Source organism: Aegilops tauschii, chromosome 7 (genome assembly GCF_002575655.3).
Source record: "Aegilops tauschii subsp. strangulata cultivar AL8/78 chromosome 7, Aet v6.0, whole genome shotgun sequence".
Classification (NCBI taxonomy): Eukaryota; Viridiplantae; Streptophyta; class Magnoliopsida; order Poales; family Poaceae; genus Aegilops; species Aegilops tauschii.
In genome coordinates, this window is record NC_053041.3 from 468,248,819 (window position 1) to 468,320,907 (window position 72,089).

The 72,089-nt window shown below is 44.6% G+C and overlaps 4 protein-coding genes across 4 annotated transcripts; 3 read left to right on the forward strand and 1 right to left on the reverse strand.

Moving 5' to 3' along the window:
* The first annotated feature begins 34,800 nt into the window (after nucleotides 1–34,800).
* Nucleotides 34,801–36,362, forward strand: LOC109741972 (uncharacterized). The gene has a single exon (XM_020301060.4). It carries the CDS (start codon nucleotides 34,931–34,933, stop codon nucleotides 36,131–36,133), a length of 1,203 nt encoding a protein of 400 aa, XP_020156649.1. The 5' UTR covers nucleotides 34,801–34,930; the 3' UTR covers nucleotides 36,134–36,362.
* A 2,256-nt stretch (nucleotides 36,363–38,618) lies between these two features.
* LOC109741965 (uncharacterized) lies at nucleotides 38,619–39,485 on the forward strand. Its single transcript, XM_020301055.2, has 3 exons — nucleotides 38,619–38,792; nucleotides 38,882–39,056; nucleotides 39,155–39,485. Exons 1-3 carry the CDS (start codon nucleotides 38,777–38,779, stop codon nucleotides 39,198–39,200), a joined length of 237 nt encoding a protein of 78 aa, XP_020156644.1. The 5' UTR covers nucleotides 38,619–38,776; the 3' UTR covers nucleotides 39,201–39,485.
* A 3,947-nt stretch (nucleotides 39,486–43,432) lies between these two features.
* On the forward strand, nucleotides 43,433–44,502 carry LOC109741966 (uncharacterized). Its single transcript, XM_020301056.4, has 3 exons — nucleotides 43,433–43,706; nucleotides 43,838–44,018; nucleotides 44,125–44,502. The coding sequence occupies exons 1-3, from the start codon at nucleotides 43,691–43,693 to the stop codon at nucleotides 44,168–44,170; spliced, it is 243 nt and encodes an 80-aa protein (XP_020156645.1). The 5' UTR covers nucleotides 43,433–43,690; the 3' UTR covers nucleotides 44,171–44,502.
* A 396-nt stretch (nucleotides 44,503–44,898) lies between these two features.
* Nucleotides 44,899–47,330, reverse strand: LOC109741969 (histone-lysine N-methyltransferase ASHR2). The gene is made up of 2 exons (XM_020301058.4): nucleotides 46,022–47,330; nucleotides 44,899–45,179 (listed from the first exon to the last, which is right to left on the reverse strand). Exon 1 carries the CDS (start codon nucleotides 47,230–47,232, stop codon nucleotides 46,045–46,047), a length of 1,188 nt encoding a protein of 395 aa, XP_020156647.1. The 5' UTR covers nucleotides 47,233–47,330; the 3' UTR covers nucleotides 44,899–45,179; nucleotides 46,022–46,044.
* Nucleotides 47,331–72,089: the final 24,759 nt, after the last annotated feature.

Sequence of the window (72,089 nt, forward strand, 5' to 3'; positions counted from 1 at the left end):
CGACGGCGTGGTGGTGGTGGAGGAGCGTGGCAATCCTGCAGGGCTTCGCCAAGCACCGCGGGAGAGGAGGAGGAAGAGGGGTAGGGCTGTGCCATGAGGACATGTGTTCTCTTCTGTATGGCAGCCCCAAAACCCCAATATATATAGGGGAGGGGAAGGGCTGCGCCCCCATCTAGCGTTCCCCCCCCCCAAGGGGTGCGGCCAGCCCTAGATGGGGCTTGGGGGCGGCCAAAGGGGGGGAGAGAGGGGGCGCCCCACTAGATGGGCCTTAGGCCCATCTGAGCCTAGGGTTTCCCCCTTCCCCCCCTCCTGCGCCTTGGGCCTCTTGTGGGGGGGCGCACCAGCCCACCTGGGGCTGGTCCCCTCCCACACTTGGCCCACGCAGCCCTCTGGGGCCGGTGGCCCCACCTGGTGGACCCCCGGGACCCTCCCGGTGGTCCCGGTACATTACCGATAGCACCCGAAACTTTTCCGGTGACCAAAACAGGACTTCCCATATATAAATCTTTACCTCCGGACCATTCCGGAACTCCTCGTGACGTCCGGGATCTCATCCGGGACTCCGAACAACATTCGGTAACCACGTACATACTTTCCCTATAACCCTAGCGTCATCGAACCTTAAGTGTGTAGACCCTACGGGTTCGGGAACCATGCAGACATGACCGAGACGTTCTCCGGCCAATAACTAACAGCGGGATCTGGATACCCATGTTGGCTCCCACATGTTCCACGATGATCTCATCGGATGAACCACGATGTCGGGGATTCAATCAATCCCGTATACAATTCCCTTTGTCTATCGGTATGTTACTTGCCCGAGATTCGATCGTCGGTATCCCGATACCTTGTTCAATCTCGTTACCAGCAAGTCTCTTTACTCGTTCCGTAACTCACATCATCCCGTGGTCAACTCCTTGGTCACATTGTGCACATTATGATGTTGTCCTACCGAGTGGGCCTAGAGATACCTCTCCATTTACACGGAGTGACAAATCCCAGTCTCGATTCGTGCCAACCCAACAGACACTTTCGGAGATACCTGTAGTGCACCTTTATAGCCACCCAGTTACGTTGTGACGTTTGGTACACCCAAAGCATTCCTACAGTATCCGGGAGTTGCACAATCTCATGGTCTAAGGAAACGATACTTGACATTAGAAAAGCTCTGAGCAAACGAACTACACGATCCTATGCTAGGCTTAGGATTGGGTCTTGTCCATCACATCATTCTCCTAATGATGTGATCTCGTTATCAACGACATCCAATGTCCATGGTCAGGAAACCGTAACCATCTATTGATCAACGAGCTAGTCAACTAGAGGCTTACTAGGGACATGGTGTTGTCTATGTATCCACACATGTATCTGAGTTTCCTATCAATACAATTCTAGCATGGATAATAAACGATTATCATGAATAAGGAAATATAATAATAACCTATTTATTATTGCCTCTAGGGCATATTTCCAACAGTCTCCCACTTGCACTAGAGTCAATAATCTAGTCCACATCACCATGTGATTAACACTCATAGGTCACATCACCATGTGACCAACATCCAAAGAGTTTACTAGAGTCAACAATCTAGTTCACATCACTATGTGATTAACACTCAATGAGTTCTGGTTTGATCATGTTATGCTTGTGAGAGAGGTTATTAGTCAACGGGTCTGAACCTTTCAGATCCGTGTGTGCTTTGCGAATATCTATGTCATCTTGTGGATGCTACCACGCGCTACTTGGAGCCATTTCAAATAACTGCTCTACTATACGAATCCGGTTTACTACTCAGAGTCATCCGGATTAGTGTCAAAGTTCGCATCGACGTAACCCTTTACGACGAAATCATTTTCACCTCCATAATCGAGAAATTCCTTAGTCCACTAGATACTAAGGACTAGTTCGACCGCTGTCATGTGATCCATTCCCGGATCACTATTGTACCCCTTGACCAACTCATGGCAAGGCACACTTCATGCGCGGTACACAGCATAGCATACTGTAGAGCCTACGTCTAAAGCATAGGGGACGACCTTCGTCCTTTCTCTCTCTTCTGCTGTGGTCAGGTCTTGAGTCTTACTCAATACTCACACCTTGTAACACAGCCAAGAACTCCTTCTTTGCTGATCTATTTTGAACTCTTTCAAAATCATGTCAAGGTGTGCGTTCTTTGAAAGTATCATCGGGCGTCTTGATCTATCTCTATAGGTCTTGATGCCCAATATGTAAGCAGCTTTTATCCAGGTCTTCCTTTGAAAAACTCCTTTCAAACAACCCTCTATGCTTTCCAGAAATTTTACATCATTTCGGATCAACAATATGTCATTCACATATACTTATCAGAAATGTTGTAGCGCTCCCACTCACTTTATTGTAAATACAAGTTTCTAACAAACTTTGTATAAACCCAAAAACTTTGATCACTCCATCAAAGCGTATATTCTGACTCCGAGATGCTTGCTCTAGTCCATGGAAGGATCGCTGGAGCTAGCATACCTTTTAGCATCCTTAGGATTGACAAAACCTTTCTGATTGTATCACATACAACCTTTCCTTACGAAAACTGGTAAGGAAACTTGTTTTGACATCCATCTGCCAGATTTCATAAATGCAGCTAATGCTAACATGATTCCGACGGACTTAAGCATCGCTACGGATGAGAAAATCTCATCGTAGTCAACTCCTTGAACTTGTGAAAAGTCTCTTTGCCACAAGTCGAGCTTCATAGACGGTAACATTACCGTCCATGTCCGTCTTCTTCTTAAAGATCCATTTACCTTAACAGCCTTACGACCATCAAGTAGTTCTCTCAAAGTCTATACTTTGTTTTCATACATGGATCCTCTCGGATTTTATGGCCTCGAGCCATTCGTCGGAATCCGGGCCCACCATCGCTTCTCCATAGCTCGTAGGTTCATCGTTGTCCAACAACATGACTTCCAAGACAGGATTACGCATTACTCTGAAGTAGTACGCATCCTCGTCGTCCTACGAGGTTTGGTAGTGACTTGATCCGAAGTTTCATGATCACTATCATAAGCTTCCACTTCAATTGGTGTAGGTGCCACAGGAACAACTTCCTGTGCCCTGCTACACATTAGTTGAAGTGGCGGTTTAATAACCCTATCAAGTCTCCACCATCCTCCCACTCAATTCTCTCGAGAGAAACTTTTCCTCGAGAAAGGACTTGTTTCTAGAAGCAATTACTTTTGCTTCCAGATGTGAAATAGGAGGTATACCCAACTGTTTTGGGTATTCTATGAAGATGCATTTATCCGCTTTGGGTTTGAGCTTATCAGCCTGAAACTTTTTCACATAAGCAGCCCCAAACTTTTTAAGAAACGACAACTTAGGTTTCTCTAAACGGTGTCGTCTCAACAGAATTGCGTGGTGCCCCTTTTAAAGTGAATGCGGTTATCTCTAATGCCTAACCCATAAACGATAGTGGTAATTCGATAAGAAACATCATGGTATGCACCATATCCAATAGGGTGCAGTTATGATGTTCGGACACACCATCACACTATGGTGTTTCAGGCGGTATTAATTGTGAAACACTTTCCACAATGTCTTAATTGTGTGCCAAACTCGTAACTCAGATACTCATCTCTATGATCATATCACAGACATTTTATCCTCTTGTCACGACGATCTTCAACTTCACTCTGAAATTACTTGAACCTTTCAATAATTCAGACTTGTGTTTCATCAAGTAAATACACTCAGCATCTACTCAAATCATCTGTGAAGTAAGAACATAACGATATCCACTGCATGCCTCAGCACTCATTGGACCGCACACATCAAAATGTATTACATCCAACAAGTTGCTCTCTTGTTCCATCTTACTGAAAACGAGGCTTTTCAGTCATTTTGCCCATGTGGTATGATTTGCATGTCTCAAGTGATTCAAAATCAAGTGAGTCCAAACGATCCATCTGCATGGAGTTTCTTCATGCATATATATCTATAGACATGGTTCGCATGTCTCAATCTTTTCAAAAACGACTGAGTCCAAAGATCCATCTATATGGAGTTTTTTCATGCGTTCTATACCAATATGACTCAAATGGCAGTGCCACAAGTATATGGTACTATCATTACTATTTTATATCTTTTTGGCACGAACATGTGTATCACTGCGATCGAGATTCATTTTAGGTGCAAGACCATTGAAGGTATTATTCAAATAAACAGAGTAACCATTATTCTCCTTAAATGAATAACCGTATTGCGATAAACATAATCCAATCATGTTCAACGCAAACACCAAATCTCGATAGTAGAGGGAGCATGCGATGCTTGATCACATCAACCTTGGAAACACTTCCAACACACATCGTCATCTCACCTTTATCCAGTCTCCATTTATTCCGCAGCTTTTATTTCGAGTTACTAACACTTAGCAACCGAACCGGTATCTAATACCCTGGTGCTGCTAGGAGTACTAGTAAAGTACACATTCATATGACGTATATCCAATATACTTCTGTCGACCTTGTCTGCCTTCTCATCTACCAAGTATCTAGGGTAGTACTACTTTAGTGACCGTTCCCCTCATTAAGAAGCACTTAGTCTCGGGTTTGGGTTCAACCTTGGGATTCTTCACTAGAGCAACAAATGACTTGCTGTTTCGTGAAGTATCCCTTTTGCCCTTGCCCTTCTAGAAACTAGTGGTTTTACTAACCATCAACAATTGATGCTCCTTCTTGATTTCTACTTTCGCGGTGTCAAACATCGCGAGTTGCTCAAGGATCATCATAACTATCCCTGATATGTTATAGTTCATCACGAAGCTCTACTAGCTTGGTGGCAGTGACTATGGAGAACCATCACTATCTCATCTGGAAGATTAACTCCCACTCGATTCAAGCGATTGTGGTACTCAGACAATCTGAGCACATGCTCAACGATTGAGCTTTTCTCCCTTAGTTTGTAGGCTTAAGAAACTTGTCAGAGGTCTCATACCTCTTGACGTGGGCACTAGTCCGAAATCCCAATTTCAGTCTTCGGAACATCTCATATGTTCTGCGACTTTTCCAAAAACGTCTCTGGTGCCACAATTCTAAACCGTTAGCATTACGCACTGAACTATCACGTAGTCATCAAAAACGTGTATGTCAGATGTTTCGTAACATCTACAGACGACGCTGAGGTTCAGCACACCGAGCGGTGCATTAAGGACATAAGCCTTCTGTGCAGAAATGAGGACAATCCTTAGTTTACGGACCCAGTCCGCATAATTGCTACTACCAACTTTCAACTAAATTTTCTCTAGGAACATATCTTAACCAGTAGAACTAAAGCGCAAGCTATGATATAATTTGCAAAGACCTTTTGACTATGTTCATGATAATTGAGTTCATCTGATTAATGAACTCCCACTCAGATAGACATCCCTCTAGTCATCTAAGTGATACATGATCCGAGTCAAACTAGGTCGTGTCCGATCATCACGTGAGACGGACTAGTCATCATCGGTGAACATCTCCATGTTGATCGTATCTGCTATACGACTCATGTTCGACCTTTCGGTCTCTTGTGTTCCGAGGCCATGTCTGTACATGCTAGGCTCGTCAAGTCAACCTAAGTGTTCCGCATGTGTTCCGAGGCCATGTCTGTACATGCTAGGCTCGTCAACACCCGTTGTATGCGAACGTTAGAATCTATCACACCCGATCATCACGTGGTGCTTCGAAACAACGAACCTTCGCAACGGTGCACAGTTAGGGGGAACACGTCTCTTGAAATTTTAGTGAGGGATCATCTTATTTATACTACCGTCGTTCTAAGCAAATAAGATGTAAACATGATAAATATCACATGCAAATCATAAGGTGACGTGATATGGCCAATATCATCTTGCGCCTTAGATCTCCATCTTCGAGGCGCGGCATGATCACCTTCATCACCGGCATGACACCATGATCTCCATCATCGTGTCTTCATGAAGTTGTCTCGCCAACTATTACTTCTACTACTATGGCTAACGGCTAGCAATAAAGTAAAGTAATTACATGGCGTTTTCATTGACACGCAGGCCATACAATAAATTAAGACAACTCCTATGGCTCCTGCCGGTTGTCATACTCATCGACATGCAAGTCGTGATTCCTATTACAAGAACATGATCAATCTCATACATCACATATATCATTCATCACATCCTTTTGGCCATATCACATCACATAGCATACCCTGCAAAAACAAGTTAGACGTCCTCTAATTGTTGTTGCGTGTTTTACGTGGCTGCTATGGGATTCTAGCAAGAACGTTTCTTACCTACGCAAAAGCCACAACGTGATATGCCAATTTCTATTTACCCTTCATAAGGACCCTTTTCATCGAATCCGATCCGACTAAAGTGGGAGAGACAGACACCCGCTAGCCACCTTATGCAACTAGTGCATGTCAGTCGGTGGAACCTGTCTCACGTAAGAGTACGTGTAAGGTCGGTTCGGGCCGCATCATCCCACGATGCCGCCGAATCAAGATAAGACTAGTAACGGCAAGTAAATTGACAACATCGACGCCCACAACTACTTTGTGTTCTACTCATGCATAGAAACTACGCATAGACCTAGCTCATGATGCCACTGTTGGGGAACGTAGCAGAAATTCAAAATTTTCTACGCATCACCAAGATCAATCTATGGAGTAATCTAGCAACGAGGGGAAGGGGAGTGCATCTACATACCATTGTAGATCGCGATGCGGAAGCGTTGCAAGAACACGGATGAGGGAGTCGTACTCGTAGCGATTCGGATCGCGGTTGATTCCGATCTAAGCGCCGAACCACGGCGCCTCCGCGTTCAACACACGTGCAGCCCGGTGACGTCTCCCACGCCTTGATCCAGCAAGGAGAGAGGGAGAGGTTGGGAAAGACTCCGTCCAGCAGCAGCACGACGGCGTGGTGGTGGTGGAGGAGCGTGGCAATCCTGCAGGGCTTCGCCAAGCACCGCGGGAGAGGAGGAGGAAGAGGGGTAGGGCTGCGCCATGAGGACATGTGTTCTCTTCTGTATGGCAGCCCCAAAACCCCAATATATATAGGGGAGGGGAATGGCTGCGCCCCCATCTAGGGTTCCCCCCCCCCCCCAAGGGGTGCGGCCAGCCCTAGATGGGGCTTGGGGGGGCGGCCAAGGGGGGGAGAGAGGGGGCGCCCCACTAGATGGGCCTTAGGCCCATCTGAGCCTAGGGTTTCCCCCTTCCCCCCCCCCTCCTGCGCCCTGGGCCTCTTGTGGGGGGCGCACCAGCCCACCTGGGGCTGGTCCCCTCCCACACTTGGCCCACGCAGCCCTCTGGGGCCGGTGGCCCCACCTGGTGGACCCCCGGGACCCTCCCGGTGGTCCCGGTACATTACAGATAGCACCCGAAACTTTTCCGGTGACCAAAACAGGACTTCCCATATATAAATCTTTACCTCCGGACCATTCCGGAACTCCTCGTGACGTCCGGGATCTCATCCGGGACTCCAAACAACATTCGGTAACCACGTACATACTTTCCCTATAACCCTAGCGTCATCGAACCTTAAGCGTGTAGACCCTACGGGTTCGGGAACCATGCAGACATGACCGAGACGTTCTTCGGTCAATAACCAACAACGGGATCTGGATACCCATGTTGGCTCCCACATGTTCCACGGTGATCTCATCGGATGAACCACGATGTCGGGGATTCAATCAATCCCGTATGCAATTCCCTTTGTCTAACGGTATGTTACTTGCCCGTGATTCGATCGTCGGTATCCCTATACCTTGTTCAATCTCGTTACCGGCAAGTCTCTTTACTCGTTCCGTAACTCACATCATCCCGTGATCAACTCCTTGGTCACATTGTGCACATTATGATGATGTCCTACCGAGTGGGCCCAGAGATACCTCTCCGTTTACACGGAGTGACAAATCCCAGTCTTGATTCGTGCCAACCCAACAGACACTTTCGGAGATACCCGTAGTGCACCTTTATAGCCACCCAGTTACGTTGTGACGTTTGGCACACCCAAAGCATTCCTACGGTATCCGGGAGTTGCACAATCTCATGGTCTAAGGAAATGATACTTGACATTAGAAAAGCTCTGAGCAAACGAACTACACGATCTTGTGCTAGGCTTAGGATTGGGTCTTGTCCATCACATCATTCTCCTAATGATGTGATCCCGTTATCAACGACATCCAATGTCCATGGTCAGGAAACCGTAACCATCTATTGATCAACGAGCTAGTCAACTAGAGGCTTACTAGGGACATGGTGTTGTCTATGTATCCACACATGTATCTGAGTTTCCTATCAATACAATTCTAGCATGGATAATAAACGATTATCATGAACAAGGAAATATAATAATAACCAATTTATTATTGCCTCTATGGCATATTTCTAACAGTCTCCCACTTGCACTAGAGTCAATAATCTAGTTCACATCACCATGTGATTAACACTCATAGGTCACATCACCATGTGACCAACATCCAAAGAGTTTACTAGAGTCAACAATCTAGTTCACATCACTATGTGATTAACACTCAATGAGTTCTGGTTTGATCATGTTATGCTTGTGAGAGAGGTTATTAGTCAATGGGTCTGAACCTTTCAGATCCGTGTGTGCTTTACGAATATCTATGTCATCTTTGTGGATGCTACCACGCGCTACTTGGAGCCATTTCAAGTAATTGCTCTACTATACGAATCCGGTTTACTACTCAGAGTCATCCGGATTAGTGTCAAAGTTCGCATCGACGTAACCCTTTACGACGAACTCCTTTTCACCTCCATAATCGAGAAAATTCCTTAGTCCACTAGGTACTAAGGATAAGTTTGACCGCTGTCATGTGATCCATTCCTGGATCACTATTGTACCCCTTGACCAACTCATGGCAAGGCACACTTCATGTGCGGTACACAGCATAGCATACTGTAGAGCCTACGTCTAAAGCATAGGGGACGACCTTCGTCCTTTCTCTCTCTTCTGCTGTGGTCAGGTCTTGAGTCTTACTCAATACTCACACCTTGTAACACAGCCAAGAACTCCTTCTTTGCTGACCTATTTTGAACTCTTTCAAAATCATGTCAAGGTGTGCGTTCTTTGAAAGTATCATCGGGCGTCTTGATCTATCTCTATAGATCTTGATGCCCAATATGTAAGTAGCTTTTATCCAGGTCTTCCTTTGAAAAACTCCTTTCAAACAACCCTTTATGCTTTCCAGAAATTTTACATCATTTCGGATCAACAATATGTCATTCACATATACTTATCGGAAATGTTGTAGCGCTCCCACTCACTTTATTGTAAATAAAAGTTTCTAACAAACTTTGTATAAACCCAAAAACTTTGATCACTCCATCAAAGTGTATATTCTGACTCCGAGATGCTTGCTCTAGTCCATGGAAGGATCGCTGGAGCTAGCATATCTTTTAGCATCCTCAGGATCGACAAAAACTTTCTGATTGTATCACATACAACCTTTCCTTACGAAAACTGGTAAGGAAACTTGTTTTGACATCCATCTGCCAGATTTCACAAATGCAGCTAATGCTAACATGATTCCGACGGACTTAAGCACCGCTACGGATGAGAAAATCTCATCGTAGTCAACTCCTTGAACTTGTGGAAATACTCTTTGCCACAAGTCGAGCTTCATAGACGGTAACATTACCGTCCATGTCCGTCTTCTTCTTAAAGATCCATTTACCTCAACAGCCTTACGACCATCAAGTAGTACTCTCAAAGTCAATACTTTGTTTTCATACATGGATCCTCTCGGATTTTATGGCTTCTAACCATTTGTCGGAATATGGGCCCACCATCGCTTCTCCATAGCTCGTAGGTTCAGTATTGTCCAACAACATGATATCTCAGACAGGATCACGTACCACTCTGAAGTAGCACGCATCCTCGTCGTCCTACGAGGTTTGGTAGTGACTTGATCCGAAGTTTCATGATCACTATCATAAGCTTCCACTTCAATTGGTGTAGGTGCCACAGGAACAACTTCCTGTGCCCTGCTACACACTAGTTGAAGTGACGGTTCAATAACCTTATCAAGTCTCCACCATCCTCCCACTCAATTCTTTCGAGAGAAACTTTTCCTCGTGAAAGGACTCGTTTCTAGAAACAATTACTTTTGCTTCCAGATCTGAAATAGGAGGTATACCCAACTGTTTTGGGTTTTCTATGAAGATGTATTTATCCGCTTTGGGTTTGAGCTTATCAGCTTGAAACTTTTTCACATAAGCTGCGCAGCCCCAAACTTTTAAGAAACGACAACTTAGGTTTCTCTAAACGGTGTCGTCTCAACGGAATTGCGTGTTGCCCCTTTTAAAGTGAATGCGGTTGTCTCTAATGCCTAACCCATAAATGATAGTGGTAATTCGATAAGAGACATCATGTTATGCACCATATCCAATAGGGTGCAGTTATGATGTTCGGACACACCATCACACTATGGTGTTCCAGGCGGTATTAATTGTGAAACACTTTCCACAATGTCTTAATTGTGTGCCAAACTCGTAACTCAGATACTCATCTCTATGATCATATCACAGACATTTTATCCTCTTGTCATGACGATCTTCAACTTCACTCTGAAATTACTTGAACCTTTCAATAATTCAGACTTGTGTTCCATCAAGTAAATACACTCAACATCTACTCAAATCATCTGTGAAGTTAGAACTTAACGATATCCACTGCATGCCTCAGCACTAATTGGACTGCACACATCAAAATGTATTACATCCAACAAGTTGCTCTCTTGTTCCATCTTACTGAAAACGAGGCTTTTCAGTCATCTTGCCCATGTGGTATGATTTGCATGTCTCAAGTGATTCAAAATCAAGTGAGTCCAAACGATCCATCTGCATGGAGTTTTTTTCATGCATATATACCAATAGACATGGTTCGCATGTCTCAATCTTTTCAAAAACGAGCGAGTCCAAAGATCCATCTACATGGAGCTTCTTCATGCGTTTTATACCAATATGACTCAAGTGGCAGTGCCACAAGTACGTGGTACTATCATTACTATCTTATATCTTTTGGCATGAACATGTGTATCACTATGATCGAGATTCATTTTAGGTGCAAGACCATTGAAGGTATTATTCAAATAAACAGAGTAACCATTATTCTCCTTAAATGAATAACCGTATTGCGATAAACATAATCCAATCATGCTCAACACAAACACCAAATCTCGATGGTAGAGGGAGCATGCGATGCTTGATCACATCAACCTTGGAAACATTTCCAACACATATCGTCATCTCACCTTTAGCTAGTCTCCGTTTATTCCGCAGCTTTTATTTCGAGTTACTAACACTTAGCAACTGAACCGGTATCTAATACCCTGGTGCTGCTAGGAGTACCAGTAAAGTACACATTCATATGACGTATATCCAATATACTTCTGTCGACCTTGTCTGCCTTCTCATCTACCAAGTATCTAGGGTAGTACTACTTTAGTGACCGTTCCCCTCATTAAGAAGCACTTAGTCTCGGGTTTGGGTTCAACCTTGGGATTCTTCACTAGAGCAACAAATGACTTGCTGTTTCATGAAGTATCCCTTTTGCCCTTGCCCTTCTAGAAACTAGTGGTTTTACTAACCATCAACAATTGATGCTCCTTCTTGATTTCTACTTTCGCGGTGTCAAACATCGCGAGTTGCTCAAGGATCATCATAACTATCCCTGATATGTTATAGTTCATCACGAAGCTCTACTAGCTTGGTGGCAGTGACTATGGAGAACCATCACTATCTCATCTGGAAGATTAACTCCCACTCGATTCAAGCGATTGTGGTACTCAGACAATCTGAGCACATGCTCAACGATTGAGCTTTTCTCCCTTAGTTTGCAGGCTTAAGAAACTTGTCAGAGGTCTCATACCTCTTGACGTGGGCATGTGTTCTCTTCTGTATGGCAGCCCCAAAACCCCAATATATATAGGGGAGGGGAAGGGTTGCGCCCCCATCTAGGGTTCCCCCCCCAAGGGGTGCGGCCAGCCCTAGATGGGGCTTGGGGGCGGCCAAAGGGGGGGAGAGAGGGGGCGCCCCACTAGATGGGCCTTAGGCCCATCTGAGCCTAGGGTTTCCCCCTTCCCCCCCTCCTGCGCCCTGGGCCTCTTGTGGGGGGGCGCACCAGCCCACCTGGGGCTGGTCCCCTCCCACACTTGGCCCACGCAGCCCTCTGGGGCCGGTGGCCCCACCTGGTGGACCCCCGGGACCCTCCCGGTGGTCCCGGTACATTACCGATAGCACCCGAAACTTTTCCGGTGACCAAAACAGGACTTCCCATATATAAATCTTTACCTCCGGACCATTCCGGAACTCCTCGTGACGTCCGGGATCTCATCCGGGACTCCGAACAACATTCGGTAACCACGTACATACTTTCCCTATAACCCTAGCGTCATCGAACCTTAAGTGTGTAGACCCTACGGGTTCGGGAACCATGCAGACATGACCGAGACGTTCTCCGGCCAATAACTAACAGCGGGATCTGGATACCCATGTTGGCTCCCACATGTTCCACGATGATCTCATCGGATGAACCACGATGTCGGGGATTCAATCAATCCCGTATACAATTCCCTTTGTCTATCGGTATGTTACTTGCCCGAGATTCGATCGTCGGTATCCCGATACCTTGTTCAATCTCGTTACCAGCAAGTCTCTTTACTCGTTCCGTAACTCACATCATCCCGTGGTCAACTCCTTGGTCACATTGTGCACATTATGATGTTGTCCTACCGAGTGGGCCTAGAGATACCTCTCCATTTACACGGAGTGACAAATCCCAGTCTCGATTCGTGCCAACCCAACAGACACTTTCGGAGATACCTGTAGTGCACCTTTATAGCCACCCAGTTACGTTGTGACGTTTGGTACACCCAAAGCATTCCTACAGTATCCGGGAGCTGCACAATCTCATGGTCTAAGGAAACGATACTTGACATTAGAAAAGCTCTGAGCAAACGAACTACACGATCTTATGCTAGGCTTAGGATTGGGTCTTGTCCATCACATCATTCTCCTAATGATGTGATCTCGTTATCAACGACATCCAATGTCCATGGTCAGGAAACCGTAACCATCTATTGATCAACGAGCTAGTCAACTAGAGGCTTACTAGGGACATGGTGTTGTCTATGTATCCACACATGTATCTGAGTTTCCTATCAATACAATTCTAGCATGGATAATAAACGATTATCATGAATAAGGAAATATAATAATAACCTATTTATTATTGCCTCTAGGGCATATTTCCAACAGTCTCCCACTTGCACTAGAGTCAATAATCTAGTCCACATCACCATGTGATTAACACTCATAGGTCACATCACCATGTGACCAACATCCAAAGAGTTTACTAGAGTCAACAATCTAGTTCACATCACTATGTGATTAACACTCAATGAGTTCTGGTTTGATCATGTTATGCTTGTGAGAGTGGTTATTAGTCAACGGGTCTGAACCTTTCAGATCCGTGTGTGCTTTGCGAATATCTATGTCATCTTGTGGATGCTACCACGCGCTACTTGGAGCCATTTCAAATAACTGCTCTACTATACGAATCCGGTTTACTACTCAGAGTCATCCGGATTAGTGTCAAAGTTCGCATCGACGTAACCCTTTACGACGAACTCATTTTCACCTCCATAATCGAGAAATTCCTTAGTCCACTAGATACTAAGGACTAGTTCGACCGCTGTCATGTGATCCATTCCCGGATCACTATTGTACCCCTTGACCAACTCATGGCAAGGCACACTTCATGCGCGGTACACAGCATAGCATACTGTAGAGCCTACGTCTAAAGCATAGGGGACGACCTTCGTCCTTTCTCTCTCTTCTGCTGTGGTCAGGTCTTGAGTCTTACTCAATACTCACACCTTGTAACACAGCCAAGAACTCCTTCTTTGCTGATCTATTTTGAACTCTTTCAAAATCATGTCAAGGTGTGCGTTCTTTGAAAGTATCATCGGGCGTCTTGATCTATCTCTATAGGTCTTGATGCCCAATATGTAAGCAGCTTTTATCCAGGTCTTCCTTTGAAAAACTCCTTTCAAACAACCCTCTATGCTTTCCAGAAATTTTACATCATTTCGGATCAACAATATGTCATTCACATATACTTATCAGAAATGTTGTAGCGCTCCCACTCACTTTATTGTAAATACAAGTTTCTAACAAACTTTGTATAAACCCAAAAACTTTGATCACTCCATCAAAGCGTATATTCTGACTCCGAGATGCTTGCTCTAGTCCATGGAAGGATCGCTGGAGCTAGCATACCTTTTAGCATCCTTAGGATTGACAAAACCTTTCTGATTGTATCACATACAACCTTTCCTTACGAAAACTGGTAAGGAAACTTGTTTTGACATCCATCTGCCAGATTTCATAAATGCAGCTAATGCTAACATGATTCCGACGGACTTAAGCATCGCTACGGATGAGAAAATCTCATCGTAGTCAACTCCTTGAACTTGTGAAAAGTCTCTTTGCCACAAGTCGAGCTTCATAGACGGTAACATTACCGTCCATGTCCGTCTTCTTCTTAAAGATCCATTTACCTTAACAGCCTTACGACCATCAAGTAGTTCTCTCAAAGTCTATACTTTGTTTTCATACATGGATCCTCTCGGATTTTATGGCCTCGAGCCATTCGTCGGAATCCGGGCCCACCATCGCTTCTCCATAGCTCGTAGGTTCATCGTTGTCCAACAACATGACTTCCAAGACAGGATTACGCATTACTCTGAAGTAGTACGCATCCTCGTCGTCCTACGAGGTTTGGTAGTGACTTGATCCGAAGTTTCATGATCACTATCATAAGCTTCCACTTCAATTGGTGTAGGTGCCACAGGAACAACTTCCTGTGCCCTGCTACACATTAGTTGAAGTGGCGGTTTAATAACCCTATCAAGTCTCCACCATCCTCCCACTCAATTCTCTCGAGAGAAACTTTTCCTCGAGAAAGGACTTGTTTCTAGAAGCAATTACTTTTGCTTCCAGATCTGAAATAGGAGGTATACCCAACTGTTTTGGGTATTCTATGAAGATGCATTTATCCGCTTTGGGTTTGAGCTTATCAGCCTGAAACTTTTTCACATAAGCAGCCCCAAACTTTTTAAGAAACGACAACTTAGGTTTCTCTAAACGGTGTCGTCTCAACATAATTGCGTGGTGCCCCTTTTAAAGTGAATGCGGTTATCTCTAATGCCTAACCCATAAACGATAGTGGTAATTCGATAAGAAACATCATGGTATGCACCATATCCAATAGGGTGCAGTTATGATGTTCGGACACACCATCACACTATGGTGTTTCAGGCGGTATTAATTGTGAAACACTTTCCACAATGTCTTAATTGTGTGCCAAACTCGTAACTCAGATACTCATCTCTATGATCATATCACAGACATTTTATCCTCTTGTCACGACGATCTTCAACTTCACTCTGAAATTACTTGAACCTTTCAATAATTCAGACTTGTGTTTCATCAAGTAAATACACTCAGCATCTACTCAAATCATCTGTGAAGTAAGAACATAACGATATCCACTGCATGCCTCAGCACTCATTGGACCGCACACATCAAAATGTATTACATCCAACAAGTTGCTCTCTTGTTCCATCTTACTGAAAACGAGGCTTTTCAGTCATTTTGCCCATGTGGTATGATTTGCATGTCTCAAGTGATTCAAAATCAAGTGAGTCCAAACGATCCATCTGCATGGAGTTTCTTCATGCATATATATCTATAGACATGGTTCGCATGTCTCAATCTTTTCAAAAACGACTGAGTCCAAAGATCCATCTATATGGAGTTTTTTCATGCGTTCTATACCAATATGACTCAAATGGCAGTGCCACAAGTATATGGTACTATCATTACTATTTTATATCTTTTTGGCACGAACATGTGTATCACTGCGATCGAGATTCATTTTAGGTGCAAGACCATTGAAGGTATTATTCAAATAAACAGAGTAACCATTATTCTCCTTAAATGAATAACCGTATTGCGATAAACATAATCCAATCATGTTCAACGCAAACACCAAATCTCGATAGTAGAGGGAGCATGCGATGCTTGATCACATCAACCTTGGAAACACTTCCAACACACATCGTCATCTCACCTTTATCCAGTCTCCATTTATTCCGCAGCTTTTATTTCGAGTTACTAACACTTAGCAACCGAACCGGTATCTAATACCCTGGTGCTGCTAGGAGTACTAGTAAAGTACACATTCATATGACGTATATCCAATATACTTCTGTCGACCTTGTCTGCCTTCTCATCTACCAAGTATCTAGGGTAGTACTACTTTAGTGACCGTTCCCCTCATTAAGAAGCACTTAGTCTCGGGTTTGGGTTCAACCTTGGGATTCTTCACTAGAGCAACAAATGACTTGCTGTTTCGTGAAGTATCCCTTTTGCCCTTGCCCTTCTAGAAACTAGTGGTTTTACTAACCATCAACAATTGATGCTCCTTCTTGATTTCTACTTTCGCGGTGTCAAACATCGCGAGTTGCTCAAGGATCATCATAACTATCCCTGATATGTTATAGTTCATCACGAAGCTCTACTAGCTTGGTGGCAGTGACTATGGAGAACCATCACTATCTCATCTGGAAGATTAACTCCCACTCGATTCAAGCGATTGTGGTACTCAGACAATCTGAGCACATGCTCAACGATTGAGCTTTTCTCCCTTAGTTTGCAGGCTTAAGAAACTTGTCAGAGGTCTCATACCTCTTGACGTGGGCACTAGTCTGAAATCCCAATTTCAGTCTTCGGAACATCTCATATGTTCTGCGACGTTTCAAAAAACCGTCTTTGGTGCCACAATTCTAAACCGTTAGCATTACTCACTGAACTATCACGTAGTCATCAAAACGTGTATGTCAGATGTTTCGCAACATCTACAGACGACGCTGAGGTTCAGCACACCGAGCGGTGCATTAAGGACATAAGCCTTCTGTGCAGCAATGAGGACAATCCTCAGTTTACGGACCCAGTCCGCATAATTGCTACTACCAACTTTCAACTAAATTTTCTCTAGGAACATATCTCAACCAGTAGAACTAAAGCGTATGACATAATTTGCAAAGATCTTCTGACTATGTTCATGATAATTAAGTTCATCTGATTAATGAACTCCCACTCAGATAGACATCCCTCTAGTCTTCTAAGTGATACATGATCTGAGTCAAACTAGGCCGTGTCCGATCATCATGTGAGACGGACTAGTCATCATCGGTGAACATCTCCATGTTGATCGTATCTCCTATACGACTCATGTTCGACCTTTCGGTCTCTTGTGTTCCGAGGCCATGTCTGTACATGCTAGGCTCGTCAAGTCAACCTAAGTGTTTTGCATGTGTTCCGAGGCCATGTCTGTACATGCTAGGCTCGTCAACACCCGTTGTATTCGAACGTTAGAATCTATCACACCCGATCATCACGTGGTGCTTCGAAACAACGAACCTTCGCAACGGTGCACAGTTAGGGGGAATACTTCTCTTGAAATTTTATAAGGGATCATCTTACTTACTACCGTCGTTCTAAGCAAATAAGATGCATAACATGATAAACATCACATGCAATCAAATAGTGACATGATATGGCCAATATCATTTTGCTCCTTTGATCTCCAACTTCGGGGCACCATGATCATCTTTGTCACCGGCATGACACCATGATCTCCATCATTGTGTCTTCTTGAAGTTGTCACGCCAACGGTTACTTCTACTTCTATGGCTAACGCACTTAGCAATAAAGTAAAGTAACTTACATGGCGTTATTCAATGACACGCAGGTCATACAAAAATAAAGACAACTCCTATGGCTCCTGCCGGTTGTCATACTCATCGACATGCAAGTCGTGATTCCTATTACAAGAATATGATCAATCTCATACATCACATATATCATTCATCACATCTTCTGGCCATATCACATCACATAGCACATGCTGCAAAAACAAGTTAGACGTCCTCTAATTGTTGTTTGCAAGTTTTTACGTGGCTTGTATAGGTTTCTAGCAAGAACGTTTCTTACCTACGTAAAACCACAACGTGATATGCCAATTTCTATTTACCCTTCATAAGGACCCTTTTCATCGAATCCGTTCCGACTAAAGTGGGAGAGACAGACACCCGCTAGCCACCTTATGCAACTAGTGCATGTCAGTCGGTGGAACCTGTCTCACGTAAGCGTACGTGTAAGGTCGGTCCGGGCCGCTTCATCCCACAATGCCGCCGAAACAAGATAAGACTAGTAACGGCAAGAAGAATTGGCAACATCTACGCCCACAACTACTTTGTGTTCTACTCGTGCATAGAAACTACGCATAAACCTGGCTCTGAAACCACTGTTGGGGAACGTAGCAGAAATTCAAAATTTTCTATGCATCACCAATATCAATCTATGGAGTACTCTAGCAACGAAGGGAAGGGGAGTGGATCTACATACCCTTGTAGATCGCGATGCGGAAGCGTTGTAAGAACGCGGATGAAGGAGTCGTACTCGTAGCGATTCATATCGCGGTTGATTCCGATCTAAGCACCGAAGAACGGTGCCTCCGCGTTCAACACACGTGCAGCCCGGTGACGTCTCCCATGCCTTGATCCAGCAAGGAGAGAGTGAGAGGTTGGGGAAGACTCCATCCAGCAGCAGCACGACGGCGTGGTGGTGGTGGAGGAGCATGGCAATCCTGCAGGGCTTCGCCAAGCACCGCGGGAGAGGAGGAGGAGGGAGAGGGGTAGGGCTGCACCGAAAGAGAGACGTTCTCGTGTGTCTTGGGCAGCCCAAACCTCAACTATATATAGGGGGGGAGGGGGCTGCGCCCCCCTTAGGGTTTCCACCCCCAAGAGGAGGTGGCCAGCCCTAGATCCCATCAAGGGGGGCGGCCAAGGGGAGGAGAGGGGGGCGCCCCACTAGATGGGCCCTAAGGCCCATCTAGACCTAGGGTTTGCCCCCTCCCACTCTCCCATGCGCCTTGGGCCTTGGTGGGGGGGCGCACCAGCCCACCTGGGGCTGGTCCCCTCCCACACTTGGCCCACGCAGCCTTCTGGGGCTGGTGGCCCCACTTGGTGGACCCCCGGGACCCTCCCGGTGGTCCCGGTACATTACCGATTTCACCCAAAACTTTTCCGGTGACCAAAACAGGACTTCCCATATATAAATCTTTACCTCCGGACCATTCCGGAACTCCTCGTGGCATCCGGGATCTCATCCGGGACTCCGAACAACATTCGGTAACCACGTACATACTTTCTCTATAACCCTAGCGTCATCGAACCTTAAGCGTGTAGACCCTACGGGTTCGGGAACCATGCAGACATGACCGAGACGTTCTCCGGTCAATAACCAACAACGGGATCTGGATACCCATGTTGGCTCCCACATGTTCCACGATGATCTCATCGGATGAACCACGATGTCGGGGATTCAATCAATCCCGTATGCAATTCCCTTTGTCTAACGGTATGTTACTTGCCCGAGATTCGATCGTCGGTATCCCTATACCTTGTTCAATCTCGTTACCGACAAGTCTCTTTACTCGTTCCGTAACTCACATCATCCCGTGATCAACTCCTTAGTCACATTGTGCACATTATGATGATGTCCTACCGAGTGGGCCCAGAGATACCTCTCCGTTTACACGGAGTGACAAATCCCAGTCTCGATTCGTGCCAACCCAACAGACACTTTCGGAGATACCCGTAGTGCACCTTTATAGCCACCCAGTTACGTTGTGACGTTTGGCACACCCAAAGCATTCCTATGGTATCCGGGAGTTGCACAATCTCATGGTCTAAGGAAATGATACTTGACATTAGAAAAGCTCTGAGCAAACGAACTACATGATCTTGTGCTAGGCTTAGGATTGGGTCTTGTCCATCACATCATTCTCCTAATTATGTGATCCCGTTATCAACGACATCCAATGTCCATGGTCAGGAAACCGTAACCATCTATTGATCAACGAGCTAGTCAACTAGAGGCTTACTAGCGACATGGTGTTGTCTATGTATCCACACATGTATCTGAGTTTCCTATCAATACAATTCTAGCATGGATAATAAACGATTATCATGAACAAGGAAATATAATAATAACCAATTTATTATTGCCTCTAGGGCATATTTCTAACACCAACCCCTATGCATAGGTTCATGGGCGGAACCCGCAAGTTGATCACCAAAACATACATCAAGTGAATCACGTGATATCCCATTGTCACCACAGATACGCACGGCAAGACATACATCAAGTGTTCTCAAATCATTAAAGACTCAATCCGATAAGATTACTTTAAAGGGAAAACTCAATCCATTACAAGAGAGTAGAGGGGGAGAAACATCATAAGACCCAACTATAATAGCAAAGCTCGCGATACATCAAGATCGTATCACTTCAAGAACATGAGAGAGAGATCAAACACATAGCTACTGGTACATACCCTCAGCCCCGAGGGTGAACTACTCCCTCCTCGTCACGGAGAGCGCCGTGATGATGAAGATGGCCACCGGTGAGGGTTCCCCCCTCCGGCAGGGTGCCGGAACAGGGCCCCGATTGGTTTTTGGTGGCTACAGAGGCTTGCGGCGGCGGAACTCCCGATCTATTCTGTTCCTCGATCGTTTTAGGGTATATGGATATATATAGGTGGAAGAAATACGTCAGGGGAGCCACGAGGGTGGAGGGCGCGCACCCCTGCCTCCTGCCTCCCTTGTTGCTTTCCTGACGTGCACTCCAACTCTCCCGGGTTGCTTTCCTTCCAAAAATAACTTCTCCAGAAGGTTTCATTCCGTTTCGACTCCGTTTGATATTCCTTTTCTTCGAAACACTGAAACAAGGGAAAAAACAGGAACTGGCACTGGGCTCTGGGTCAATAGGTTAGTCCCAAAAATAATATAAAAGTGTTTAATAAAGCCCATAAACATCCAAAACAGATAATATAATAGCATGGAACAATCAAAAATTATAGATACGTTGGAGACGTATCAGCATCCCCAAGCTTAATCCCTGCTCGTCCTCGAGTAGGTAAATGATAAAAACAGAATTTTTGATGTGGAATGCTACTTGGCATAATTTCAATGTAATTCTTCTCAATTGTGGTATGAATATTCAGATCCGGAAGATTCAAGATAAAAGTTCATATTGACATAAAAGTAATAATACTTCAAGCATACTAACTAAGCAATTATGTCCTCTCAAAATAACATGGCCAAAGAAAGTTCATCCCTACAAAATCATATAGTTTAGTCATGCTCCATTTTCGTCACACAAGAATGCTCTCATCATGCACAACCCTGATGACAAGCCAAGCAATTGTTTCATACTTTAGTAATCTCAAACTTTTTCAACCTTCACGCAATACATGAGCGTGAGCTATGGATATAACACTATGGGTGGAATAGAATATAATGATGGGGTTATGTGGAGAAGACAAAAAAGGAGAAAGTCTCACATCAATGCGGCTAATGAATGAGCTATGGAGATGCCCATCGATTGATGTTAATGCAAGGAGTAGGGATTGCCATGTAACGGATGCACTAGAGCTATACATGTATGAAAACTCAACAAAAGAAACTAAGTGGGTGTGCATCCAACTTGCTTGCTCACGAAGACCTAGGGCATTTGAGGAAGCCCATCGTTGGAATATACAAGCCAAGTTCTATAATGAAAAATTCCCACTAGTATATGAAAGTGACAAAACAAGAGACTCTCTATCATGAAGATTATGGTGCTACTTTGAAGCACAAGTGTGATAAAAGGATAGTAACATTGTCCCTTCTCTCTTTCTCATTTTTTTGGGCCTTCTCTTTTTTATGGCCTTTCTCTCTCTTTTTTTAATTATTCCTCACTTGGGACAATGCTCTAGAAAATGATAATCATCACACTTCTATTTATTTAGAACTCAATGGTTACAACTCGATAATAGAACAAAGTATGACTCTATATGAATGCCTCCGGCGGTGTACCGGGATATGCAATGAACCAAGAGTGACATGTATGAAAGAATTATGAATGGTGGCTTTGCCACAAATACTATGTCAACTACATGATCATGCAGAGCAATATGACAATTATGAACGTGTCATGATAAACGGAACAGTGGAAAGTTGCATGGCAATATATCTCGGAATGGCTATGGAAATGCCATAATAGGTAGGTATGGTGGCTGTTTTGAGGAAGATATAAGGAGGTTTATGTGTGAAAGAGCGTATCATATCATGGGGTTTGGATGCACCGGCGAAGTTTGCACCAACTCTCAATGTGAGAAAGGGCAATGCACGGTACCGAAGAGGCTAGCAATGATGGAAGGGTAAGAGTGTGTATAATCCATGGACTCAACATTAGTCATAAAGAACTCACATACTTATTGCAAAAATCTTCAAGTCATCAAAAACCAAGCACTACGCGCATGCTCCTAGGGTGATAGATTGGTAGGAAAAGACCATCGCTCGTCCCCAACCGCCACTCATAAGGAGGACAATCAAAGAACACCTCATGTTTCAAATTTGTTACATAACGTTTACCATACGTGCATGCTACGGGACTTGCAAACTTCAACACAAGTATTTCTCAAATTCACAACTACTCAACTAGCACAACTTTGATATCAGTACCTCCATGTCTCAAAACAATCATCAAGCATCAAACTTCTCTTAGTATTCAACACACTCATAAGAAAGTTTTTACTAGTCTTGAATACCTAGCATATTAAGATTAAGAAAATTAACATGCTATTTAAGACTCTCAAAATAATATAAGTGAAGCATGAGAGTTCATCTATTTCTTCAAAATAAAACCACCATTGTGCTCTAAAAGATATAAGTGAAGCACTAGAGCAAACGACAAACTACTCCGAAAGATATAAGTGAAGATCAATGAGTAGTCGGATAATTATGCAACTATGTGAAGACTCTCCCATTTAATAATTTTAGATCTTGGTATTTTATTTCAACAGCAAGCAAAGAAAAAAAATGACGCTCCAAGCAGAACACATATCATGTGGTGAATAAAAATATAGCTCCAAGTAAAGTTACCGATGAACGAAGACGAAAGAGGGGATGCCATCCGGGGAATCCCCAAGCTTAGGCTCTTGGTTTTCCTTAAATATTACCTTGGGGTGCCTTGGGAATCCCCAAGCTTAGGCTCTTTCCACTCCTTATTCCGTAGTCCATCGAATCTTTACCCAAAACTTGAAAACTTCACAACACAAAACTTAACAGAAAATCTCGTGAGCTCCGTTAGCGAAAGAAAACAAAACACCACTTCAAGGTACGGTAATGAACACATTATTTATTTATATTGGTGTTAAAACTACTGTATTCCAACTTCTCTATGATTTATAAACTATTTTACTAGCCATAGATTCATCAAAATAAGCAAGCAACACAATGAAAACAGAATCTGTCAAAAACAGAACAGTCTGTAGTAATCTGTAACTAACGCAAACTTCTGGAACTCCAAAAATTCTAAAATAAATTGGTCGACCTGAGGAATTTGTCTAGTAATCATCTGCAGAAAGAATCAACTAAATAACACTCTCCAGTAAAAAGTTGAAGCTAATCTCGTGAGTGCTAAAGTTTCTGTTTTTTACAGCATGATCATAAAGACTTCACCCAAGTCTTCCCAAAGGTTCTACTTGGCACAAACACTAATTAAAACATAAAACCACATATAACCAGAGGCTAGAACAAATATTTATTCCTAAACAGAAGCAAAAAGCAAAAAAAACTAAAAATAAAATTGGGTTGCCTCCCAACAAGCGCTATCGTTTAAAGCCCCTAGCTAGGCATGATGATTTCAATGATGCTCACATAAAAGATAAGAATTGAAACATAAAGAGAGCATCATGAAGAATATGACTAGCACATTTAAGTCTAACCCACTTCCTATGCATAGGGATTTTGTGAGCAAACAACTTATGGGAACAAGAATCAACTTGCATAGGAAGGTAAAACAAGCATAACTTCAAAACCTTAAGCACATAGAGAGGAAACTTGATATTATTGCAATATGTAGAAGCATATGATCCTCTCTCATAATAATTTTCAGTAGCATCATGAATGAATTCAACAATATAACCAGCACCTAAAGCATTCTTTTCATGATCTACTTGCATAGAAATTTTACTACTCTCCACATAAGCAAAATTCTTCTCATTCGGAATAGTGGGAGTATCATAAGAGACTTGAATACTATAAATTGTTTCCACATTAAAAGAGTAATGTTCAGAAAAAGGGTAATCATAATCATGACAAGTTTTATAAATATAATCATCACTACTCTTTATAGCATAAGTTTCATCACAATAATCATCATCAGTAGCAACTTTGTTCTCATCATAATCAATTGAACCCTCTTCCGAAATAGTGGATACATCACTAAATAAAGTCATGACCTCTTCAAATCCACTTTCATAAATATTATAAGATTAAACATCCTCCAAAATAGTGGGATCATTACTTCCTAAAGTTGACACTCTTCCAAACCCACTTTCATCAATATAATCATCATAAGTAGGAGGCATGCTATCATCATTATAAATTTGCATATCAAAACTTGGGAGACTAAAAATATCATCTTAATTAAACGTAGCATCCCCAAGCTTGGAACAAACATTAATTGCAGCAAATATATTCTCAAAAACATCATCTTCATCAAACATAGCATCCCCAAGCTTGGGCCTTTTCATATCATAAGCATAATCACTCTCATCGTTAATAGTATGGATAACACCAATAGTATAGCAATTATCATATTCTTCCAAGCAAGTGCCAAAAAGATTTTCAAGATCATAAGAAGTATCATTATCTTCCCAATCATAATCACCACAACAAGCAATAGGCATAACGAGATCATCATCAAGTGCATCATCTTCATTTTCATGAGGCACAACAATATGGGAGCAACTTTATTTGGGAGAGATAACTTTTTACCTCTCTTCCTTTTTCTTTTCTTCTTCTTCACCACATCATGTGTGGGTTCAATCCTCTTTTTTGAGCTTTTTATTGATGAGATTGGTTGAATAGAAAGCTCCTCCTCGTTACCTGATTCATCATAAGAAATAATAGGAGGATATTGGGAAGTCTCTTCCCTTTCATTAGTATTCTCTTCGTATTCTATTTGTTTTCTTTTCTTTATGTAATTGGCAATATAAGGATTTTCAATGCAATTCACCGCACAATACATATAAATTTCCTCTAGATCAAATTCAAGAAGTTTATAACGGGCAAATTCTGGAAGATAATTAGTCATACGTTTCATTTATTCGTAGCCCATAAGCAAACTAAGTTCATTATAATATGCAAGGCAAATCAAGTCATCACAATTTTTGGACACGATTAGATCATGAAACAATTTGCATCGAATAGTTAAATGACCCCGTTCATTGCAAAGTTCACAAGTTCGGCCAAGAAAATTTAAATTTTCAGCACAAACATCTAGCCTTTCTTGCAACAATTTAGTTTCTAAATGCTTATGCCTCTTGCAATATCTATCTTCCCTATTTGGTGTGTACTTGCAAACCCAATACACTCCACAAAAATCGACATGCTTATAAGAGATATTTTCATCATGACTAGTGCAATCATCATTAGTACCATGGATATTCAAGGAGTTCATACTAACAACATTGCAATCATGCTCATCATTCAAAGATTTAGTGCCAAACATTTTAATGCATTCTTCTAACACTTTGGCACAATTTTCATTTCCATCATTCTCACGAAAGATATTAAAAAGATGAAGCGTATGAGACAAACTCAATTCCATTTTTTTGGTAGTTTTCTTTTATAAACTAAACTAGTGATAAAACAAGAAACAAAAAGATTTGATTGCAAGATCTAAAGATATACCTTCAAGCACTCACCTCCCCGGCAACGGCGCCAGAAAAGAGCTTGATGTCTACTACGCAACCTTCTTCTTGTAGACGTTGTTGGGCCTCCAAGTGCAGAGGTTTGTAGGACAGTAGCAAATTTCCCTCAAGTGGATGACCTAAGGTTTATCATTCCGTGGGAGGCGTAGGTTGAACATGGTCTCTCTCAAACAACCCTGCAACCAAATAACAAACAGTCTCTTGTGTCCCCAACACACCCAATACAATGGTAAATTGTATAGGTGCACTAGTTCGGCGAAGAGATGGTGATACAAGTGCAATATGGATGGTAGATATGGGTTTTTGTAATCTGAAAATATAAAAACAGCAAGGTAACTAATGATAAAAGTGAGCACAAACGGTATTGCAATGCTAGGAAACAAGGCCTAGGGTTCATACTTTCACTAGTGCAAGTTCTCCCAACAATAATAACATAATTGGATCATATAACTATCCCTCAACATGCGACAAAGAGTCACTCCAAAGTCACTAATAGCGGAGAACAAACGAAGAGATTATGGTAGGGTACGAAACCACCTCAAAGTTATTCTTTCCAATCACTCCGTTGGGCTATTCGTATAAGTGTCACAAACAGCCCTAGAGTTCGTACTAGAATAACACCTTAAGACACAAATCAACCAAAACCCTAATGTCACCTAGATACTCCAATGTCACCTCAAGTATCCGTGGGTATGATTATACGATATGCATCACACAATCTCAGATTCATCTATTCAACCAACACATAGAACCTCAAAGAGTGGCCCAAAGTTTCTACCTGAGAGTCAAGACGAAAACGTGTGCCAACCCCTATGCATAGGTTCATGGGCGGAACCCGCAAGTTGATCACCAAAACATACATCAAGTGAATCACGTGATATCCCATTGTCACCACAGATACGCACGGCAAGGCATACATCAAGTGTTCTCAAATCATTAAAGACTCAATCCGATAAGATTACTTCAAAGGGAAAACTCTATCCATTACAAGAGAGTAGAGGGGGAGAAACATCATAAGACCCAACTATAATAGCAAAGCTCGCGATACATCGAGATCGTATCACGTCAAGAACACGAGAGAGAGAGAGAGATCAAACACATAGCTACTGGTACATACCCTCAGCCCCGAGGGTGAACTACTCCCTCCTCGTCATGGAGAGCGCCGGGATGATGAAGATGGCCACCGGTGAGGGTTCCCCCCTCCGGCAGGGTGCCGGAACAGGGTCCCGATTGGTTTTTGGTGGCTGCGGCGAAACTCCCGATCTATTATGTTCCCCGGTCGTTTTAGGGTATATGGATATATATAGGCGAAAGAAATACGTCAGGGGAGCCACGAGGGTCCCACGAGGGTGGAGGGCGCGCCCAGGGGGGTGGGTGCGCCTCCCTGCCTCGTGCCTCCCTCGTTGCTTTCCTGACGTGCACTCCAAGTCTCCTGGGTTGCTTTCCTTCCAAAAATAACTTCTCCAGAAGGTTTCATTCCGTTTCGACTACGTTTGATATTCCTTTTCTTCGAAACACTGAAACAAGGGAAAAAACAGGAACTGGCACTGGGCTCTAGGTCAATAGGTTAGTCCCAAAAATAATATAAAAGTGTTTAATAAAGCCCATAAACATCCAAAACAGATAATATAATAGCATGGAACAATCAAAAATTATAGATACGTTGGAGACATATCAGTGGTCACCTCTGGTAAAGCTCGACCTAGAGATGACGCGGTTCACGCTTCACTGCTGCTAGGCTCCTCACATGGCCTGTTCATGGTGGCTTTTCGCTGGTGTGTGGTCGGCTAGCAGCGACGGTTGCATCAGGACTGCAGCCCTGGGCCTCGCGAAGGTGACCTTTCTCTACACGGGGAGGTCGGCCAGGGAGTGGTGCGGCTGTGCTGGCTGGGAGACATCGATTTCGGGATCTCGTGCTCAGTTCTTGCGTGGATCAATGGGCACATGGTGGACGGGGTTAACCTCTCTAGCAGGAAATGGTAGTGTTATGTGACACAGAGTAGTGGGCAGCTTGGTCCTAATGTCTAAGCCAGTGCATGCATTCACTTAGGTTTGGGAAACCGAGGCTTTCTCAGGGGAGGGGTTTTGTGCTAGTGGAGGGAGTGGGGGCGGCCTTAGTGCGGAGGTGGTGGCCGTCAAGGGAGGGCGCCATGCAAGGCGGGACCATATGTGGTGGTTCTCATCGGCCGGCGTTGTTCTGGCTAGTTTGGGCGTGCAATAGTTGTGGGCTGGCTTTGGCGGCTCATGGCTGTGGAGGTGGCTAGTGCTGTGGCTTGGTGATTAGGTGGTGGCCGCAGGCTAGATCCAGACAGATATGGAAGGAATCATTGGACTGATGCATGGTGTGTAGGGCTTGGGAGGTTGGCCGAGACGTAAGTCTTGTCTCTGACCATGGCTAGAGCCAGCGATGATGGCATTCTCAAGCGATGCTCCCTTTTTCTTGGGATCGTCGAGGCGATACTCTCAGCCCCAACTTTCCCGTCTTCTAGAGTAACCCTAGATCCATTGAATTGGACGATGGCAGCGTATCCTCTCTTGGGGGCTTTGTCTTTGGAGTTGGGCATTGCCAAGCGGGACCGATGGAAGACAGCGGTGATGGCGTTGGGTCTTATGTGGCCACGATCACAGTGGTGAGCGATGGCGGAAGCATGTCAATGGTTGCGGTAGTCGGCTCTTCTTCAATGTGTTCGTGGGATTGTCTCAGTTTGTTTGTTGTTGTGAAGTTGTAGCTGCGACAATGAGGTCCCGGTGGCGACGATACCGGGGAACAGGTGGTTTGTTCAGTGATCATTCACGGCGCCGCCTTGCATAGTTCTCCTTCATGGCTCTACTTCAGAATAGGAGTTGTGATGTCCTCGTTGCAGGTGCTGGGCCTTGGCATGATCTTCATGTGGCTCCACACAAAACTCTTTGAAGTGTGTTAGGTCGATGGTGTTGAGTAACAAAGTCGGAGTTCCTGCTTAGGGAGAAGGGACAGTGATGACGCATGTGTACGGAGAGGTGATGGTGATGATGCCAATGTGCTATCACGACGAGCTCTCTTTGTAGAGGTGTGTTTGTGGTATCTTGTGTGTGCTGCTTAGCAGATTGTGAAAAATTTTGCTTGGTTTTTCCGTTGATTAACTGAGCAATTTCTTCTACTTAATTAATGAGTGAGACAAATCTTTTACCTCCATAAAAAAATCAGGTGACAAATGTGCGTAGGAGGCCTAGTCACGTATTAATTTCTATTAGAAGCTTTTAGTTGTGTAAGGAAAATTTTCACAAAAGTTTTGTAAGACTACCCAAGTCTTGAAGCTTCCAAAATTAACGTACAGGTTGGAAGAATCCTCCGAGGAGACCACGAACAACAACAAATCATGGGGCACGAAAGCGCAACTACGACAGAGCTACATGAAATAGATGGCTATGAACCACCCACGCCAAGAACATACCTCCACGATCTCAGTCGGCACAAGGCGCTAGCATTTGACTTCTAGGTGGTGCCCAAGGAGAAGATTAAATCTTTAATCAATCTAGAATCTGCGTTTATTTTGTGCACATGTTTATGCAGTCGTGTACATCATTGTGTACTGTGCACGCCTAAATGACTACTAAATTAATGCAAACATGATGTATACATAGGCCTCGTTTAAGACATGGGGACATATTTAGGAGCTAAAAGATTAGGGTTTTCTTTATGAAAGGATGAACCTCCTTTTTTGACAAAGGGTGCTTTTTATTGACTCATATTGTAGCATGGAGCGATACAATCATATTTAGTACACACCCACCTTCTGCATAGTTAGGATGCACACAACCAACACACACACAAAATCACGCCGGCAAACAGCAAAGGCAAATTAGACTGAAGCTATGCTTAGGCGCAAAAAGAAATGAGGAAAAAATCTCAAAGTGACCAAAACAGCTTCCAATGATGTACCTCGGTGACCATCTATACCAACCATCTTTTGACATCACATATACTACAAGAATAGTTCTCCAAAGACGACGCCTCCAAAAAGGGAATGACCCATGCGTGCCGCCGTCGGATCCAACCATCGAGAATTAGATCATGGGTTTCCACCCAGAAGATCACGTTGGAGCAAACTCCAGGCAATGCCTTCATCAAGGTGACGATGCAAAATACGCCCCCATTGCCAAGTATAATCAGCAAGGGCCAAACTTACGGTTTTCACCCCTGAGCTCGAGACCGGGTACTCAATAAGACCACCGAACCGAAGTCATTATATGAAGCGATCAAAACAACGATCATTAAAGGATGAACCTCCTGGCCTCTGCATATTAATGAATTTTTTTGGGACAATCTGCATATTAATGAATGTACATAGCTAGGCCAGATGGGCCCGAATTTTCTGATAGGATATTTTTATGTTGAAGGTAATATTTAGACCCAATTAACATTCACATGCGGCATGAGTTTCATCGCGAAATCACTAATTGAGGAGTACTCATTGCAAAGATCACTCCCACCTTCCCAGGCTGCGACAAGTGGCCCGCTGCATGTGCGCCACTTGTCGCAACCTGGGAGTTTTCCCTTTTTTCGTAGATCCGTTTATTCAAAACGTTTTTATCTCTTAAACCGTGCGTCCAAATCTCGAACCGTTTTCACCGTTGGATTCCTCGCGTTGAGATCTTCAAAACTAGATCCCACGTTAATAGGTTTTGACGAACGTTTTTATGCACGAAAAAACCGAACCAGGAGCACGAGTTTTTTTCCCGTTCTAAAAGAGGCACGCCCGTGCCTCTCGCGAAATCACAACCATGCCTCTCGCGGAAGAAAAGAAAAGAAAAAACATGTTTTTTTCGTTTATGTGGAGGCACGGTCGTGCCTCTCGCGAAAACACAACCATCCCTCTCGCGAAAGCACAACCATGCCTCTCGCAGCTATCGCGGAAACAAAACCGTGCCTCTCGCGGAAGAAAAAAACATAAAATATGTATTTTTTCTGTTTCCGAGAGGCACGGCCGTGCCTCTCGCGAAAGCACAACCGTGCCTTTCACGGAAGCAAAACCATGCCTCTCGTCGAAGAAAAAAAAGCAGAAAACGTGTTTTTTTTTCGTTTCCGAAAGGCACGACAGTGCCTCTCGCGGAAGGAAAAAAACAAAAAACGCGTTTTTTTCATTTCCGAGAGGCACGACCGTGGTACTCGCGAAAGCAAAACCGTGACTCTCGCGAAAGGGAAAAGAAAAAAGAAAACACGCTTTTTCGCGCTAATTTTTTTTCAAATTTTTTTTACCCAAAAGCTAAGGAAGACCGATGGAAAACCGAGACGTAAAAAAAACCGTTTAGAAAGCCGAAAACGGGCACGAAAAAAATACAAAATCCGGAGGGAGCGTCAGACACTTGGCGGGCGGCTGAGAGCGCATCAAGTGACGTTGATCGTTGTGTGGCTCCCGAAGAAGCGCTCGTCAACTAGTTGCTCTCGTTTCACCGGCCTTGTGATATGCGGTTTTGTCCGTGGGTGCTATCAAACATTCATCAAATGTTACGAAAAATGCCAAAGATACCAAGCTAGAGAAATGTGCCTCTCCCTTTCCGAAAAAATCTTAACAAAGATCAATGGCCGGCCAATAATATACAGAAAAAATAGATCTCACATAGAAGAGCAGCGTCTTTATGATGGGCAGTTCCTCCATGTAGAATGGATAAATATCTCGTCGATATGTACATCCACCCTCGATCCTAGTACTGCCAGTCAGTGCGTTCTACAGTCACCTCGATTTATCTTTTGGGCGAGGAGCAGTGACGAGCTCGATCGATCGGCTTACAAACATGTAAAGTGTCCGAAAACGTACGTATAACCTGCATGCTTGGGACCATGAAAGCTAGCGTTGTCCATAAGCAAGTATCTCGCCGATCAGCATCAGCAGACGCCGCCATGAATGCATCGCTCTGGTTCTGGTTGCGTTTGGTTCGCCATGGCCTGATCATGGAGCCACCTCACGTACGTACGTACGTACGTACAGTCCTGGCTACTGCAGACACATTCAATTGCATCGGCCAAAAATGAGGTTGGGGCATGCATTTCAGTTTTACTCCAGTACATACCAGGCCTGACCGGCCATGAATAAAAATCACGGGCGCGGCAGCCGCAGACAAGGTAAGCGCATCACCAGGGCGCATGTACGTGAAACCTCGATTGATCTTTAGTTTACTCCCACACCAACATCACAGGGGTGCTCTCCCCGTCAAAGAAAAAATAAAGTAAAATAAAATCCAGGGGTGTTCAGAGCTAGGCGTGCACACCATACAAACAAAGCCGAAGATAGACCCGCCGCAAAATCCATCCAAGACCGGCTGGCGCGCCGGTAGCTCCAGCACCCGCCGGCGTGCGTCTTGTGCTGTCGGGCGCCAAAGGACATCTCCCATTCACATCTCCTCCTGGGTTGTCCTTAACTCCTTATGTTTGCGAGGTCTGGTTAATGAATTTTGTTAGATCAATGAATTTGGTAGTGTTTTTTTTTTTTTGAGAAAATGATTCGCATTTATGGAGGCGACTAGGGAGCACACATGTGCTCTCGAGCGTTCCCGAGCACACAGCCAAAAAAGAAATTTTTTTGTCTTAATGCTATGGTTCAAAAATTCACCATAAAAAAGTCAAGATCTTGTCCCATGTGTAATTATTTTGTGGGTTTAAAATTTTCAAAAGGTCATAATTTTTAAACCGAGCATCAAAATAAGATCCGTTTTCAACATTACGTTTCTGACGATGAGCTTTTCAAAACTAGATCCCATATGCGTATGTTTTGATGGACTTTTTTTTCTCAAGCAACTTTGGTGCCACCCAGAGGCAACTCTTGTACCACAGTAAGCACCTTTTGGTTAGGATGTGTATCATGATCATCTATCATCCCAATATCCTTTTAAGTTGGCTATGATGACATCAACTCGCTCCTATTTCGACCACGCAGATCCTTCTGTGATAAATGTCAGTGACAAATTGGGAAAAAAATGCTCATCCCTTGCAACCCACCTCCGCCCATTTAGCAGAGCATTCTTTCAGAATAAAAATACACAACCAAGTCAAAATACATCAATGATCAGACACACATAGCAACAAGTTTCAGACCGGTAAATATACACGTACATGATACATGCTCACGGCTTCAGGAGCCTAAAAATCCATTGGATGGTAAAAAAAAAAGAAGAGATACATAGAAGACAAAGAATCACACAGATTCATGAGTGCATCAACCACATGACAAGAAATTCCATTGATTGGTCTTCCTCCTGTACAGTTGCTTTGACAGAATATAATCAAGGCTGGAATTAGTGTAGCAGCAGCAACAAATTGAGCGCTAGGCTAACAAGTCAAGATCAACGTCCCTCTCTAGAATATGTAAGCAACAATCTAGAAGAGCGCGCGCGCGCACACACACATCAAGCACGCACAACACAGCTGGATCAACTCACGCATGCGCACATCAAGCACGCGGCTTCGGTTGGTGCTGATGGCCGTTAGGTTCATCCGCCACTGCACTGCCGGAGAGATGGTGGACGGCGGGGAGCAGACCAACAACTGCATCCGGACTTTGGAGCCGCGACATTATCAAACACCTGCTTGTGATCGTTCGATGGTATCGGTATCTCGATGTAATTTTTATTATGTTTGAACACTGGTATAAGGTTTGGACTTTGGAGCCGCCCGAGTCGCCCAAGGAGGGACGCAGGGGCGAGCTACCAAGTCAACCTTACCGACACATTCACGGAGCTCACTAAAGGGAGCATGCAATGCAGCAGTGGCCGGCTCAGAGGCATGCACGCACCAATGCACTACTGATTTTGTACAGACCAGACCTGAGATACAACACTAGTGTCGTGCGCGATCTGGAGCTGCCTACATGAAAACTGAAATCCAGCAGCATACGTACAGTTTTTGTACACTACCCAGCGAGGCGTCCTCGATGCAGGAGCTCTTCAGCTAACCTGCTGGCCGTTGTAGGAGTAGTAAATTGACACCTCTTGCGACAAGTATTTATGCACCATGTCCCCGGCCTGCATGGCCGAACGAAGCAAAAAAGAAACAACAATGTACCTGCAGCCGCGTCGAGATCGGGCAAACTTAGTAGTAACAGCCATAGATCAAGGCTGAACCATGCAGCTGCACTTACAGTCTGTCTGTGTGTTCACATTTATAAATTGTACGCTTTAGAGTTGGATTATGTATTGTAGTAGTGTTGATCTCTGTATTTGGATGGATTACATGTGACGGTGGGGGTTGCATTCACGCACCTGTATGGCTTCAGTCTTTGTGATTTGTCATAGCACCTATGGACTTAGTATCATGTCATGCACACTTGGAGTTCACTGCACTGGAAGCTAGCTAAGTTAGCAGCAGGCCATGCTATCTAGGGAACGGAGATGAGAAAGGTGGTGAACCAAGAGCCATGGTTATTCTACTTAACCTGATGCTGGGACATTAGAGTAAAGCAGGGACAAGTAATGCACTTTTTGTCTCTCTTGTTCCAACCCATCATTAGGAACAAACAAACCACAACCAAACAAGCGCAGTGGAGATAGATGCTTGTCCCAGATGCTGTGCCAAATCCTCTCGCTTTTCTCCTTCCTGAAAATAAATGGCATCCTCTCACCTTTTGGCTTTTGCCTCTCTTCTCCCCAGGGAAGCTGGACAATCATCAGGACCAGGACCCGAATTAAAATATGGTTGTTCTCTTGCTATTCACTCCTCACCATTGACGTCCATGGCTCTGCGCCCCTGCCTCCATCTGCACGGCTTTCAAAGCGCAGCGCACTCCCAAAATTAACCTCTGGCAATTGGGGCCACCGAGCCGGGTGTCCCACTTGTCCGTGAGCGACAGGATGCAGTCGGGTGGGAACCACCACACCACACCACACGCAAGGTTATCAAAGGCAGAGCCCCATCCCCAGCGCGTTCTTCCCCGACCAGCTCACACCACCCAACGCCGCGCTGAACAATGCGATTCACTGAGCTACTACCTCGCTCTCCTTGCTGATACACCACCGCCTCGCGACCTCGCCTCGAGAGCCCAATGGCCGCGCGCATGACGCGGCGCCCTGCCGTGTTCCTGCTCCTCGCCGCCGCCCTTCTCGCGGTTGCGGTACAGCCGGCGGCAGCGACGCTGCATCCGGTGGACTACCTGGCGCTGCAGGCCGTCCGGCGCGCGCTCTCCGACCTGCCGGGCTCCGGCTTCTTCGCTTCGTGGGACTTCACCGGCGACCCCTGCGGCTTCGCGGGGGTCTCCTGCTCCGGCGATGGCCGGGTCGTCACGCTGGCCCTCGGGGACCCGCGAGCCGGCGCGCCGGGCCTCTCGGGCGCATTCCCCTCTGCCGCGCTCGCGCGTCTCTCCGCGCTTAGCTCGCTCTCGCTCGTCCCCGGCCGCGTATCCGGGGGGTTATCCTCCGCCGTCGCGGCGCTCCCGTCGCTCCGCTTCCTCGCTCTGTCTGGGAACCTCATCTCCGGCAACCTCCCCGGAGCATTCTCCCCTGCTCTTCGGACGGTCGATCTCAGCAAGAACTCCTTCTCCGGCAAGATACCCTCGTCGCTGCTCCAAATCAGGAGTCTCCGAACGCTCGTCCTCTCCCACAACTCCCTCTCCGGCGAGATCCCCAAGACAGTGAGTTCGCCGCTGGTCCACCTCGACCTTAGGAACAATCGCCTATCCGGCGGCGTACCGCCGCTCCCGATGACGGTCGTGTACCTCAGTCTCGCTGGGAACAGGCTCTCCGGCCGCGTGGGCGGCGTCCTTCGCAGACTGACGAGGCTGTCGTTTCTTGACCTCGGCGGGAACTGGTTCTCCGGCGAGGTGCCCGGAGAAGTCTTCTCGTTCCGGATTGGGTACCTGCAGCTGCGCAAGAATGCCTTCTCTGGCGAGCTCCGGCCGGCGGGGTGGTTGCCTTCGGGCGCCACGGTGGACCTCAGCCACAACGCGCTATCCGGGCGGGTGCCGGCGGAGCTGGCGAGCGCGGCCGCAGTGTACCTGAACGGGAACAAGTTTGCTGGCGCGGTGCCGGCGGAGATTGTGGCGGCGGCGGAGGGCGGGCGCATGCGGGTGCTCTTCCTTCAAGACAACTTCCTGACCGGCATCAGCGTGCGCGGCGTGCCGTCGAGCGCAGCGGTATGTGCACACTGGAACTGTGTTGCGCCGCCGCCAACCGTGGTGGCCGCGTGCCCGGCCAAGGGCGGCAGGGGCCGGCGCCGGCCGCCGGCTCAGTGCGGCGGGAGGAGGGGGTAAGGAAGGAAATGTTTTAAGGCTTTTGGGGTGGTTTAGTGGGTAATGATGGTGTCATAGCTCATGACACAGGTGAAAAACCAATTTTTGGTGTATATTTGGTGATCTTCCTTTAGATATACGGCCGTAGTTTGTCAGTTGTACACGTGTAAGGTGGATCTGGTGTGTTTCAGTGTCAGCGATTGCGATTTACACAGAGAAACTTTGTGCAAAGAAATGTTCGGCCATGCTATGTTATCTCTACCGATTTGTTGCTCAATGGTTCGAATTGTAACAAAGTGCATCTCTGCAATTTCGATACGGAGGGGTATTATTCTGTACATTGCAGGACTGAAGAATAATTCAGCACAAACTTGGACGTGGGGTGCTACGCGGTTTCAGAATGTAGCAACTGTGTGTTTTTGGTTTTTCTACTTCCAAACTACTGTACCAACCACCCTGCACAACTAGGATTCGAGATCAAATGTAGCAAACCAGATGTATTGTTCTTCTGTAATTTGATGGCTTGGGTCAGAAACACTACCAAAGCATATTCTCATGTGAACATGGCTTACGCAAGTTAAACAACAGCTCTCATCCCTTTTTCACTTGTTCTTCCCTCCTTTCTCCTTTCCACAACACGCTGGGAAGTGGAGAAGAACTCACGAGAATGATCTACCGTTAGGGCATCTCCAACGATAACCTACAAAAAAAACCGCATCCCTGTCCGCGGACATGGATGCGGGAGGCGGCCATCCAACGTTAGCCGCATACATTTTCACAACAACTCAAATCAACCGGACGAAATTCGAGCAGGATTACATGCAGACTCGGCCGGATTTCATACAAACATGACAAATTTCATACAAACCAGACACAAACGGTTACATTTTGGATATATATTTGACTAAAAAGTTAAAACTATGTGCACGTACGGTCGCGCAGAGCTCCACTCCCACGACGCGGATACACTACACTAGTCTATGGCTGGCCGCATAGAGCGGTTCCGACTCCCGCAAACCTCCATCACTGGCTTGCGAGAGAAATCGCGTCCGGACCACTCCACGGCCAGTCGGCGTTGAATGACATCCGCTATCCGCTGTCCGGACAGTTACGGGAGGTTTGTGAGTCCGCCTCGAAGATGCCCTTAACAGTCTCTCGTCTCGGATTCTACTTGTCGATCTTGCTTTCTGTCTGTATGTGTGTGTTTTCAACCTTTGGACAAAGCTCCGAACAAAGTTACAGGATCTTTTCACTTTCTGCATCATGACCTCTACCAAATCTTTCCTTCGCTCACAGAGCACTAGATGAGCAGAATGATGCTTGTATAGTTATGTACACAAGAAGGCAGCAATTATGCATGTCTTGGCATTGGTGTTCTGAATAATCATCAAGGTGTACTTACTTTCTGCATGCACCATCTTCTTCTTCTTCTTCTTCCATGGACCAAGCCTCTGCAATTATCCATGCCTGTTAATCTCTGGCAAGTAATTAGATGATGGATTAATCGAATGATGTTCCTCTTGCTAATAACATGCGCACGCGCTGGGGTTCAGTTGCAGAGAGTGGCAGTCAGCTAGGTGAGTGCTGTGGCAGTGCCATCTTTAGCCCTGCATGTCTTGGCGTTGCCGCTACGCATGGCTGGATAGGAACTATACGTACTCCACGTACTCCTCCGTCGTGGCTGCGCCGATTCGCCCATACGTGGCATCTCCTCTGCTCTGGATGCAGTTGACCAGCTACGGATGCACGCCGGCCCTCGTCGACGACGAAGGTTCGCCGCAGATAAGCCCGGCGAGGAAGGAAGGAAGGGAGGACGGAACCGTAGCGTGGCCATTTCTGCCGCGGGCGAAGGTGTCGAGGGAAGCATGGCCACTGAGCGTGGCCATTTCTGCCGCGGGGGAAGTGAGGGATGTTGCTGAGGGATGTGCCTTGGCGACTGAGAGCGAGGGCACTTTGCATGACTTCGCCGACCTGCTCACAGGTCTGACTCCAATCATTCAAGGTTTGTGTCGCCTGGTCAATGCAAAGAAGATCAAGAAGGTCAACCAGCGGATCAGTGGCCCCTTGGGGATAACCATGCAGGATGTTTGTCGCTAGCACGTGCTTGTTTCTCCGGTGGCCGTCTTTTTGGAGTAGTCGGCTTGTGGTTTCGCGGGATGGCTTGTTCTTGTGTGCCATCTGTGGTATCTCCGTTGGTTTTGAGTCTTATGAATTTTGACCCTCGATGTATCGGTTTTCGTCCGATTTTCCATCAATTAACTTAATTAATGAAAAAGGCAAAGCTTTTGCCTCTGTTTCAAAAAAAAGACGGAACCGTCACCTGCAGGCTGCAGCCAAGCCACCGACCCACGAGAGCGACGCCTCGCCATCGACGCGTGGACTCAGTTTAAGGGATCCGTCGACCAGTGTCTGTCTGACTGTCTCAAGCAGGCAAGACGACGCGTCTAAGCAAACCGACCGGATGCCGCGTACGTATGTGCATCTCTTTATAAGTAGACGCTCGATTGATGCAGTTTCCACTCCATCCCGTTCTGTCCAATCCTAGCTGACGTCCTCCTCATCCTCTATCGTTCTTGATTTGTATCCGTTCATCCCGTCAGAACTCAGAGGATCAACAGAGCATTGTTCTGCAGAGTTTTTGCTAGCTCTTCCTGCGACTCGATCATGAGCTACCAGCAGGGTACGTACCAAGCTACCAGTAGAAATCACCAGCGAGCATTTTTGGTTCATGAATTCTGAGTGATCTTTTTGTTTCTTCCGGTTACGCAGGCTACCCGCCGCCGGGCACTGCAGCAGCGTACCCTCCGCCGGGCCACCAGCAGCAGGCCTACGTCGCGCCGCCGCCGGCTATGTACCAGCAGGATCAGCAGTACCCTCCTGCCGGCGCCGACACCACCAGCCGCGGCGGACACGGAACCGGCGGCGATGGCTTCTTGAAAGGATGGTAATTTTTCTCTCTCCCCTGTTCTGAATTCTCCCTCGTGTCCGTAGCCTCATTTCTGACGAACTGATACTGATCGTCTGCTTCTTGTGTTGTTGCAGCTGCGCGGCGCTCTGCTGCTGCTGCCTCCTCGACGCCTGCTTCTGATCCACTTCGTCCCATGTTTTTCGACCGGCACGATCAGACGTGGCATATACTGTAGATTATAGAGTATCGTCATACTTATTTTGCTTCTTTTTTAAACGTGGTTCATGTGTTGAGTACTAGTCCCAGAACAGGATTTTTTTTTTTGAGAGGCAGAACAAGATTTCTTGTGTGTGATAAAAAAAAATTAACAAGTTCCTGTGTGTGATAGATAGACATGTGAGATTGATCTGATGGCCTTTTTAAATGAAATTCAGGAATCTCGTCGGAGACCACCTCCAAAATAAAGTACAATCCGGTGGCACATTTAACCACCTTGCAAAGTTCATCACCCACGTGTACTTTAGCTAACCTATGAGCGGCAACATTTGCTGTCCTTCTCACCCAAGAAACCTTCCAGTCTTCATAAGCACGCAGCATACCTTTAATTTCTTCTATCACCGGCCCTGCGGCAGAGAGATTTCTCTCTTGATTATTGAGCATACCTACAACGGACTTGCAGTCCAGCTCGACGTGGATTCTTCAGAAATCCATCTCTGTCGCCACCTCGATAGCTCTCCGACATGCCAGCATTTCTGAAGTGTGGGTTTTCACTTTTCAGAGCTCGAGCTCCATGGTACTCTCATGCACAGTAAAATTTAAAAATTAAAAAGATCCAAAAAATCTGAAACTTTGTAAGAGTGATTGTGACCAAATGTTGTAATTTCTAGCAAATTTTTGTGGCCAAATAACATTCTAGGAGCCTGTACAGAAAATAAAAAACTATTGGTGCTCAAACTTGTGTGCACTGCTGAGCAGAACCTTTTTTTTGAGCTCGTCAGACGTCATATAGGCACCAAAGTTTGCAAGCACTTCAGTTTTTTTGGTCATAAACAATGTCACAAAATTTCAAGATTTTTTGAATTTTAACTATTTTTATTTTACTGTTCATGGGGGTACCATGGAACTCGAGCTGCACTACCACTTTCTGGAATCTCGGTCATCTCTGGATCAAAGGAATGACAAAATAAATGGCAAGCGGCGACTTTGAAGGCGCCATTGTGATCTCTGATAACTACGGGGCTGTTTGGATTGCAACCATTGCCTGCCATGCCAAAATATTGCGTCATATGGATGTCTAGACGCCCAAACCACCACGGCTCTCTCCTCCTTGCAACCCTTACCAAAGAAAATTGATGACTTTTGGAGATTAACTTTCTACCCAGAAGCATCCTCATATTTTCCTAAGATGTCCCTTAGGGCGTCCAAGTTATATCGGGAATCTTCCAAGAAAACAACCTTGTTGTCTGCAAAAAGCAGGTGAGTAACATGGGGGCCGGTGCTCCCAATATTGATTCCCTTTATAGTTTTGTCGCTTTGCGCTTTTCCTCAACAGACTGAAAAAGCCTTCAATATAAAACAAAAATAGATAGGGGAGAGTGGCTCACCCTGTGAGAGACCTCGGTATGGAACAAAACTCCTAGTGCAGCCCTCATTTATCTTCACTAAATATTTTTTAGATGTAACACATCTCATGATCATTGAGATCCAACCCTAAGCAAACCCAAATTGTGCCGACATCAGTTCCAAAAATCCATTCTACCCTGTCATATGTCTTCATCATATCCAACTTACCTACACACAGAGGTTTCTTGCACTTCCTAGTACTTATGGCATGAACACACTCGTATGCCACAAGAACATTGTCAGTGATCAACCTCAGAGGTGCTTTGTTCTTCATATATTGGAATAGGCAAAATCACCTTAAGCCTATAGCATGATATAACGCCAAATGGTGGCATGAATGCTACAGTCCAGGTAGAGTTTGGAGGCCACGCCCCAGGCCGCGGCCCAACCTGCTGGGGGCCTGGCGCCGCCACTGATCATCTAGGCCAATGTCTATACATCTGATGGGTGCTCCCAAGCTCTTTTCCACATTTGTGACTAGTCCCATGATGTCCTCGGTCTTTACAAAATGGAAGTAAGTGATGTCCACGTCCTCCTTTAAGAAGGCCATAAAATGGCAACACATCTGGATATAGCGAAGTACGGAGGTATGCCCCCTCTCTCTCAACCTTTGTAAATCTCTATTTGTGGTCACAACATCAAGAATCTACTGAAGAGGGTCCATGTTAAGGACAAAGAGGAGAGGCAACAAAGGACCCCCTTGCCAGAGTCCTCTTCCGCGTGGAATGGGGTATCCAGGTGCCCCATCGAGGAGAATCTTGGAGGCTGAGGTGCGCCACAGAGCAGCGACCCAATTCTAGAAATATGAGGGGAAGCCTTGCTTCTGCACGAGGTCTAACAATACTGCCACTTGACAGAGTCAAAGGTATTCTTGATGTCAAGCTTTAAGAGCATAGATGGATTATTCGTCATTTGCAATCTTCATGTATAATTCCTAACAAATATGAAGTTGACATGAATGTTTCTAGTCTTAATGAAGGCACTATATGAGGGTGTTCATGAAAGAGGTCATCTTGGCGACACCGATATTTATTAAAACTACGTAAGTTGAAGAGGGCCCTATCCAAAGAGACTAGACCGTCATCCATGGTCAGGGAAACCCTCCTTAACCATAAGCTCTAACAAGGTGGAGGGGTGAGGTCGTCATAAAAATGTTCATGCCCTCCGGTCTTATAATTCGTTAGCTTGTTTGTTAATTGTTACTAGACCCCAGCATAATACTCGTACTATGGTGCGGCAGCAAGGTTGCTTATGGCGGGCAATGCCGTGTGAACTGGCAGCGAGTTTGCTGCCCTTTGGGTCTCGGTGGGTTGGGAATTCATGATCTACAATGAATGGGTGTCGCTCTTTGCAACCGTTGGCTTTCGCTCCAGAAGCCAGACCCTTCCCTCCCTTGGCACCACCTCCCTTTCAACCACGACAACGATATCCGTGCCATCTTTCAAGCTTGTACAACATGGCATGTGGGAGACGACCGCTCATGCCTGTTTTGAGAACATCACTGGTTACTATGGCATTCGATCACGGAGATCGTGCCGGCGGTGTTTTCTATGATTCCAAAGAGACAATGGAAGCGACGCACGGCTACCGAGGGCATCTACGGGTGATCTTGGGTGCAAGACATGCATGGCTCTCTCTCTCTCAATGGAGGCCACTGTCTAATACATCGAGTTATGGACGAGTCTTTAGTTTCCTCAGTTATCAAATGAACCTGACCAACCCTCATGGAAGATGACCGCCACTCTGTTGCCTCCTGCTACTCGGCGATGCTTTTCGGCTCCACCACGGCATATTGATGGCAGCTCAATTGTAAGTCTTGGGCGCCATTGAGAACGAAGATCTTCGTCTGGCTCGCTCTCCAACACCGGTGTTGGACAGCCGACAAGTTGCTCTGACGTGGACTACCGCATGTGCCAAGTTGTGTGCTTTGCAACCAAGTACCCAAGACTATGCAACACCTGCTTGTGGGCTGCCCTTTTTGGCGACAAATCTGGCACGAGGTCCTCTCTTGGTGCTGGGTGGCGACTCCTCCTGGTAGCATTCAACGAAAGCCGCTTGCTTTTGTTGAAGAAATGCCGACGTTCAAGAAAACTAGTCTATGAAGTTAAAACGCCGCAATGACACTTCACAATCACTCTGTTTCATAGCCGTGAACAGAAACAACATTTCATACGTTAGGATTGGAATTTGGTTCCTGGATACAAATGTACCCTATATGAAAGAAAATTAGCAATTCAACAAAAAGTCAAAAATTCCTGAAAATATTTTTGAAATAAACTTGACCTGAGAAAAGTTCCGCAAAAAAGAATCCTCTTTGACTTCTTTATATGAAGTCAACGTTGGTTTTTTTTTTTGAAAATTTATATGCTAGTGCGCAAGTAAGTCAAGTTTAATCTAAAAATACTTTTGAACTATTTTGACTTTTTATTTATTTATTTAAAAAAAAACTTATATAAAGTGTATATACATGCGGGAGCCAAAGGGTATTCGAATCCCCGTTAGGATCGCACCATCCTCCCGTGTAGGAAGCGTAGGAGAGAATTGTCGTCGTGGCATGCACCCGATGTTTCGTCCCCGCGTGGCATTTCCTCTAGCAGTACTTCGATGCAGTTGACCAATGCCAACCCAGTCAGCAGTCAGCACGCCGGCCCTCGTCGACGACGAAGGTTCGCCGCAGATAAGCACGGCAAGGGAGGAAGGAAGGGCGGAACCGTCACCTTTGGCCACCCACCGACGAGAGCGACGTTGCAGCCATTGCCGCGTGGATTTCTTCCTTTAATCTAAGGAAACCGTCAACCAGTCTCCGTGTCAAGACGGCGGCGATCGACGCGTCTAAGCAACTCACCGGATGCCGCATGCGCGCGTGCATCTCCCTATAAGTAGACGCTCGATGACGCTGTTTCCACTCCATCCCGTTCTGTCCAGTCCTAGCTAGTTCCTCCTTCCTCCTCTCCTGATCTTGATTGGTATCTGTTAGTTGCGTCAGAACTCAGAGGAACAGAGCATCGTTCTGCGGAGTCTTTGCTAGCTCTTCCAGCAACCCGACCATGAGCTACCAGCAGGGTACGTACCAATTCCAATTTCCTTGTGTGTAGTCATCTTTCGCTACGGTTCGTAGGAATCGCCAGTGAGGAGCGACCATGTTTGGTTCTTGAATTCTGAGTTTATTGTTCTGTTTTATTCCGGTTACGCAGGCTACCCACCGCCGGGCACTGCAGCAGCTTACCCTCCGCCGGGCCAGCAGCAGCAGGCCTACGTCGCGCCACCGCCGTCCACCTACCCGCAGGACCAGCAGTACCCTCCCGCCGGCGCTGGCGCCGACACCACCAGCCGCGGCGGACACGGCCACGGCGGCGATGGCTTCTTGAAAGGATGGTATAATTTCTCTCTCCCTAGTTCTGAATTCTCACTCGTCTCCGTAGGTAGCCTCAGTTGCAATTAACGAGCTGATAATGATCGTCTTCCTCTTGTGTTGTTGCAGCTGCGCGGCGCTGTGCTGCTGCTGCCTCCTCGACGCCTGCTTCTGATCGACTTCGTCCCATGTTGTTCCACCGGCACGATCAGGCGCCGCATGTAGAGTGCATTTTGCTTCTTTTTTGTGTGCGGTTGACGTGCTGAGTACTAGTCCCAGAGCACGATTTTCTCGTGTGTCATGTGTGCGTTGTTTTGTTTCCATTCGTATGACTCAGATAGATATATACATGTGAGATGCATCTAGTGGCCTTATTCAATGCCATATTCTCTTGGTGTTATTCACCTTGTTGGCTGTGCTGACTGAATTATTCACAGATCGAATAATTTCATGATACTTGTAGTGAACTGGGTGCAGTTAACATGATGTTGCAATGTTGTTGATCCATCTGAATCGTACACTAATTTCACAAATCTCCAAAAATGGGTGCTCGGTTTCAGTCTCGCCGACAACCGAAACCTGAATCGTACAACTACTATAAAAAAACCAGGAGGTCTGGTTTCAAACACCAGCAGCCAGGCAAACAAAGCATACCTTGACAGCGAATGTTGTTTCTTAGTAAGAGCAAACCAAACTTCTCCAGCACACCGGCCGCCATATCTACTCTCCTGGATATATACAGGAGGTGGCTAAGCCCATTCATATGCTGAGAACACAAAAAATGCACCACGCTCAGGAAGTTTGATCTCTCTGATAACCAAATAAAACACAATAATTGCAATGTCGATTTTTATAACTACAACGAACAGCTAGCCAATGATGCAGGTCAAAGGGCAAGATGAATAAAGGAGGCATAATTCACACTCTGACAAGTAGACTTGCTACTTGCACCATCAGTTTCTAACACCGCAGGTTCACCGTTCACATCGCCAAGAAAGATACAGGCATACTGAAAATTGTACAGATCCAAGCAAGGCTGCCTACAAATCACATTCAGTGAACGAAATCATGTAGCACAACATACATATTCCTGAGTTCAGGCGCACTGGACCAGTCCTTTAAGGCAAACAGCCCCCAAAGTACGGAGAATGCCAACCAGTGTATCCATTTCATCACCAAGTGCTCTGCGACAACAATTTGCATGTTAGATCATCAAAGACAAACGAACACATACAAGCAAATAACTCCCAAACTATCTGCTACCAATGTAGTGCCCACTACAGTTATCACAAATATAACCATTAACCGCAATAGGAAGCCTACATATGTTCCCGTGACTTTCTGCTAATTTAATTTAATCACTAGAACATTTATGTGTATGTTTTGAAAGTATAGAAACCGAGAGGAAACCCAAATATAATGTCTACTCATTGCCTACATGTTCTTTCAAATTCGATGCTCGTACTCACTGCAAACTCCTCCATATTAAAATATAAGACCTTTTTTGACACTGTCATAATGTCAAAAGGCGTCTTATATTTTGATACAGAGGGAGTAATATATAATGAAGCACAAATTTTAACTGGGTCAGCTTTCTGTGTCTCTCTTCAAGTCAAGAAACCAAGTCGAACATAATAAAATTCAGCAAGATTTCTGTGTTTCTCTTACAAAGTAACATACTTCCAAATGGTAAGCTTTGCTAGTCAAGTAGTGTGTGGCTTGACATTTCACCTGTTCTTTTGGCTTTAACCAGAGAAATCAAAGATACCAAAATAAAAATTTCACACATTAAACTACGAAAAACAAAAACAAATGGAAATTAACACCGGTTAAGGTTGTTGTCAATTGCATACTACACTGGCCTAATCAAATCATTCATTTCCTGCACTACAGCTCACCCAAATGTTTTATCTTGAGCTGACTAAGATACTACTTAGGATATGAATTCGGAACATTCAGGAAGCAGTATCACCAATGCAGCAGATAGAAGTGTAAGTGGTGAATACTCAGTGCTGCGAACACTTACCCAAAAAAACAGCAGCAAACATCCTACTGGTCCATGCTGCAATCACCAGCATCAGTATCAGCCTCATCCTCGTCTTCTTCCTTCTTCAGTTGCCCACAGGCATTGCACTCAAATACATGGGACAGCTCACCGTTCGGTAAGGGTGGCAACGGCGCAAGCATGCCATAGCAGTCCTCCCGATCACACAGATACCTCACAAAGAAGAAGGCATGCGGGAAATCGTCTTCGTCGCCGTCACTCCCTTCCTCCTGCTCCATCCCCTCATCACCACCATCTTCAGCATCCTCCTTGCCATGCTCCTCTTCCATGGTGTCATCCCCATCACCGGCATCATTATCGTCATCAAACTTCCACTTGCTCTCAATCTGACACCGATCACATTCACACCGGAACCCATAATCCTCCAGCAGCCTGCATTGCCGGTCAGCATACCTCCAATTGGCTGCGAAATAGCTGATGCAAACCTCTTTCCCCTCTGTTATGCCATGGAGAGCGCGCACGACGATGTCCGTGTTCCCCGGACCCGGCCTGTCGGCGTAATCGAAGTGGCAAGCATTGGGCAGGCAGTCGTGGTTGAGCAGTGACGCGCGAGGGTACACCGCGCAGCACCGCGCCTTGCGGAGCTCCAGCGGCACGTCGGGGCGGTACGGCTCCAGGATGGAGAAGCTGTTGGTCCGGTCCTTGGAGAGGAGGGCCGCCGTCAGGTCCGGAGAGAAGCCCGCGGGCAGCATGTGCGGCGGCGCCACCGACGCCACCGCGGCGTGGAGGCTCGCGGCGTCCTGCTGCTGGCTCGGGGAGGGACCTTGCGGAGCCGAGGAGAGAGAGAGGATGGCGCTGAGGGAGGGCTCCTGGAGCGAGTAGGCCGAGAGGAGGAAGAGCAGGGGCTCCTGGTGCGCCTCGGGGGCGGCGGCGAGGCCGCTGGAGAGCGCGGCGCAGAGGAGGCGCGGGTGGGAGGCGGCGGAGCAGGCAGGGGAGCAGAAGGCGGCGGCGCGGCAGGAAGGGCAGGGGGTGTGCGGCGGTGGTGGGAGCGAGCGGAAGCAGGCGGAGCAGTAGGAGGAGAGGGAGGCGAGCGAGGACGGGTAGAGGAGGATGGGCGACTCCGACAGGAGCACCTCGCCCTCGAGGATGTCGCGGGCGGCGAGGAGCGCGCGGCCGCGGCCCGGGAGGTCGGCTACCCTGAGCGTGTCGCCGGCCATGTTTGGCAGTGCCATTCCGGCGGCGGCGGAGGAAGAGGAAGAGCAACCAACAAGCCGCTGGCAGAACGATGGCCCTCTCGCAGAGTGAGAGCGGTGCTCTTTTCGGCTGCTCCGTGGGCCGGAGTGGAGTATTTGGCAGTCCACTTCGCTGCATTAGGGTTTCTGATCCCGTATTTCCTATACGACGCTCACTGCGTCAAGTTGTCAGCAAACGCACAGAGACAAGAGAGCTTGCGATGGAGTGGGCCGGCCCATTTAGCAGCTTAGTGTTGGTTTTTCTGAAACGGTTTTTTGGGAACCGTTTAGGGCATAACTAATGCTCATAAGCTGGGCGCTAGAGGAAAATAAAAACTAAAATATTAGCTTAACGTTTGTGTTACCATCTATATCTTCAACGCTAATAGCATCAGGCGCTACAGAAACTACGCAATCGCTCATTTGTACTTTTTCTGTAAACGCTCTTATATTTCTTTACACGGGAGTATAACATAAAGGCCAACAAGTGTAGGAAAGAGAACGTCTAACCGCTCTTTGTCTTTCTCTATCCCATCGCTTTGTCCTCTCTCTCTTTGTAGCTCGCGGCTCACCTCCGACGCCGATACCTAGCGCCATCGGACGCTGCCCACACAACATATTCTCCCCTCCGCACTACACGGCACGAATCTCTCCTGATAGGATCTACCTCCCCATGAACAATTTGGTGCCACCGACAAGGGATTTCCCTTCCTAGTTGGTCGCTATGAGGATCATGCACCCCCTCTGCCATGAGGTCTACCAAGAGCCACATGAGGGAGCCAACGGCGAACTAATGTTGTTTCTGGCAAGGACGCCCTGTCCAGGAGTGATATGCTCGTGGGCCTCGCTAGTACGAGCTCGACATAATCTTTGTCCCTCACTCTAGTGGGATTTTTTAAGCTTGTACTTCTCATTTGATTCGAATTTTTTTGTTTTGCATCCACAATAGACCGCCTCCAGTCAAAATAGCCTTGATGACCCACAAATATAGGGGATCAATTGTAGCTTTTTTCGATAAGTAAGAGTGTCGAACCCAATGAGGAGCAGAAGGAAATGACAAATAGTTTTCAGTAAGGTAATGTCTGCAAGTGCTGAAATTGTAAGTAGCAGGTAGTTTGATAGCAGGATAATTCGTAACGAGCAAATAACGATAGTAGCAATAAGTATGCAGCAAGGTAGCCCAATCCTTTTGAAGCAAAGGACAGGCCAAAACGGTCTCTTAAGCAAAGTGTTCTTGAGGGTACACGGGAATTTCATCTAGTCACTTTTATCATGTTGGTTTGATTTGTGTTCGCTACTTTGATAATTTGATATGTGGGTGGACCGGTGCTTAGGTGCTGTTATTACTTGAACAAACCTCCTACTAATGATTAACCCTCCCGCAAGCATTCGCAACTACGAGAAAAGTATTCAGAATAAATTCTAACCATAGCATTAAACTTATGGATCCAATCGGTCCCTTGCGGAATAGCGCATAAACTGAGGTTTCTCACAACCCATCATCTAATTCCTACTCCACAATGCATTCCCTTAGGCCCAAATATGGTGAAGTGTCATGTAGTCGACGTTCACATGACACCACTAAGGGAATCATAACATACATACTATCAAAGTATCGAACACGTATCAAATTCACATGATTACTTGCAACATGATTTCTCTCATGACCTCAAGAACAAAAGTAACTACTCACAAATGATAAACATGTTCATGATTAGAGGAGTATTAAATAGCATAATGGATCTGAACATATAATCTTCCACCAAATAAACCATATAGTAATCAACTACAAGATGTATCAACACTACTAGTCACCCACAAGCACCAATCTATAGTTCTGGTAACAAGATTGAATACAAGAGGTGAACTAAGGTTTGAGATGAGATGGTGTTGTTGAAGATGTTGATGGAGATTTCCCTCCCCAAGATGGGAGAGTTGTTGGTGATGATGATGACAATGATTTCCCCCTCCAAGAGGGAAGTTCCCCCCGCGGAATCGCTCCGCCGGAGGGCAAAAGTGCTCCTGCCCAAGTTCCGCCTCGAGACGGCGGCGCTCCATCCTGAAAGCCTTCTCCTTATTTTTTTTTCTAGGTAAAAATGACTTATATACCAGAAGATGGGCACCGGAGGTGGGCCGAGGAGGGCACAACTCACCAGGGCGCACCTGGGCTGCCTGGCGCGCCCAGGTGGGTTGTGCCCACCTGGTGGGCCCCCTAGGGTAGTTATTTGCTCCAATATTTCTTATATATTTCATAAAAAAACTCCGTGAAGTTTCAGCTCATTTGGAGTTGTGCAGAATAGGTAGCCTGATGTAGCTTTTTCATGTCCAAATTTCCAACTGCCGGAATTCTCCCTCTTGGTGTGTACCTTGCAAATTATGAGAGAAAAGGCATTAGAATTACTCCAAAAAGCATTATTATGGATAAAAACATTATAAATAACAGTAAGAAAACATGATGCAAATGGACGTATCAACTCCCCCAAGTTTAGACCTCGCTTTTCCTCAAGCGAATACCGAAATCGAAAAACATGTCCACATGCTGTGAGAGAGAGGTGTCGATAAAAACAAAATACGGACATAGAAGCATCATGTTGATTATTATAACAGCAACAAATTTAAACATAAGACTTTTATCACAGAACTTTCATCATATACTTCCCATGAATAAGTAATAGTTCATCACACAATCGAAGTATAAAGCAAAAACTTTATTAGAAACCAACAAACTATGTTCTCAGTCAACTTTGCAACTACAATTCATCATCTTTTTAGGAAGGGTCACGTGTCGGAGCTTTAGGCAAGTCCACATACTCAACATCATATAGTCTTCTATGATTGCTAACACTCACCGAGTACACATGAGCAAAGCGTTTCAACCGGACACATAGAAAGATAGTGGCTTATAGTTTCACCTCCCAACATACTCACATCAAGGGTGATGTCAACAATAGTAACTCATGCTATCTATATTCAACTGGACATATGTGCCTAGATCTTTCCTCACCACATGATGCTTGCCAAAAAAGAAAAATAAGAAGGAATAGAAGGAAAACTTTGACTCTTTGCATAAAAGTAAATACATGAAAGTAAAAGATAGGCCCTTCGCAGAGGGAAGCAGAGGTTGCCATGCGCTTATTTGTTTGCATGCTCAATCCCTTAGTGCAAGTTCTTTTACACTAAGCAAACTCTCAAAGAAGAAAGGATCGAACTAAACTTTATTTCATCTAAAGCAAAAAAGATCGAACTAAGATAAGTAAAAGCAAAAAGATAGTGGGATGATACGATACCCGGGCACCTCCCCCAAGCTTGGTGGAAGCCATGGGGAGTGCCCATACCCGATACTCAGTTCTCCTTTGGTGGTGAAGAAGATGGTGGTGGTGACAATTATGCCTTCAACTTCTTCATATTGTAGTTGAGGAGAGCAATTTCCTCCTTTAAATCATCGATTTCCAACTCCGGCTTCAAGATCTTATCACATAACTCCCCTTTGCTTTTCTGCCGAAAACGAGAAGGAATAGATAGATTTTTAGGACGGTTAGCTCTCTTAGGGAGACTTGATTTCTTGAACTTCACCTGCATATCCCCAGGTTGAGGTAGAGGCACATCCTCCTCCTCTGAGCTTGAATCATCCATCCTCATCAAGTGAGCATCTTCCTCGTTATCCGTAGTTCGACCATAGGGAGATAGGTCCCCATAGGTCTTTGGATCAACAACGAGATGTAAGACATAGCTCTCTCCATCAGAGTCTCGAGACGACATATTTTCAGAACTGCGCAGAAAATAGCAAGAAAAGAGAATAGAGGATTTCTCCATGATACGGTGGTTAACAGGTTCGGGAAGTATATTTTCTTTATCTTGGAGGACAAGTATACGGAAGAAAAAGGGAGTACAGAAGGTGTCCCAGCACTACAAAAAAAATACACTTCCGTGATGATACGTGTTTTTCACAGTAGGTCGCATTTTTGTCATGCATGCACATCCATGACAAATTTATGACAGAATCAAGATAGTCATACCTGTGCTGTCGTAGAAGTGTTCCATGACATTACCAAAATTATCATCACGGAAGTGTCCACTTCCATGACGATAAATCGCGCGTCACAGAAGTGCTTTCGTCAAGGGTGACCGACATGTGGCATCCACCGCAATGGAACGTCGTTAAGCTATCGGGTCAGGTTTTGGATCCGATAACCCGTTAACAGCCAGGACCAATGGGGATTTTCCACGTGTAAAATTCTGATTGGCTGACGGAAACATGTGTCAGCTCCGCGTTGGCACAGGTGTTACTCATCCAATGGGCGAGATGCGCCTATGATATGCTGACACGTGGACCGACCCATAAAGTTTAAATGGGCCGGCCCAACTAAAGGCCCATAAGATTTTGCGGTCCATAATGGACCAGCCCAGCAAAAGGCCCACGAGATTTTTCGTATCATAACAGGCCGGCCCAGCTAAAGGCCCACGAGATTTTGCGGGGCATAATGGGCCGGCCCAGCTAAAGGCCCGCGGGATTTTGCGGACCATAATGGGCCGGCCCAGATAATGGCCCAACATTCTCAGTTAAGGCCCGTACGACTAGTGTCAAATCGGCCCGTCAACGGCCTGTCCTAAACTTGTCATCATCGCGGCCCATGATCACTTCTGGCCCGTTAACAGTCCGCTAAGTATATGGGCCGAATTACGGCCCGGTGTATTTTCGGCCTGTTAAAGGTCCTGCTTCATTTGGGCCCATTTACAGGCCATTGAAACTTTCGGCCCATAAACGACCGTGAAGGATTTGGGTCATATTTGGCCATGTCTGACATTCGGCCTGTTAGCGGCCCGCCATAGATTTGGGCCACTTTCGACCTGTTGTGATTTTCGGCCTATTAACGTCGGACGAAATCCATGGGCCATATGTGGCCCAACGTCACATCGGGCCCATTAACGGCCCATATAAAAATGACGATAATCTAGCTCGACCGAACTTCCGGCCTGTTAAAGGCCCGTGTATTAGGTCGGCGCATTTACGACCCGTCCGAATTTCGGCCTGTGAAAGATCCGCATCGTAAAATGGAACCTGGCACTACTGTTTGCCCTAAGGGCCGACCCACCTTTTCAGAGAAACAGACACATGAAATCACTATATTACGCATTTTCGAGATAAGAGGGCCCAATCTCACTTTCGGTCTTTTAAAGGCCCATGTTTTTTATGGGCTCGAGAAATTTACATATGTAAACGGCCTATTGTTACTGAGGGCCCAGATTATATTTAGGCCTGTTAAAGGCCCACTATGGGCACAGGCCTACCAGAAAAATATGAAATCTTATGCTGATTTAGGCCGAGATATTTTTAGTGGGCTACATGCAAATTTCGGCCCATAATCGTTTTTAGCCCAATTGGAATGGGCCCGACGAATGTTGGCATGTCGGGCTCCTACGAAGCTTTCGGCCGAATACATTACTAAGATAAACCTACACTATACAAAAATAGCGTCGTAATTATTGCAGCCTTTGGCAGCAGCATAAATGCTGTATCACAACAAAAGGCCTATTGGCATAAAGTTTACAGTCCTTGCAGATAAAAGCACCATCAGATGTATAGAAGCACAGATCATTTGACCTGAGTGCTAATGTTTCAGGCTGTAGAATCTGATGGAGCAGCACGATCTTCACCCTTTTTCCGCCATTGCTCTTGAACAACGAAGCGAATGTCTGATAGTCTGGTTTCAAAACTATTCATATCTTGACGACATTTGTCAACCACTATTCTTGTTTCCAAAACGACCTCCATTAGGGATTGGACTTGTGTCTGGAGCACAGATATATCACTCTGTCTAGTAGGAAAATTTTGTTCAATAGGCGATTTGGACGAGGTTACCTTGACAACCAACCCAGAATTACGCAGGAATGTGCTTTTTGCACTGTTAGTGGAGAGATACTGACGCACTGCAGCAAGAGGTGACATTGTGCCTGTGGTAGCCTCGTCACCTTCAGGTGGCTGTGGCTGTTCAATCATTTTTTCCATAGCTTCCTGAAAGTTTGAACTTGTAGATTAGTGTACCAGATAAGTTACTAATGAGACAAAAACAAACAAAGTAGGTTACACATTTATACATAACTTATTTTGGTGAACTACTGTAATACATTAGCATGTATTGTAGTGCCAACTACATAATAAAATCACTTTCGGAACATATGTCCATGTAGTATGCCTACTGTATTGTCTATTTCCTCACATTCTTTGACATCTAAGGATAAAGGGACATGGTTTAAAGTAGGATGAACATAGTATGACATCATTCATATCATGGGAAAACAGATATAAAAAAAATAGGATATTTTATCATTGTGTGCGCACGTGAACATAACAACTAGAATACAGATCAAGACCAAAAGAATATCCTTCATCTCTTTTAAACCATGTAAGGTGAAATGATACGTTAGGACAACTGTGTATAAAAGTGAACAAAGTAACTAACATTGGCTGCAAACCAAGTAGTTAAATGAACACATAACAGTACCAATCAGTTCAAAGGCAGGAGGAGTAAGGACTTACAACAGCGGCTTGAACTGGTGTGCTCATGCCCTTTATCTTGCTGGTGTGGCAATCCTTGAAGATTTGCACTGCATTCGGTTCATGTTCTTTTTGGTCCACACAGGCTTTCCTCTGTATTTGGAACAAGTCAATATAGATACGATAATGTGGCACAGAAAAAAGAAGGAAGTAGCAGCTATTTACAAGAGCCTCGCAGTGTGCAATATAGCTACGAGATCATGTTGTCTGTTGGAATTTCACTTTAGAACGGTTGGTCTTGTTCTTCAAACAGTTAGCCTAGAACAAGATACACTTGTAAGGCACATACATAAATACAAGTTCAATATGTGGTCTGATCAAATACATATAGCCTACCTGATACTTTGGATCAGACCAGTGTTTAACGAGGGCTGTCCAGTCTTCATCTGTAATATATTCCACTGGAGATGTTTGGGCGATTTCATTGTTAGCCTTGCCTTCAAAGTGAGATTTTCTAAGGTGGTACCGATACTGTCGCAGAGCAGACTGAAAAACATGAGTGCATGCTTGTTTAGTTGCATCATCATTCGGATCCAACTTGAACCTCATCTGTTGAAAAAAGAATGTGAGTCTTATTAGGACGAAGCTAGAAAGTATGGGACAAAGCAAGACAATATTACTAATTGCGATGAATAACATTACTTACGGATAAATGGTCAAGGAAGGTGTTAAACTGGGTATTGCCTTTCTCATTCCTGTACTGGATCCACGTTGGGAGGATACGTGCATGACACCTAACGGCAACGGCTGCCTCTGATACTAACTTGGTTGACTCTGTAGCATCACGTGGCCTTTTTAAACCTGCCTCAAAATGGATCTCCATTCTTCCTCCTTTAGATTTATCCCTGATGTATGTTTCCGCTTGCGTCGTGGTGCTAGTTCAACAACGAATATGGAAAGTGTTAGTGTACATCAAACTGTAAGAGTACATATAAAGGAGCATGCAACTGCAACTTGACTCGGTCAGGTACCGTCTTGGGTGTTGATGCTCATGAGGTTCATCTGATCTTGCCAAGTCCTGTTGTGTCAGCAGTGCTTCGGAAGTAGTGTTACGTGTGAAGGCAGCTTGGGAACTGGCCAGTTCCGGAGCAAACAAACGAGTAACTCATTGAGATGCTGGTACAGTTGAAGCAGATGCTGCAGCTGGTGGAGCAGGTGATACTATGTTTGTAGATTTAGCCGGTGGACTTGGACCTTCTACTGCACTATAAGTACCAGCAGAATCTGGACGGCCGATCCTTTTCCGTTTCACCCGACGAGTAACACCACTCCCTACTATATTATTTTCCTTGCTCTTTTTTGACTTTGCCATGTCAAGCTGTACCCACAACACAAAAGAATAAACTCGCTCTTCAGAACTCATTGATGCATGATACAGCCAAGCAACACTTTGATGTAAGACAACCGTATGAGGATGGAATATGTAAGGAAAACAGGACGGCATGACATATTCACAACTATGATGTGTAAACTCAGCAGAAGGATTTTCAAGAAAATAGAAGTGATGCAAGCTAGACACCATATGAAAGATGCAACCAATATTACTCTGCCAAGTTAAAAGTGTCTTGTCATAAGTGGCAATTTGAAAAATTAGAAGCAATACAACGTAGAAATCAATGCAAGATGCAACCACTATCAAACTGCCATGTTAAAAGTGTCCAATCATGAGTGACCGATGCGGGATACACAACAACAGTACTTTGATGTAAGAACATGGTATAATAGATAGATGCAGTGTATTCTAGACATAGAACGCCATGTCATATGCACATGTATAACGTATGAACTCAGCAGGTGCAATTTAATCAAAATAGAAGAAATACAGGCTAGACAACATATGCAACATGAAACCAATTATCACACTGTCAACTTAGAGCAAGCACCTGCGATGGAGTACGGGAGATGAACTCATCATGTAGACTTGGGACTTCAACTTCATTAGCAGTAGCAGTGGAAAATCTAGAGAGTCTCTGCTTGCGTCGGTGCGGAGGACCACCAACATCCCCTAACTTACTCTTTTCCTTCCTATTTTCTGATATTGCCTTATGAAGTCAAAACCACAAGAAGATGAATAAAATTAGCTCTGCATAACTGGTTGATGCATGATACAGACGAACACTACTTTGATGTAAGGCAAGCGCAGGATAGGAGGATAGAATATATACAAAAAAGACAGCGTTTCATATTCACACATACGATAGGAGGATGGAATATGTATGAAAAAACAGTAAGCGGAAGGCATTTCAACAAAATTAGAAGAAATGAAAGCTAGGCGCCATATGAACATGCAACCAATATCACTCTATCAGGTAAAAAGTGTCTCATCGTAAGTGCCATTTCAAGAAATTAGAAGCAGTACAAGTTAGAAGACAATGCAAGATGCAACCTACATCACAGTCCCAAGTTAAATGTGTCTTATGGGTAAGTGATCGTTGCAGGTATAAGTTGTAAGCTACGCAGATGCAATTCAACATAATCAGAAGCAATACAAACTAGACATCACAGTCCCAAGTTCCGCCTCGAGACGGCGGCGCTCCATCCTGAAAGCCTTCTCCTTATTTTTTTTCTAGGTAAAAATGACTTATATACCAGAAGATGGGCACCGGAGGTGGGCCGAGGAGGGCACAACTCACCAGGGAGCACCTGGGCTGCCTGGCGCGCCCAGGTGGGTTGTGCCCACCTGGTGGGCCCCCTAGGGTAGTTATTTGCTCCAATATTTCTTATATATTTCATAAAAAAACTCCGTGAAGTTTCAGCTCATTTGGAGTTGTGCAGAATAGGTAGCCTGATGTAGCTTTTTCATGTCCAAATTTCCAACTGCCGGAATTCTCCCTCTTGGTGTGTACCTTGCAAATTATGAGAGAAAAGGCATTAGAATTACTCCAAAAAGCATTATTATGGATAAAAACATTATAAATAACAGTAAGAAAACATGATGCAAATGGACGTATCAACTCCCCCAAGTTTAGACCTCGCTTTTCCTCAAGCGAATACCGAAATCGAAAAACATGTCCACATGCTGTGAGAGAGAGGTGTCGATAAAAACAAAATACGGACATAGAAGCATCATGTTGATTATTATAACAGCAACAAATTTAAACATAAGACTTTTATCACAGAACTTTCATCATATACTTCCCATGAATAAGTAATAGTTCATCACACAATCGAAGTATAAAGCAAAAACTTTATTAGAAACCAACAAACTATGTTCTCAGTCAACTTTGCAACTACAATTCATCATCTTTTTAGGAAGGGTCACGTGTCGGAGCTTTAGGCAAGTCCACATACTCAACATCATATAGTCTTCTATGATTGCTAACACTCACCGAGTACACATGAGCAAAGCGTTTCAACCGGACACATAGAAAGATAGTGGCTTATAGTTTCACCTCCCAACATACTCACATCAAGGGTGATGTCAACAATAGTAACTCATGCTATCTATATTCAACTGGACATATGTGCCTAGATCTTTCCTCACCACATGATGCTTGCCAAAAAAGAAAAATAAGAAGGAATAGAAGGAAAACTTTGACTCTTTGCATAAAAGTAAATACATGAAAGTAAAAGATAGGCCCTTCGCAGAGGGAAGCAGAGGTTGCCATGCGCTTATTTGTTTGCATGCTCAATCCCTTAGTGCAAGTTCTTTTACACTAAGCAAACTCTCAAAGAAGAAAGGATCGAACTAAACTTTATTTCATCTAAAGCAAAAAAGATCGAACTAAGATAAGTAAAAGCAAAAAGATAGTGGGATGATACGATACCCGGGCACCTCCCCCAAGCTTGGTGGAAGCCATGGGGAGTGCCCATACCCGATACTCAGTTCTCCTTTGGTGGTGAAGAAGATGGTGGTGGTGACAATTATGCCTTCAACTTCTTCATATTGTAGTTGAGGAGAGCAATTTCCTCCTTTAAATCATCGATTTCCAACTCCGGCTTCAAGATCTTATCACATAACTCCCCTTTGCTTTTCTGCCGAAAACGAGAAGGAATAGATAGATTTTTAGGACGGTTAGCTCTCTTAGGGAGACTTGATTTCTTGAACTTCACCTGCATATCCCCAGGTTGAGGTAGAGGCACATCCTCCTCCTCTGAGCTTGAATCATCCATCCTCATCAAGTGAGCATCTTCCTCGTTATCCGTAGTTCGACCATAGGGAGATAGGTCCCCATAGGTCTTTGGATCAACAACGAGATGTAAGACATAGCTCTCTCCATCAGAGTCTCGAGACGACATATTTTCAGAACTGCGCAGAAAATAGCAAGAAAAGAGAATAGAGGATTTCTCCATGATACGGTGGTTAACAGGTTCGGGAAGTATATTTTCTTTATCTTGGAGGACAAGTATACGGAAGAAAAAGGGAGTACAGAAGGTGTCCCAGCACTACAAAAAAATACACTTCCGTGATGATACGTGTTTTTCACAGTAGGTCGCATTTTTGTCATGCATGCACATCCATGACAAATTTATGACAGAATCAAGATAGTCATACCTGTGCTGTCGTAGAAGTGTTCCATGACATTACCAAAATTATCATCACGGAAGTGTCCACTTCCATGACGATAAATCGCGCGTCACAGAAGTGCTTTCGTCAAGGGTGACCGACATGTGGCATCCACCGCAATGGAACGTCGTTAAGCTATCGGGTCAGGTTTTGGATCCGATAACCCGTTAACAGCCAGGACCAATGGGGATTTTCCACGTGTAAAATTCTGATTGGCTGACGGAAACATGTGTCAGCTCCGCGTTGGCACAGGTGTTACTCATCCAATGGGCGAGATGCGCCTATGATATGCTGACACGTGGACCGACCCATAAAGTTTAAATGGGCCGGCCCAACTAAAGGCCCACAAGATTTTGCGGTCCATAATGGACCAGCCCAGCAAAAGGCCCACGAGATTTTTCGTATCATAACAGGCCGGCCCAGCTAAAGGCCCACGAGATTTTGCGGGGCATAATGGGCCGGCCCAGCTAAAGGCCCGCGGGATTTTGCGGACCATAATGGGCCGGCCCAGATAATGGCCCAACATTCTCAGTTAAGGCCTGTACGACTAGTGTCAAATCGGCCCGTCAACGGCCTGTCCTAAACTTGTCATCATCGCGGCCCATGATCACTTCTGGCCCGTTAACAGTCCGCTAAGTATATGGGCCGAATTACGGCCCGGTGTATTTTCGGCCTGTTAAAGGTCCTGCTTCATTTGGGCCCATTTACAGGCCATTGAAACTTTCGGCCCATAAACGACCGTGAAGGATTTGGGTCATATTTGGCCATGTCTGACATTCGGCCTGTTAGCGGCCCGCCATAGATTTGGGCCACTTTCGACCTGTTGTGATTTTCGGCCTATTAACGTCGGACGAAATCCATGGGCCATATGTGGCCCAACGTCACATCGGGCCCATTAACGGCCCATATAAAAATGACGATAATCTAGCTCGACCGAACTTCCGGCCTGTTAAAGGCCCGTGTATTAGGTCGGCGCATTTACGGCCCGTCCGAATTTCGGCCTGTGAAAGATCCGCATCGTAAAATGGAACCTGGCACTACTGTTTTCCCTAAGGGCCGACCCACCTTTTCAGAGAAACAGACACATGAAATCACTATATTACGCATTTTCGAGATAAGAGGGCCCAATCTCACTTTCGGTCTTTTAAAGGCCCATGTTTTTTATGGGCTCGAGAAATTTACATATGTAAACGGCCTATTGTTACTGAGGGCCCAGATTATATTTAGGCCTGTTAAAGGCCCACTATGGGCACAGGCCTACCAGAAAAATATGAAATCTTATGCTGATTTAGGCCGAGATATTTTTAGTGGGCTACATGCAAATTTCGGCCCATAATCGTTTTTAGCCCAATTGGAATGGGCCCGACGAATGTTGGCATGTCGGGCTCCTACGAAGCTTTCGGCCGAATACATTACTAAGATAAACCTACACTATACAAAAATAGCGTCGTAATTATTGCAGCCTTTGGCAGCAGCATAAATGCTGTATCACAACAAAAGGCCTATTGGCATAAAGTTTACAGTCCTTGCAGATAAAAGCACCATCAGATGTATAGAAGCACAGATCATTTGACCTGAGTGCTAATGTTTCAGGCTGTAGAATCTGATGGAGCAGCACGATCTTCACCCTTTTTCCGCCATTGCTCTTGAACAACGAAGCGAATGTCTGATAGTCTGGTTTCAAAACTATTCATATCTTGACGACATTTGTCAACCACTATTCTTGTTTCCAAAACGACCTCCATTAGGGATTGGACTTGTGTCTGGAGCACAGATATATCACTCTGTCTAGTAGGAAGATTTTGTTCAATAGGCGATTTGGACGAGGTTACCTTGACAACCAACCCAGAATTACGCAGGAATGTGCTTTTTGCACTGTTAGTGGAGAGATACTGACGCACTGCAGCAAGAGGTGACATTGTGCCTGTGGTAGCCTCGTCACCTTCAGGTGGCTGTGGCTGTTCAATCATTTTTTCCATAGCTTCCTGAAAGTTTGAACTTGTAGATTAGTGTACCAGATAAGTTACTAATGAGACAAAAACAAACAAAGTAGGTTACACATTTATACATAACTTATTTTGGTGAACTACTGTAATACATTAGCATGTATTGTAGTGCCAACTACATAATAAAATCACTTTCGGAACATATGTCCATGTAGTATGCCTACTGTATTGTCTATTTCCTCACATTCTTTGACATCTAAGGATAAAGGGACATGGTTTAAAGTAGGATGAACATAGTATGACATCATTCATATCATGGGAAAACAGATATAAAAAAAATAGGATATTTTATCATTGTGTGCGCACGTGAACATAACAACTAGAATACAGATCAAGACCAAAAGAATATCCTTCATCTCTTTTAAACCATGTAAGGTGAAATGATACGTTAGGACAACTGTGTATAAAAGTGAACAAAGTAACTAACATTGGCTGCAAACCAAGTAGTTAAATGAACACATAACAGTACCAATCAGTTCAAAGGCAGGAGGAGTAAGGACTTACAACAGCGGCTTGAACTGGTGTGCTCATGCCCTTTATCTTGCTGGTGTGGCAATCCTTGAAGATTTGCACTGCATTCGGTTCATGTTCTTTTTGGTCCACACAGGCTTTCCTCTGTATTTGGAACAAGTCAATATAGATACGATAATGTGGCACAGAAAAAAGAAGGAAGTAGCAGCTATTTACAAGAGCCTCGCAGTGTGCAATATAGCTACGAGATCATGTTGTCTGTTGGAATTTCACTTTAGAACGGTTGGTCTTGTTCTTCAAACAGTTAGCCTAGAACAAGATACACTTGTAAGGCACATACATAAATACAAGTTCAATATGTGGTCTGATCAAATACATATAGCCTACCTGATACTTTGGATCAGACCAGTGTTTAACGAGGGCTGTCCAGTCTTCATCTGTAATATATTCCACTGGAGATGTTTGGGCGATTTCATTGTTAGCCTTGCCTTCAAAGTGAGATTTTCTAAGGTGGTACCGATACTGTCGCAGAGCAGACTGAAAAACATGAGTGCATGCTTGTTTAGTTGCATCATCATTCGGATCCAACTTGAACCTCATCTGTTGAAAAAAGAATGTGAGTCTTATTAGGACGAAGCTAGAAAGTATGGGACAAAGCAAGACAATATTACTAATTGCGATGAATAACATTACTTACGGATAAATGGTCAAGGAAGGTGTTAAACTGGGTATTGCCTTTCTCATTCCTGTACTGGATCCACGTTGGGAGGATACGTGCATGACACCTAACGGCAACGGCTGCCTCTGATACTAACTTGGTTGACTCTGTAGCATCACGTGGCCTTTTTAAACCTGCCTCAAAATGGATCTCCATTCTTCCTCCTTTAGATTTTGTTAATCTGTCAAGCATTATCCCTGATGTGTGTCTCCGCTTGCGTCGTGGTGCTAGTTCAACAACGAATATGGAAAGTGTTAGTGTACATCAAACTGTAAGAGTACATATAAAGGAGCATGCAACTGCAACTTGACTCGGTCAGGTACCGTCTTGGGTGTTGATGCTCATGAGGTTCATCTGATCTTGCCAAGTCCTGTTGTGTCAGCAGTGCTTCGGAAGTAGTGTTACGTGTGAAGGCAGCTTGGGAACTGGCCAGTTCCGGAGCAAACAAACGAGTAACTCATTGAGATGCTGGTACAGTTGAAGCAGATGCTGCAGCTGGTGGAGCAGGTGATACTATGTTTGTAGATTTAGCCGGTGGACTTGGACCTTCTACTGCACTATAAGTACCAGCAGAATCTGGACGGCCGATCCTTTTCCGTTTCACCCGACGAGTAACACCACTCCCTACTATATTATTTTCCTTGCTCTTTTTTGACTTTGCCATGTCAAGCTGTACCCACAACACAAAAGAATAAACTCGCTCTTCAGAACTCATTGATGCATGATACAGCCAAGCAACACTTTGATGTAAGACAACCGTATGAGGATGGAATATGTAAGGAAAACAGGACGGCATGACATATTCACAACTATGATGTGTAAACTCAGCAGAAGGATTTTCAAGAAAATAGAAGTGATGCAAGCTAGACACCATATGAAAGATGCAACCAATATTACTCTGCCAAGTTAAAAGTGTCTTGTCATAAGTGGCAATTTGAAAAATTAGAAGCAATACAACGTAGAAATCAATGCAAGACGCAACCACTATCAAACTGCCATGTTAAAAGTGTCCAATCATGAGTGACCGATGCGGGATACACAACAACAGTACTTTGATGTAAGAACATGGTATAATAGATAGATGCAGTGTATTCTAGACATAGAACGCCATGTCATATGCACATGTATAACGTATGAACTCAGCAGGTGCAATTTAATCAAAATAGAAGAAATACAGGCTAGACAACATATGCAACATGAAACCAATTATCACACTGTCAACTTAGAGCAAGCACCTGCGATGGAGTACGGGAGATGAACTCATCATGTAGACTTGGGACTTCAACTTCATTAGCAGTAGCAGTGGAAAATCTAGAGAGTCTCTGCTTGCGTCGGTGCGGAGGACCACCAACATCCCCTAACTTACTCTTTTCCTTCCTATTTTCTGATATTGCCTTATGAAGTCAAAACCACAAGAAGATGAATAAAATTAGCTCTGCATAACTGGTTGATGCATGATACAGACGAACACTACTTTGATGTAAGGCAAGCGCAGGATAGGAGGATAGAATATATACAAAAAAAGACAGCGTTTCATATTCACACATACGATAGGAGGATGGAATATGTATGAAAAAACAGTAAGCGGAAGGCATTTCAACAAAATTAGAAGAAATGAAAGCTAGGCGCCATATGAACATGCAACCAATATCACTCTATCAGGTAAAAAGTGTCTCATCGTAAGTGCCATTTCAAGAAATTAGAAGCAGTACAAGTTAGAAGACAATGCAAGATGCAACCTACATCACAGTCCCAAGTTAAATGTGTCTTATGGGTAAGTGATCGTTGCAGGTATAAGTTGTAAGCTACGCAGATGCAATTCAACATAATCAGAAGCAATACAAACTAGACATCACAGTCCCAAGTTCCGCCTCGAGACGGCGGCGCTCCATCCTGAAAGCCTTCTCCTTATTTTTTTTCTAGGTAAAAATGACTTATATACCAGAAGATGGGCACCGGAGGTGGGCCGAGGAGGGCACAACTCACCAGGGAGCACCTGGGCTGCCTGGCGCGCCCAGGTGGGTTGTGCCCACCTGGTGGGCCCCCTAGGGTAGTTATTTGCTCCAATATTTCTTATATATTTCATAAAAAAACTCCGTGAAGTTTCAGCTCATTTGGAGTTGTGCAGAATAGGTAGCCTGATGTAGCTTTTTCATGTCCAAATTTCCAACTGCCGGAATTCTCCCTCTTGGTGTGTACCTTGCAAATTATGAGAGAAAAGGCATTAGAATTACTCCAAAAAGCATTATTATGGATAAAAACATTATAAATAACAGTAAGAAAACATGATGCAAATGGACGTATCAACTCCCCCAAGTTTAGACCTCGCTTTTCCTCAAGCGAATACCGAAATCGAAAAACATGTCCACATGCTGTGAGAGAGAGGTGTCGATAAAAACAAAATACGGACATAGAAGCATCATGTTGATTATTATAACAGCAACAAATTTAAACATAAGACTTTTATCACAGAACTTTCATCATATACTTCCCATGAATAAGTAATAGTTCATCACACAATCGAAGTATAAAGCAAAAACTTTATTAGAAACCAACAAACTATGTTCTCAGTCAACTTTGCAACTACAATTCATCATCTTTTTAGGAAGGGTCACGTGTCGGAGCTTTAGGCAAGTCCACATACTCAACATCATATAGTCTTCTATGATTGCTAACACTCACCGAGTACACATGAGCAAAGCGTTTCAACCGGACACATAGAAAGATAGTGGCTTATAGTTTCACCTCCCAACATACTCACATCAAGGGTGATGTCAACAATAGTAACTCATGCTATCTATATTCAACTGGACATATGTGCCTAGATCTTTCCTCACCACATGATGCTTGCCAAAAAAGAAAAATAAGAAGGAATAGAAGGAAAACTTTGACTCTTTGCATAAAAGTAAATACATGAAAGTAAAAGATAGGCCCTTCGCAGAGGGAAGCAGAGGTTGCCATGCGCTTATTTGTTTGCATGCTCAATCCCTTAGTGCAAGTTCTTTTACACTAAGCAAACTCTCAAAGAAGAAAGGATCGAACTAAACTTTATTTCATCTAAAGCAAAAAAGATCGAACTAAGATAAGTAAAAGCAAAAAGATAGTGGGATGATACGATACCCGGGCACCTCCCCCAAGCTTGGTGGAAGCCATGGGGAGTGCCCATACCCGATACTCAGTTCTCCTTTGGTGGTGAAGAAGATGGTGGTGGTGACAATTATGCCTTCAACTTCTTCATATTGTAGTTGAGGAGAGCAATTTCCTCCTTTAAATCATCGATTTCCAACTCCGGCTTCAAGATCTTATCACATAACTCCCCTTTGCTTTTCTGCCGAAAACGAGAAGGAATAGATAGATTTTTAGGACGGTTAGCTCTCTTAGGGAGACTTGATTTCTTGAACTTCACCTGCATATCCCCAGGTTGAGGTAGAGGCACATCCTCCTCCTCTGAGCTTGAATCATCCATCCTCATCAAGTGAGCATCTTCCTCGTTATCCGTAGTTCGACCATAGGGAGATAGGTCCCCATAGGTCTTTGGATCAACAACGAGATGTAAGACATAGCTCTCTCCATCAGAGTCTCGAGACGACATATTTTCAGAACTGCGCAGAAAATAGCAAGAAAAGAGAATAGAGGATTTCTCCATGATACGGTGGTTAACAGGTTCGGGAAGTATATTTTCTTTATCTTGGAGGACAAGTATACGGAAGAAAAAGGGAGTACAGAAGGTGTCCCAGCACTACAAAAAAATACACTTCCGTGATGATACGTGTTTTTCACAGTAGGTCGCATTTTTGTCATGCATGCACATCCATGACAAATTTATGACAGAATCAAGATAGTCATACCTGTGCTGTCGTAGAAGTGTTCCATGACATTACCAAAATTATCATCACGGAAGTGTCCACTTCCATGACGATAAATCGCGCGTCACAGAAGTGCTTTCGTCAAGGGTGACCGACATGTGGCATCCACCGCAATGGAACGTCGTTAAGCTATCGGGTCAGGTTTTGGATCCGATAACCCGTTAACAGCCAGGACCAATGGGGATTTTCCACGTGTAAAATTCTGATTGGCTGACGGAAACATGTGTCAGCTCCGCGTTGGCACAGGTGTTACTCATCCAATGGGCGAGATGCGCCTATGATATGCTGACACGTGGACCGACCCATAAAGTTTAAATGGGCCGGCCCAACTAAAGGCCCACAAGATTTTGCGGTCCATAATGGACCAGCCCAGCAAAAGGCCCACGAGATTTTTCGTATCATAACAGGCCGGCCCAGCTAAAGGCCCACGAGATTTTGCGGGGCATAATGGGCCGGCCCAGCTAAAGGCCCGCGGGATTTTGCGGACCATAATGGGCCGGCCCAGATAATGGCCCAACATTCTCAGTTAAGGCCCGTACGACTAGTGTCAAATCGGCCCGTCAACGGCCTGTCCTAAACTTGTCATCATCGCGGCCCATGATCACTTCTGGCCCGTTAACAGTCCGCTAAGTATATGGGCCGAATTACGGCCCGGTGTATTTTCGGCCTGTTAAAGGTCCTGCTTCATTTGGGCCCATTTACAGGCCATTGAAACTTTCGGCCCATAAACGACCGTGAAGGATTTGGGTCATATTTGGCCATGTCTGACATTCGGCCTGTTAGCGGCCCGCCATAGATTTGGGCCACTTTCGACCTGTTGTGATTTTCGGCCTATTAACGTCGGACGAAATCCATGGGCCATATGTGGCCCAACGTCACATCGGGCCCATTAACGGCCCATATAAAAATGACGATAATCTAGCTCGACCGAACTTCCGGCCTGTTAAAGGCCCGTGTATTAGGTCGGCGCATTTACGGCCCGTCCGAATTTCGGCCTGTGAAAGATCCGCATCGTAAAATGGAACCTGGCACTACTGTTTTCCCTAAGGGCCGACCCACCTTTTCAGAGAAACAGACACATGAAATCACTATATTACGCATTTTCGAGATAAGAGGGCCCAATCTCACTTTCGGTCTTTTAAAGGCCCATGTTTTTTATGGGCTCGAGAAATTTACATATGTAAACGGCCTATTGTTACTGAGGGCCCAGATTATATTTAGGCCTGTTAAAGGCCCACTATGGGCACAGGCCTACCAGAAAAATATGAAATCTTATGCTGATTTAGGCCGAGATATTTTTAGTGGGCTACATGCAAATTTCGGCCCATAATCGTTTTTAGCCCAATTGGAATGGGCCCGACGAATGTTGGCATGTCGGGCTCCTACGAAGCTTTCGGCCGAATACATTACTAAGATAAACCTACACTATACAAAAATAGCGTCGTAATTATTGCAGCCTTTGGCAGCAGCATAAATGCTGTATCACAACAAAAGGCCTATTGGCATAAAGTTTACAGTCCTTGCAGATAAAAGCACCATCAGATGTATAGAAGCACAGATCATTTGACCTGAGTGCTAATGTTTCAGGCTGTAGAATCTGATGGAGCAGCACGATCTTCACCCTTTTTCCGCCATTGCTCTTGAACAACGAAGCGAATGTCTGATAGTCTGGTTTCAAAACTATTCATATCTTGACGACATTTGTCAACCACTATTCTTGTTTCCAAAACGACCTCCATTAGGGATTGGACTTGTGTCTGGAGCACAGATATATCACTCTGTCTAGTAGGAAGATTTTGTTCAATAGGCGATTTGGACGAGGTTACCTTGACAACCAACCCAGAATTACGCAGGAATGTGCTTTTTGCACTGTTAGTGGAGAGATACTGACGCACTGCAGCAAGAGGTGACATTGTGCCTGTGGTAGCCTCGTCACCTTCAGGTGGCTGTGGCTGTTCAATCATTTTTTCCATAGCTTCCTGAAAGTTTGAACTTGTAGATTAGTGTACCAGATAAGTTACTAATGAGACAAAAACAAACAAAGTAGGTTACACATTTATACATAACTTATTTTGGTGAACTACTGTAATACATTAGCATGTATTGTAGTGCCAACTACATAATAAAATCACTTTCGGAACATATGTCCATGTAGTATGCCTACTGTATTGTCTATTTCCTCACATTCTTTGACATCTAAGGATAAAGGGACATGGTTTAAAGTAGGATGAACATAGTATGACATCATTCATATCATGGGAAAACAGATATAAAAAAATAGGATATTTTATCATTGTGTGCGCACGTGAACATAACAACTAGAATACAGATCAAGACCAAAAGAATATCCTTCATCTCTTTTAAACCATGTAAGGTGAAATGATACGTTAGGACAACTGTGTATAAAAGTGAACAAAGTAACTAACATTGGCTGCAAACCAAGTAGTTAAATGAACACATAACAGTACCAATCAGTTCAAAGGCAGGAGGAGTAAGGACTTACAACAGCGGCTTGAACTGGTGTGCTCATGCCCTTTATCTTGCTGGTGTGGCAATCCTTGAAGATTTGCACTGCATTCGGTTCATGTTCTTTTTGGTCCACACAGGCTTTCCTCTGTATTTGGAACAAGTCAATATAGATACGATAATGTGGCACAGAAAAAAGAAGGAAGTAGCAGCTATTTACAAGAGCCTCGCAGTGTGCAATATAGCTACGAGATCATGTTGTCTGTTGGAATTTCACTTTAGAACGGTTGGTCTTGTTCTTCAAACAGTTAGCCTAGAACAAGATACACTTGTAAGGCACATACATAAATACAAGTTCAATATGTGGTCTGATCAAATACATATAGCCTACCTGATACTTTGGATCAGACCAGTGTTTAACGAGGGCTGTCCAGTCTTCATCTGTAATATATTCCACTGGAGATGTTTGGGCGATTTCATTGTTAGCCTTGCCTTCAAAGTGAGATTTTCTAAGGTGGTACCGATACTGTCGCAGAGCAGACTGAAAAACATGAGTGCATGCTTGTTTAGTTGCATCATCATTCGGATCCAACTTGAACCTCATCTGTTGAAAAAAGAATGTGAGTCTTATTAGGACGAAGCTAGAAAGTATGGGACAAAGCAAGACAATATTACTAATTGCGATGAATAACATTACTTACGGATAAATGGTCAAGGAAGGTGTTAAACTGGGTATTGCCTTTCTCATTCCTGTACTGGATCCACGTTGGGAGGATACGTGCATGACACCTAACGGCAACGGCTGCCTCTGATACTAACTTGGTTGACTCTGTAGCATCACGTGGCCTTTTTAAACCTGCCTCAAAATGGATCTCCATTCTTCCTCCTTTAGATTTTGTTAATCTGTCAAGCATTATCCCTGATGTATGTCTCCGCTTGCGTCGTGGTGCTAGTTCAACAACGAATATGGAAAGTGTTAGTGTACATCAAACTGTAAGAGTACATATAAAGGAGCATGCAACTGCAACTTGACTCGGTCAGGTACCGTCTTGGGTGTTGATGCTCATGAGGTTCATCTGATCTTGCCAAGTCCTGTTGTGTCAGCAGTGCTTCGGAAGTAGTGTTACGTGTGAAGGCAGCTTGGGAACTGGCCAGTTCCGGAGCAAACAAACGAGTAACTCATTGAGATGCTGGTACAGTTGAAGCAGATGCTGCAGCTGGTGGAGCAGGTGATACTATGTTTGTAGATTTAGCCGGTGGACTTGGACCTTCTACTGCACTATAAGTACCAGCAGAATCTGGACGGCCGATCCTTTTCCGTTTCACCCGACGAGTAACACCACTCCCTACTATATTATTTTCCTTGCTCTTTTTTGACTTTGCCATGTCAAGCTGTACCCACAACACAAAAGAATAAACTCGCTCTTCAGAACTCATTGATGCATGATACAGCCAAGCAACACTTTGATGTAAGACAACCGTATGAGGATGGAATATGTAAGGAAAACAGGACGGCATGACATATTCACAACTATGATGTGTAAACTCAGCAGAAGGATTTTCAAGAAAATAGAAGTGATGCAAGCTAGACACCATATGAAAGATGCAACCAATATTACTCTGCCAAGTTAAAAGTGTCTTGTCATAAGTGGCAATTTGAAAAATTAGAAGCAATACAACGTAGAAATCAATGCAAGACGCAACCACTATCAAACTGCCATGTTAAAAGTGTCCAATCATGAGTGACCGATGCGGGATACACAACAACAGTACTTTGATGTAAGAACATGGTATAATAGATAGATGCAGTGTATTCTAGACATAGAACGCCATGTCATATGCACATGTATAACGTATGAACTCAGCAGGTGCAATTTAATCAAAATAGAAGAAATACAGGCTAGACAACATATGCAACATGAAACCAATTATCACACTGTCAACTTAGAGCAAGCACCTGCGATGGAGTACGGGAGATGAACTCATCATGTAGACTTGGGACTTCAACTTCATTAGCAGTAGCAGTGGAAAATCTAGAGAGTCTCTGCTTGCGTCGGTGCGGAGGACCACCAACATCCCCTAACTTACTCTTTTCCTTCCTATTTTCTGATATTGCCTTATGAAGTCAAAACCACAAGAAGATGAATAAAATTAGCTCTGCATAACTGGTTGATGCATGATACAGACGAACACTACTTTGATGTAAGGCAAGCGCAGGATAGGAGGATAGAATATATACAAAAAAAGACAGCGTTTCATATTCACACATACGATAGGAGGATGGAATATGTATGAAAAAACAGTAAGCGGAAGGCATTTCAACAAAATTAGAAGAAATGAAAGCTAGGCGCCATATGAACATGCAACCAATATCACTCTATCAGGTAAAAAGTGTCTCATCGTAAGTGCCATTTCAAGAAATTAGAAGCAGTACAAGTTAGAAGACAATGCAAGATGCAACCTACATCACAGTCCCAAGTTAAATGTGTCTTATGGGTAAGTGATCGTTGCAGGTATAAGTTGTAAGCTACGCAGATGCAATTCAACATAATCAGAAGCAATACAAACTAGACATCACAGTCCCAAGTTCCGCCTCGAGACGGCGGCGCTCCATCCTGAAAGCCTTCTCCTTATTTTTTTTCTAGGTAAAAATGACTTATATACCAGAAGATGGGCACCGGAGGTGGGCCGAGGAGGGCACAACTCACCAGGGAGCACCTGGGCTGCCTGGCGCGCCCAGGTGGGTTGTGCCCACCTGGTGGGCCCCCTAGGGTAGTTATTTGCTCCAATATTTCTTATATATTTCATAAAAAAACTCCGTGAAGTTTCAGCTCATTTGGAGTTGTGCAGAATAGGTAGCCTGATGTAGCTTTTTCATGTCCAAAAACAGTAAGCGGAAGGCAGTAGGGGAGCAGAGACTTGGACCTTGTAATGCACTATGAGTACAAGGAGAATCGGTACAGATGCTCCGTTTACGTTGCTGCAGAGGACCACCATCATCGCCTTCCTTACTCTTTTCCTTCCTCTTTCTTGATTTTGCCTTGTCAAGTCAAACCCACAAGAAAAAGGAATAAAATTTGCTCTTCAGAACTCATTGATGCATGATACCGACGAACACTACTTTCATGTAAGGCAGCCGCATGATAGGAGGATGGAATATGTATGAAAAACAGGACGGCATGACATATTGACATGTATGATGAATAAAGTGTAAACTAAGCACAAGGTGCTTGAACTTGTTAGAAGCAATGCAAGCTAGAAACCATATGAAAGATGAAACCAATATCACTCTGCCAAACTAAAAGGGTGCCCTAACAAATGTATTTGACCAAATTAGAAAAATTCATGGCAACAGGCTAGAAATAATATGCAATAGGCAACGAATAAAGGTGACTCATCGTAAGTGATTGATGCAGGATACAGAAGAGAGGTAGTTTCATGTAAGAACAAGGTTAACACATAGACACTAGTAGAAAAAGGTACTAATGCCTCTCCCCTTTAGTCCCGGTTCTTACACGAACCGGGACTAAAGGCCATGGCCACGTGGAGCTCCACCTTTAGTCCCGGTTGGTGTTACCAACCGGGACTAAAGGAAATTTTATGATTTTTTTTGATTTTTTTTTTGATTTTCAAATTTCTGAATTATTTTAACCTCTAATCTCTAATCACCACCCCCTCATCACTGCTCAATTTATCCTCTAATCTCTAATCACCCCTCATCTAACTTCCTGGACGGTCACCCATCCTCTCACTACTCCAGCCTGAGCACGCTTAACTTTCGGGTTCTGTTCTCCCTTGTTTCCAAGTCTGCACTTGTTGTTTTCCTGACAATAGTAAGTTGTCAATCCTATTAACCCTCAGGAATTTAGCTTGAGCATGAAGTGACACATTTCACTGTTTGAGTTTGAAACTATAGTTTTAAAAAACAATAATTATTTAGTAACACTAATATTTCTTGAATAATTAGTTTGACCATTGTTTGACCACAGTTTGACCAGATTTGATCAAAATTCAAAAAAACTGAAATAATTATTTAGTAACACTAATATTCTAGAATAATTAGTTTGACCACAGTTTGACCAGATTTGACCACATTTTTTCCATTTTTTCCACTCTAGATCTTAAAAGCCCCGTAACTTTTTTCTGTTAGGTTTTTGAGGATTTTGAAAATGATTAACGGGGTTCCCCCCGTTAAATTCGGATGTAACTATTCGAGTAGATGATTTTTCATATAAAAAACTTTTTAATCCGAGTTCGTATGCAAAAG

What these genes read in the sequence shown, in the direction of transcription:
- LOC109741966 (XM_020301056.4), top strand. An exon ending in GATGGCTTCTTGAAAGGATG is followed by an intron (nt 44,019 to 44,124) that starts GTATAATTTCTC and finishes GTGTTGTTGCAG; the next exon opens with CTGCGCGGCGCTGTGCTGCT.
- LOC109741972 (XM_020301060.4), top strand. Translation starts at nt 34,931, where the DNA reads ATGGCCGCGCGCATGACGCGGCGCCCTGCCGTGTTCCTGCTCCTCGCC.
- LOC109741965 (XM_020301055.2), top strand. An exon ending in GATGGCTTCTTGAAAGGATG is followed by an intron (nt 39,057 to 39,154) that starts GTAATTTTTCTC and finishes GTGTTGTTGCAG; the next exon opens with CTGCGCGGCGCTCTGCTGCT.
- LOC109741969 (XM_020301058.4), bottom strand. Translation starts at nt 47,232, where the DNA reads ATGGCACTGCCAAACATGGCCGGCGACACGCTCAGGGTAGCCGACCTC.